General features: G+C 41.2%; 1 protein-coding gene and 1 non-coding gene across 3 annotated transcripts; both read left to right on the top strand.

Annotated features, from left to right (window-relative positions):
• The first annotated feature begins 6,255 nt into the window (after positions 1–6,255).
• ZFP64 (ZFP64 zinc finger protein) lies at positions 6,256–16,961 on the top strand. The gene is made up of 6 exons (XM_064521534.1): positions 6,256–6,429; positions 6,914–7,153; positions 8,501–8,662; positions 9,302–9,364; positions 9,902–10,153; positions 14,009–16,961. Exons 1-6 carry the CDS (start codon positions 6,378–6,380, stop codon positions 15,307–15,309), a joined length of 2,070 nt encoding a protein of 689 aa, XP_064377604.1. The 5' UTR covers positions 6,256–6,377; the 3' UTR covers positions 15,310–16,961.
• Positions 16,962–17,668: 707 nt separating this feature from the next.
• Positions 17,669–30,531, top strand: LOC112982881 (uncharacterized). Of its 2 annotated transcripts, XR_010391918.1 has the most exons (6): positions 17,669–18,638; positions 19,306–19,510; positions 20,139–20,248; positions 21,630–21,702; positions 21,910–21,989; positions 24,852–30,531. It is a non-coding gene; the product is annotated as an uncharacterized LOC112982881 (transcript). The 2 variants fall into 2 exon arrangements; XR_010391919.1 differs by lacking the exons at positions 17,669–18,638; positions 19,306–19,510 and adding an exon at positions 19,518–19,772.
• The last annotated feature ends 30,627 nt before the right edge of the window (positions 30,532–61,158 follow it).

Here is a 61,158-nt window from a genome sequence, read left to right as displayed (position 1 = left end):
TTATAGGTCTCAGGGGAATTCTGAAAAACACCAGAAAGTCTTTAGGTACTGAATCATAGGCAAGTATTTTGAATCTTTAATTTTTTTTATATATCCTTTTCTATGAGAATGTCAGAACTAAAATATGGAATATGCTTTTCCCACTTGGTTTCTATTACTTGTAAAGCATTCAAAAGCTTCTAGAATAAAATTACCTCTATGCCCTGCTAGGGAACAGGCAAAATTCCACTGAGTATCAAGGGAGTCCCTCTGCTGGTGTTGTTTCCATTTTTAACCCAAACATATAATAAAAATGACTAAATATTAGACTGGAGCTCTACAATTTTAGATCCAGCATTTATTTGTTATCATGCTCATCCCAGTGGAGTTTTATTGTACTTTTTTATTTATACAAAATGTGCTGAAATAAATCCCACAAATTAACTAGTTTGTTTTCAGATGTGACATATCCATCATCAAAATAACAAAAGCTTTTAAAAGTTTTTTCAGATTATGACAACAGCCAATTTGCATATAGAAGAAGAAAGAAGAATGAAACAGAAATGCAAAGAGATAAGAGAAACAAGGAGGAAGGGAAAGTATGGCAGAGAAAGGGCTTGCAAAGAGTGAAATGCAGGTAACAGGAAAAAAAATTAAAATCCTAACAATTTTAGAATACTTTAGTGATATCCCATGTCAGTAAAACTCTGAAGCTCACAGAACTCAGCAAAAAAAAGGAGCATACAACATTCGCTTCACGCACCAAGCCCCGAGCTGTCTGCAGTTACCACCAAAGGCTGGCCGTGCACGCAGCCAGGGCAGGAACAAAACTGGCAAGCTGAGGTGCACATCCACGGGGGCACTTGGTCCCTTGTTGTCACACACCACCACCCTCCACACGCACACACAGTAATGGAGCCACGAGGCTGCACAAACCAAGGCTGCTGGGCATCAGTAATAAACAATTTATGCTGAGAGGCAACTGCAGATGATCAGAAATTCCCTGAGAACCCGAATTCACTCCTGAAACAGTATAGCTAATTTTTCTAACCACAGTTGTATATTTCCCATTGCAAGAAAGACACTGAAGCATGGTTGCAGAGTTAACCCCATAAAAACATGAAAATTTCCCTTGTGTGGATAGGTCTGCTTTCTGGCAGTGAATAATTAGACATCTCAATATAAAAATACATTTCTATTGTGTTACAGTACTCATTTGAGGTTTAATCACAGTTGTCAATGTGTTGAGTGATTAATATTTTCATATTCAGTTATTTCACAGTTTGCACAGCAGTAAAAAATATCTTAAGGTACTAGCTGATTATTTAGACTTTATTTATTGTAGAGGAAAGCAATGACATTGAAAATATTGTATAAATAGCAAAATACATTAAATACCAAAACACCTCATTGCATTATGAATTGAAATGACATAATTTTAAAACATTTGAAAAACATCATCATAATTATATGTTATCAACACAGAGACAGATTACCTATTATTTTAACATAATTAATTTGAGTTCGGTGCATTTATGTTGGTGTGTGTCATTATCCATCAATATAATTATGAATTGCTAAAAACTGGTTTTTTAATCTTTAAGTTATTTTAATTGCCTGTTTGTTTTTTCTCTAAATCTACCCTTTGTTTGTCTCCATCTCCAACATTTGAAATTTTCAATTACAATTTATGGGGTTTTTTGTTTGTCCCTTAGGCCACATTCCAGTCTCACTTGTGATGTTTTTACACCAAGGCCTTCAAGGGAGATAAGTTTTCCCCCTTCAGTGACCACAAGCCTATAACTATGCCTGTCTCCTTTTCTTGCAATATTGTTGGCTTTTTATTTCTTATTAGTATTTTCTCTTTCATTTATATATACCACTGTTGTTCTCTGTTGTATGTATGTCTCTGTTTTCTATCTTTTTTTCTCTTTTAAACCTTTCCTCCTCCATCCAGTGTGAAAGGCAAACAAAACAATAAACGGTATTATATTTGGGGGGGCTTTATCTATTTTATGGTGTGTTCTGCTTAGCTCAGTTGACAGCCCTCTTTCCATTGCTGCAGTAGGTTTGGATCAGCTCCTTGTTGTCTCTGAGCTGCAAGGTGGGATAGGTTGCCCCCGGGTGATCCCAGATGACAGGAGGGTGGAAGGAACCTCTGTAGAAAGGTAAAAGTCTGCGCAGTTCCCATCATACATAAATGTCTGTCTCCAGGACAGCATCTAGGCTGCAGCTGTCCAACACGGTGCCTAGAAATGCCTGTCTAAGAGTCTCTGATGAGGCTTGACTTTTTCACGCCTCTCTCTGATTTTTTTTTCTTTTTCTCCCGTGATTGGCATTTGTCTTTTCTGGGCCTTGTTTGCTTGCACTGCACTTGTAGGGAGCCTGAAGCAGTGCAGTATTTTCATTTCAGTCAGGTTAAGGGTGATGAAGATTACACATACATACTGATTTATGCCTTAAAGGCTGGAAATAGTGTCAAGTGTGATCTCAGCAGAGCTCTGCTCGATGACTCAAGTTCTCAGGACAGTGTTATACTCTCAGACATCAATCCTCATCCAGTAAAATGAAAACTATGTATCTGTCCAGAACATCGTTCAATAAAGTCCTGATCTGTAAGTGTTATTTGTTGTTAATAAGATAATAAAGATGTGTTTAATGGTCATGCCAAAGCCAGAATCGAGCCATTTTGGGCTAAGTACTGTCAAAACACAAAGCAATGAACAGTGCCAGCCTCAAAGAGCTTTCAGTTTAAATGTGCAGTTGATAAGTGGTATCACTGTTAGGCATATACTTGTGTGCTTCTGGGAACATTTCAGTACAAAGGTCTTATGCAATGACATGCTATAACTGTAAGTCCAATATTTTTTAAAGATAGGCCCTTATAGAAATTACATTTAGACATGCTGTATGGCAGGAGTTCTTCGTAAATAGCGGTGGACCCAAAGGCGGCTATCATGCCAAAAACATGAGGGTTTTTTTATGTTTAAAGTTCTGCATCAGCATGAAGCCAGTGCCTATTGAATTTATTTTTTTTCTTCTTCTTTTAACCGTATCTGTAAAATGAGCAAAACAAAGCCCAAACAGAGAGTGACTTGACAGTTAATAATCCTCTAAGAAATAAAAGGCCAAGCACTTGAACTGCCAGCACACGCATTTGAAAGCTACTAGTTCTTCTTGAGAAGGTTCCTTTCTCTCTCTAGTTTTAACCAGACATTCCTGCCTAGACCTGAAAAACTTCTCCCAACACAAACATTATCAAAATGTGTACGTTCCTATGAAAAGTATTCATTTGGACCCTCCTGCTCTCCCTTAGTGGAAAAAGTCTGACAATTCCCAGTCGAGCTGTATTTGTAGCATTCTGGGAAATACCAGAGATGGGCAGAAAAATGCAAGACCAGTCCAAGACTGAGCACTTTTCTTCCAAGTGCTTTCAGCCTTTGCCAGCATTAGGAATGAAGTAGTTTAGTTTGCTCCTGACCAAGTGCTTTTTAGAAGACAGCTGGAAGGAATGATGGAAGGGGTGGAGGGAATTTCTCTTTCAGATGCCAGCTGCAGCAGTACGGTTAACTGTGAATCTTCTACTGTAAGTTAATTTAACACTTCTCTTTAATAGCGCCCAATTGAATCACGTATCAAATGTTTCTAAAAGAGATGGTAATGCACCAGACACCAAACTATTCATACTCTATTCCGGCATACAACTGCAGACCAGGCCTTGTATCAATTAAATGTTGTTACCTCGATACCCAGTCTGAAAGAACACATCAGTGAGGACGGTCGCAATGTTGTTATGCTGCTGTATTTGTCCTGGCAGTCAAAAGGGGCACGTAGCATGCCTAGCTGTCATTACAGGCCCTTGGATAAGTGAAAATTCACTTTAACATAACAGCACAATGCCCATTGTTTTCTAATCATGTCAAGTAGCCTTGTATTCTAATAAAAAAGCATTAAACTGAGTGAGAAATAGATTACAGTAAGTTATGCTACGCTCCAAAGTACACCTTTGACTGCAACTATAATAGGTGCATAGACAGGCAGGCAGACGCTCGCTATGTCAGCTTCGGAAATGGGTCACAGTGTTCTGGAAAAAGTAGCAAAATAAGTTAAAAGTCAGCTTTCAATTCTATAGCTCTGTCTGTACTGTGGAAAAATAGATTCAAGTTGATTACTCGTACTCTTAGCTGCAATTTCTTCTGGATATATTCCCAAAACAATCTCATCAGCACTGACCATATTCCTATTTCTGTGTATACTTTATAGGTACTGGCTACATATTCATGCTACCATAAAATCATCTGTATTTCCAGAAAGTCAGTGTTAATTCCATGGGTTTTTTTTCATTTGGGGATTCTGAGTAAACTTTGAAAATCATATTAATACTCATGATTCAATACACACGGCATGGAGTTTGTTTGGTTTCTTTCTTCTTTAGCATTTTCATTTATTAATCAACTTCTTTATCTGAAACTTGGATTAAAATCTACTAGCAGTCTCAAGGCAAGATAAGTTTGATCTTTGCAGCCAGGAGGATGATGTGCTATCAAATACAGTTTGAAGGTTTTAAAGGCCGGAACTAGGATTATCACTTTTTGTGCCTTATCTTGGCCCCCTAACAATCCCATGTTTGTGTTACATTGTTTTCGCAAAATGGGTCAACGGAAATGTCAAGTGGATGCCGCTTTCCCAGGAAAATAAAACTTCAACTGTAATATGAACTAGCATCTGAAATTCTGGGTATGTTTAGTGCGTATATAAACTTTTCTGTATTTATTAATGATTACACTGTCACACATCTTCAGTTACAAAAACATTCAGTAACAAAATCAAACTCACAAGGAAATATCAGAATGAATAGTTTGTTCTCCCACTCTTTTTTGTCTGCATTAAATGACCTTTAGTGACCCATTTTATGCCACTTTGCCCCTCTGCAGCTGCTTTATCACCAGGTGAGAGTTTATCTTGGCATGAAGCTGGGTTTTCCTCCACACTGTTAGATGGAGCACTGAGGGTGCAGAAGAAATACTGGTTCCTAATTCAGGTCTGGGGATATCAGGAGCCTGAGCTGGAAACAAAGGGTGAGTACAGGGTGCCTATCAGAGACGGACTTCAGCCGCCAAACACAAAGTCTTTGCAGATCACAAGCAAACAAAGCTTTTTCTTACAGTTTGGCTAAATTCAGGTAGCAGAAGGCATCTACCTGAAGTAGACCCACCTTCCAAATTTTCTTTTCTCATCAGTGTATAATGCTGCGAGTCTTTCCTGAATAGCTGATTTTTTTAAATACAGGGCAAAGCAATGTAACTTGCTGAAACTGGGCCCACTGAAATGGCTGAGCCAATCTCAAAGCACTAAAGAACATACTCAGCACTGACAATGTCAGCCCCCGCCCTGGCCCCCAAAAAAGGGGTGGCTTCTTCTGGAGTTTTCAGCAACCCTTAAAAATGAGGAATGCTGCCTGCCTGTAAGGAACATTTAGGCCTACATCCATTCAATCGAGGGGCTTTCCAGTAACTTCAGCGGGTATCAGTTTGTTGTTGGCACTATAAATGAAATGAATACTTAGGTTAGTCTTTGAGATTTGGGCTGAGCGTGACTGAAGGAAAGGTGAGAGCTTGTGGTGGATAAAGTCTGTTAGGGAAGAGGCCTAGAACCGGAAGAACGGTAAAAAGTGCTGGAGTATCAGAGTGCCATGCTGAAGATCACCCACGTGCAGCCAGCTCGTTCCTCGGCGCGTTGCCGTACAGCGTCGCACTAGCACCGCGCGGCCCCTCAGCACAGGGCTCCGCACCAGGACGGGGAACTCGATGCGGAAGGAAAGGCCAAGACTTGAAGCCTGTTTTTGCAGTGGCACTAGCGCAAGGCGCAATCCCATTGCCAGCCCTCGCTCTCAGATTCATGCCAGCAGTGCTAGATGAAGAAAAGCTTTAACTTAAGACGATGAAGGAAAGCTTTAACTTTGGACAACGGCCCATGAGGGAAGTGGGGGAACACTCGTGCTGGCAGACATGGGCACGGGCTCCAAGAGGGGGGTAGCCCTGCGAGCTAGCAGACGCTGACTGATGGCGTTTGAGCTTGTCAGGGACGTTTTGGCGCGGAGCCGAGGCGTCTCCGGCCCCGTGAAGTGCCTCGGACCCCGTGAGGCGCCTCCGGCCGCGCGCGCGTGGCGGGGGGAGGCGAGGCAGCGCCCCGGGGCGGGCGGCGGCGGCGGGAGCTCGCGACGCGGCGGCCCCGGCGGCAGGTGAGCCCGCCGTCGCCTCGCCGCCGCCGCCGCCGCCACTGAGCATGCTCGGCTCCTCCACATCCGTCCGCGCTCGGCCGCCGCCAAGGCCGGGGGGAGGTTCCCCGTCGCTAATAAGCCCCGTGCAGGTGGCGGAGGCGCGGGGCTCGCCGCCGCCATGAACGCGGGCGGCGGGGGGGCGGCGCCCGCCTTCCCCGGCCCCGTGCAGTGTAAGTGCGCGGCGCGGCGCGCCGGCGGGCTATGCGCGCTCCGGGGCCCGCGCGGCGGAAGCCGAGTGGAGCCGGGGCCTCAGCAGGCCCCGAAACCTGAGTAGCGCCAGAAGCAGGCGGGAGCGGAGCCCGGGAACCTGGCTTTGGGGGGAACCCGGGAATCTGGGTGAGAGGCGCGGGGCCGCGGCCGAGGCGCCGCGCGGGGGGCCGCGGGCGGGCGCAGCGGCGGGGGGGGCTCCCGCGCAGGGCCGCGGCGGAGCGGCCCCGCGCTTGGCGGCGGCGGTCCCCGTGGGCCGCGGCGGCTCCGTGGGCGCCGGCCCCGTGGCGCGGCCCCGGTGAGCCCGCCCGTCGCCGGCCCGAGGCCGGGCCCGGCCGCGCAGGGTGCCCGTTCCCCGCGGTGCCGCTTGCTGCGGCCCTGCCGCCGCCTGGCGCTTCCTCGGGGCGAATGCGTCCCAGTCACGCCTGTCGTTTATTAACTGCGCAGTTCCCGGAGGCACCACGGTGCTGGTGGAGCTCACCCCGGACATCCACATCTGCGGCATCTGCAAGCAGCAGTTCAATAACCTCGATGCCTTCGTGGCCCACAAGCAGAGCGGCTGCCAGCTCACCAGCGCCGCGGCCGGGGCCACCAGTACGGTCCAGTTTGTGTCGGAGGAGACGGTGCCTTCGACACAGGCCCAGACCACCACCAGAACCATCACTTCGGAAACACAAACCATCACAGGTATCGCGGCGTTAGGTGCGACGAGCTTGCAGGCGCTGGAGTGGCGGTGCTGCGTGGCCTGATACTCACCTTGTCCCCGCCACTTCAAGCGGAAAAAGCAGTTTTCACGTTAGTCGGCACATACGTGCATGCAAAGGGAGAAAAATAAGTGATGTGCTGGCCTTTTGGTCTGACAGCAGTTACTTAATTTGCTAATTGAGGTACGAGTTCACTTAGAATAGCTGAAGTTTAGCGTGTTGTATAACCGACTTGTGAAGACTAATTAAAATTGTCAATACTTATGAAAAATAATCAAATTACTATGCATTTTACTTTAAGAGTGCTCTTGATGAGAAACAGACTGGGAATTGCTGTCGGGCACCAATCCAGGCCTTTCTGTGTGAAAACACTGCATTCACTAACATTGCTTCCACAACTAATTGGCAGGAAGAATATTACTCACAATTTCTGCCTATGCAAAGGCTCAAGTGAGGTCCTGATCCTGCAAACATTTAAGTAGAACTAGAATTTTATTCCATGCATGAAGTTTTGCCCTTCTATATATAGTTGTATTTTGTTTTGGTCTGGGACCTTACTAAAAGCCCATTTTTTTAACTTTAAGTTGGATGGACAGAATAGGGAAGAGTATCTGAAAGAGCAGTGAAGCAAACTGAATTCAGGGCTTAGTTCCAGGGGTTTTTTTTGTATTATAGTCCCTCAGCTCAGTGTGGGTTTTGGATGAGTCACTTTTCTGCTTCTTATTTACTGTCCTTTAAAATGAGAGCAATTACACTATTCTGCCCTTTTTAGGGTATACTATGGTTTGATTGATTTAAAAGCCAGTATTTTGGCTGATAAAGTTTTACCTGTTATTTTTATGCATAACAGTTACAAAGGGTATAGTTGAAAGGAGCTGAACCTTTAAAACAGCTTTTTATTTGTTTTTTGGACAACATTTTCCATATAAATAGTTTGGGGGTTGTTTGTTTATTTTTTTTATTCCTCTTCTGGGCTCTAGCACAGCCAGTGTTGAAAAACAAGCATAATTTTATTAATGTAAGACCTGGGCAGGCATCAGAAGAAACTGAACCATTAATTGTGCAGTCAGATAGGTTTCAAAGAGGGAGCCCAGTTAGGGTCGTACTAAGTTCAGCATGGCTCATGGGGTCTTGACAGCATTCTCATCTGATAGCGAGACAGCAAGGGAGAGAACAGCTCTCTCCCTACCCCCCTTAGGAATAGGAAGCCAGGAATAGGAATGTTGCTGGAAAAATGGAGTAGAGAAGTAATTAATGAAATTGGAAAATAACTAAATTTTACTTACTGGAGAAGTTAATGCTGTCAAACTGAGCTATTTTGTGTTTTTAGTTTCTGCCCCAGAGTTTGTTTTTGAGCATGGCTATCAAACATACCTGCCTAGTGAGAGCAGCGAGCCTCCAACTGCTGCTGTTGTCTCAACACCACCAAAAGCACGCTCAAGGAAATCCACTTCTTCACTTTCACAGAAGAAACTGAACTGCTGCTATCCAGGTAAGACGATGACTGTGTCTTCCTTCTTTTCATTTTAAAATCAATAGGTTTGGTGTAGTTATATGCACAGTAAGACTGTCTGTTTAACGCAGTTAAGATGCACAGAATCTGGAAAGCAACCTACTTACCAAGGGTGAGATCTACTAATGTTGATGTCAGTAGCACTGACATCATTTTGTACTCTGAAAGTGTAGCACTCTCAGACAGGATTCCTGAATGGTGAGCCATTAGCCAAGTTCTCAATAGCACTAACCTGAGATTATATGTGAAATTAATCAGTTCCACCTGTGTCCCCCATGTGCTGTAAAGAGCATCTTGAGTCCTAGGCAAGATTCCAGAGAACTTGTTTCAAAGCTTACTCAAAGAATTACAGCAAAAGGTAATGTGGAGAGTGAATTGCCCCCTAGGGAAGCACGAGAAAGCTAAAGTTCATTGGTAATCCAGTTACTATTTTAAGTAGATGGGAGGAAACAAGATGGGGGCTTCATTTTCTAGAAATACTGAATTTTAAAGAAGATATACTTGAGAAGAAAGGCAAAGCCCAGAATAGCGTAGTACATTTTTATTATTATTATCTTGTTAGTTTTTCCTTGAATTTAATGATTTTTTTTTTCTTTTTGATAATCTTACCATTTTCAGGTTGCCAGTTCAAGACTTCCTATGGTATGAAGGATATGGAACGTCATCTGCGAACACACACAGGTTAATGTAGTTGCTATATTTTGGGTTTAGTTGTTTTCGTCCTTTTGTGCTTTTTTCCAAAAGGTATTTTCCTACAAAATTACATACCTATAGATAAATTAGATAAAATATACACGTATATCTGTACATTTTAATATTGTAGTTCTCAGCGTCTGAGAACTGCCCTTTTTGGTAAGCCAGATCCTGCTGTGGCCCATACTGTTCGCAGGTAGGAAACTTAAACAGTGTACATTGGTTAAAGGCACAGCTAAGTTTGTGAGATGCACGCCACATGTTTATCAGCGTGCTGCAGTGTGGTAGTGCATAATGTCTCCTTAATAATTTGCTAATTTGCCCTTAATTTCTAACAGTGATTCCAGAAGTTGTCCAAACAGCAGTTTCAGAGTTGTAAGGGGAGAAATTTCCAAAGGTCTTCTAAATTGTTTGTTGTACTTGCACATGCACCCTTTTAGAGCATGTTAAGAGAGCTTTAATTTCTGCAAACATTTTTATTATGCAAAAATTCTTGATGTGTTGGTGCTCTTCTGTTTGTTTCAGGAGACAAGCCCCATAAATGTGAGGTTTGTAACAAATGCTTCAGTCGTAAAGATAAGCTGAAGATGCATATGCGTTCTCATACTGGGGTGAAACCTTACAAATGTAAACACTGTGACTATGCAGCTGCAGACAGCAGCAGTCTCAACAAGCACCAGCGCATTCACTCCAATGAACGTCCTTTTAAATGCCAGATCTGTCCTTATGCAAGCCGCAACTCTAGCCAGCTCACTGTACATCTCAGATCACACACAGGTAAGTTTGTACCAAGATTCAAATCTGTAAAGATTTGAGAATCATTGGGAAGATTTTTAAAGCTCTGCAGGTGTCCATATGCCAGGAAGTGCCTATTTGATTTCTCAGAAGCTGGATGCCTAGATGCTTTTGTACATCTTGTGGGCACAGAATCCAGTAGGGCAACACAGCTCTCTAAAAATATGTAGAAGCAATCAGACGACTTATCTGACTCTTGGTAGTTATTCTTCTAAGTTGATTTTTGAAACTGTCTATGAGACATTCTTAAATTAGTAGAACTTAAGGTGTGTTTTTGTTGTTAGCGTTTGGGTTCCGTTCTGTAACTTTCAGACCTGGTTCACAGTATTAGAAACACTGAAATTATTTTATAATTGACTGGTTAAATCGGTGCAAACCTCAGCTACATAATTTAATTTCTCTTGCACCAGTAAATTAGAAACTAATTAGCAGTTTAAGTTGTATCTTTTGTGATCTTTCTCTGCAGTGCCTTCCACCTGCAGGCTGATGCACATTAATAGTGGAGTATGAGAAAACTTTAACTAAATTTTGCCCATATTGTATTTGCCTGGTGCACAGAAGACTTTGGTCTGCAGGCTTATAAACCTTGTACCATTTTTATATTTGTGTTATTTTCCTAGGTTTCCTGTTAATCAGATTCCTTTTTATAGGCCGTTCCTAGAAGTGATTTGCTGTGAAGATACTGCAGTACACTTATCTTTGATGTATAGTTATCTTCATATGTAGTTTTTCACCTAGTCCAGGGTACCGAATTAGTTTCCATGTTGTCCTTTATATATTTGATTAGTTCTGTGAATGTTAGCTGCAAGGTGGTTAAGGTTCAGTGTTTACTAGATTAGCTTTGAACCTATGCTAGATCTGATTCTGAAATGAAGTACTAAACAACATTAGTTCAGATGTATGCAAGATGGGATTTGAGTACATAAAAGAAACAAATCCCTTGTGGATTGTGAGGGAGGGGAGGGTTAAATCAATCTGTCTTTAGTAGAAAAGAATCTTTTATACTTCACAAATCTGCTGTGATGGAGCAGGCAGAACTGTTGGGCAGTTTTACAAGTTTGCCTATTCCCTTTGCTATATAAGATGTGACAGTGGGTCACCATGGTATAGAGATGTTGTGAGAAGTTACCTGGTAGTAAACCTACTGGTCAGAGGCCATGATGATGCTTTTTCCCCATGTGATAGAGGGAGGAGTGTGCATACTCGTGCATTTCTGTGCATGGACAGGTATGCTCCGAATTCAGCTGTGGGAGGACTTCTGCACGATGATAGTACTCTTGCATTTCCAGTAGTGTATGGTGATTTTCATTTTGTTTTGTTTCTTTTTTGGTAGCATTAAATATTGTAGTAGTCAGAAAGGGGTTTAGATAGGTTCTTTTTGCAGATCAGTCTGTTGCATCATTTAATTATGCTAAAATTCAAGTCAAGTCTTTAGTTTGGTTGTCTCTTCTATTTCTTCTAAATAAGTCAATTTTTGTAAAAAAGACCTTTTCTTAGTCATTGATTTGCTGAAAGGAAGTACAATAACTTAGAAGATAATCGTTTCACCCTTATTATATTGCAGAGCTGTTAAGCACACTTAACCAATTTTAAGAGAAAATCGAGATCAGTAACTACAATACATTCCTTATTGGAATAAAATTAGTCCTTCTCTAGAAGGTGAATGTAATTTACATAGCTCAGTATCAGATCATTTACATACCCTTACTTGTTGAACTATTCATATAAAGATCAGTTTTCTGTTAAGAAGAATTACTCTTATGGGTAAGAATTCCAGGATCAGACACTCCCCCCCCGCCCCTTTTTCTTTTTTCTTTAAGTTTGGTTCTCAGTAACAGACCACTCTTTAAATAACAAAACAAACATACTTTCCTTTATTCAGTAAAATTACTAATTTTATCTTCTATGTATTACACGATCCTGAATATGAAAATTAAGCCATTGAAATATGTACTGTGCCTTCATCAGCAAAGTAGATAAAAATTCAGTAGCTGAGTATGCAGCTGAGACTGTAAAATAAACCAGATGAGCAAACAGTGTATCTTCATTAATAAAGTCTGTTTCATATACATAATACACCATGTATCTCAATTATTAAACAGATACATAGATTAGCACAGTAGGCCACAACTTGATTTGAAAAATATGCAGCTAAATCTATGGCATCTGTAGCTGGATAAGCAAATTATGCAAAATTATACAGCTGTCACAAACTCTATAAAATATTAACTTGTAAAATAAATTAGCCATTTGCAGTTTGATTATTAAAGGGAAAAAAAAAACTGCTGAACTAAGTACAGTCTCTTTCTCTTCCCCATACCTGTAGCACCCACTAACAGTTCTATTTTTTCAAAGTAATACCTAAACATTTTACGCTCTGGCCATTTAGAGAACTACCTATTTAGACTAAATAAAAAAAGTGAATGGTGTTATTCAGTAGGTTTGCTTTGGATTTTCTAAAGACTTCAGAAAGGTGTCACTGGTCTTCACCCTGGAATTGATCCAAGGATTATAGACTAAACAAATCTGCAGCTTAATTTGATCATACACGTTGTGACACAAACCTGGAAATAAAGAAAATGAAAAACAGTGGTTTAGAACCAGATAGTTCAAATGGTTACTCATGTAGGTAGTTTGATGTAAGTAGACTACTAATGACCTTACAGAAGAATATGTTCATTTTTCACACTTCAGTAGTTAAGAATTTGACCTAAGTTTCAACTTTGTTGTTAGGCTTTGGATCAGGAGCGTTCTTAAAAAAATTATGCACCTGTGAATATTTTATATTCATGTTTGCATGAATGCAAACTGATTAGAGTTTCTTAAAGTGGTCTGTAGAAGATTATTAGGTATGATGCATGGTGCAAATATCTCTTTCTCAGGTGCTGCAATGCCAGAAGAAACAAAAGCTTAATGTTATTTCTCTGTGTAAGCATATTTCCCTTGAGTCACATACTTACATATGTGTTTCATTAGTATTCTGTTTCTCTTTTCTAGTTACTGTTGTGTATCTGTAATTCCTTTTTGTTGTATAACTGTAATAATACTGTGGTTCTACAATCACCTGTATAGACTCTTGTCCATACACCACGCGATGTTCTAGACAAGTTTTCACTCCCTCCCTTGTGCCAGCAATAGTATTTGTGCTGTACCACATGAGCCAGGTCAAGGAATTAACCAGGCCTAAAACTAATCAGTTTTTCTCTTCAGCTAATCTAACTTATCATGTGGACAAATCTTGGTACAAGAGAGGCAGTAAGGAATATATGAGCAAGCGGGGAAGCTGGTGCCAGTTAGACGCTTGTTTCTGCAGTAGCCTACCATTTAGCCTGGGCTTAAAATTTGTCTGCAAGCCACACTGTAAATCATGTACTGTAAACCAGAGACATGCATGTGTTTATGTTGATTTCTTAGACTTCAAAAAATCTAGCAGATGTTAAACTTCTATAATGTTTATTTTAATTAATTTTAAACACCAGTTAGACATACTGTTGCTGAAGAAATATAAATGGAGAAACTTTAGTCACTTCTTTTGGAGCACTTGGAATAGTTTTACGCACAAAATAGACTAAAAATGAAGGCTATCTAAGATGCAGATCTGAAGGCACAACAGGTGTGGGTAGGCATGCTCTTGGAAAGTCTGTGCACAAGTATTCAAACCAGGTGACATATACCATCCCTTTGCAGAGTTCTCTACGTCTTGAAAATATGTTGGGAGTTTACAGGTTTCTGAAACAAGTCTGCTGTGTATTATAGCATTTGATCTCTCCATGAGAGAGATGGATCTTGGTTACTCTTCTCTAATTTGAAATGTGGTTTTTTTGTTGTTGTCGACAGGAGATGCTCCTTTCCAATGTCAGATGTGTCCTGCTAAATTTAAAATCAATTCAGACTTGAAGAGGCACTTGCGTGTGCATTCTGGTGAGAAACCTTACAAATGTGAGTTCTGTGAGGTCCGCTGTGCCATGAAGGGAAACTTGAAATCGCACATTCGTATTAAGCACAGCATGGAAAATACTCTGAAGTGCCCAGAGTGTGAGTTTCAGTGTGGAAACAAAACAAGCCTTCGGCACCACATAAGAACTCATCAGCCTGAGCAGCCAGTGAAGTGCTCAGAGTGCAACTACTCTTGCTCCAATAAGGCAGCTCTAAAGGTACATGAGAGAATTCACTGCAAGGATCGTCCTTTCAAATGTGAATTCTGCAGCTTCGATACCAAGCAGCGAAGCAACCTGACAACTCATGTGAGGAAAGCTCATGGAGACAAAGTCAAGACCAAGAAGCAAACCGTGGAGAAGAAAGAAGGAGATAGGCCCAAACAGGGTGGCTCCAGGCAAGTTGCCAAATTGGATGCCAAGAAAGCATTTAAGTGTGACCTGTGTGAGGCTTCCTTTGTCCGAGAAGATTCTCTTAGAAGTCATAAGAAGCAGCATAGTATGTATAATGGGACTAAGAATAATGAACTAGCTGTTCTGCAGCTTCAGATGGATCCCAGTCGGCAGACCAGTGCCCCAATTACTGTCAGTCACCTCCAAGTCCCACTTCAGGCTGCTCAGGTTTCTCCATACAATGAGGGAAGGGTCAAGATCATTGTGGGTCACCAGGTCCCTCAGGCAAACAGTATAGTTCAGGCAGCGTCGGTGAATGTCGTGCCTCCCACATTAGTTGGCCAGAATCAGGAAGACCTCTCGGCCAATAGCCGGTTGCAGCTGCTGGGCCAAGTCAGTTTGCTGGCGCCGCCTCCGCCTCCCATATCTCAAAGTGAAGCAGGGTCTGTGGCACAACCAGCAGTTCTTCTCACAACTCATGACCAAAGCGATGGAAGTGCATTACACCAAACTCTGATTCCTGCTGCTCCTGTCGGCAGTCATGAGGCTTCAGCAAACCAAGCTTTCATCACCAGCTCTGGAATCAGCTGTTCTGACTTAGAAGGCCTTAATGCTTTAATACAAGAAGGAGCCACAGAGGTGACTGTGGTTAGTGATGGAGGTCAGAGTATCACTGTGTCCACTTCAGCTCCCCCTCCTCCTATCTTTTCCTCATCCTCTCACACAGAAGCCCCTAAGCAGACCTATTCGATCATTCAAAGTGGAGCCCATACAGCTTTGCTATGTCCAGCAGACTCCATACCAGATTAGTCACAGAGTACTATTCCCAAACAAATTTCTGCAGCAATGCTGAAGTCAGTAAAACCACATAGGACATAAGCAAATGCAGAATTTGTCCTATAAAGCCAAATATCTTCCACATACATGTTTTACCTGTCTATACATGGAAACATACAACTTGTATGTGGGAAAAGAGGATGTGTATATGTATGTGCCTCTATTAAAATCAGAGGCTGTGTTCTTTGTAAAATCTGAGTATCCAAACAACTGTTTATAATTTCACCTAGCAGTAAGCTTCCCAGAATATGATTCTTGTATTGTATTTGATCAGTTAAGAAAACATCACCTTCTGATAAATGATCATCACAGCAAACTCATTTTTTCATGCACACACAAAAAGATAATAGTCCAAGCCATTCTAAAGTGTATTTTTAAGCAATGCTAGTGGTGGTTTGATGCTATGCTGTGGATGCATCTGCTGGACCTGGCTGATAGTTAACCTTTTAGAAATACCCAGTAGCCAGGTCTAATGCAGGCATAGTAAAGGTTATGGGACTTATTCCTTAGCATTGGTAGAAGTTGATAGCACCTGACAATCTGGAGATGCTTAGGCAGAAGCAGACCAGGTGATTGTTTTTAGAAGACAAAAATATTTTGTCCCTCCATCACTAATAACTACCTTTTTCTGTTAGCAAGAACACTGTTGCAAATCATGTATATGGCACAGTGATCTGTCAGAGTCGCCTTTGTTTTAAAGAACAGAACAACTACAAATATATTTTTTACAAACATGGTACTTAAATTTTTGTTTTTATTTTGATGTTGCCTTCATACTTGTTTATGGTTGCATGGGTGGAAAAAGTGCATTGTATTTTTGGTTCTGTTCTTTTTCAAATTAAAAGGGGAAAAAGAAAAGATTGAACTCATGCCAGTAAAACTGAAAATCAGTAGATTCTATTCTGAGGATCCAAACTAGAATAAATTCAGGTTAGATCCCAGCAAGACAGTAGTTGCTGTTAAATGATGTACATTTGTATAATGAGTGAATATGTGAATTTTGGGATGTATTTTGAACTATACAATATCATAACGTGGTCTGATGAGCACTCTTGCAATGGTAGCTAATATCTTCATTAAGAAATTAACTAGTTAAAGAACAGACTCCTAACTTGGGAAAGTGGACAGCTCTATCTTGTAGCAGCCTGGATCTGCAAAAGTGAGAGATCATTTCACAGCCAGACAGCATCCTAAGGACAATTGTTAACATACGTGAAGACTGAAAAGAGTGTGTTATCGAAACCAACTCAGAGGTTCCCCTTGGGGAATCTAAGTCAAGTTAGATTTCACAGTTTTTGCTAGTGGGAGACATTGAATGATTGCTTTCTGTTCTAGAAATATGCTTGGAGAACTTGTAAAGATGATTATGTAATTAGGGCCAGTTTCTGAATAGGCCTCTTGTGTTTGAATCTTTTAGCCTGTACAGTCTTTATTTGGCATGTGTAGGGTTGCCCCCCCACATGTCTTTCCTCTATATGGTACAGTTTCTATTTACAGGGTAAGGCTTCCTGCTTTACAAAGACAGATAGGAAAATGCAAACTAAGTCACAAGTGCAGTCATACAGGTTGTTCCTGAAAATGTGGCCTTTGTTTTTTTGTCAAAAGAAAGGTGGTTTAAACTTGAATTCTCCAGTATCACTGTCTTCATTGGGAAATAGTATTTTTGGAAATCTGGGTCTCTTCTGCCTCCCTAATTCTTGATTCTAGATTAATGGTCTTTTAAAACAAACAAAAATACCCTTCCAAATAATCCTCTTATTTTTGAATTCTCATCTTTGATTTAAACTCCTTGACAGTGTATGCTTCTGGTCGTAGATAACAGAAAAGCCCATACTTCAGTTAGAAGGAGAAACCCCATGAATGCTTAATTAAAAAGGCATTATTGAAGTGTTTCCTAGCCTCACACTGTATTGAAATGTGAAGTGAAAATTCTGAGTTCACTGACAGCTATATTTCAGGGATTATTATCCCCTACGCTTGTTCTTGGACTACCTTGGTGATGCAGGTTATCACCTGCTAATTATCTCTTCCCTACAGATAGCTGATTTATGGAGCTGACAAGGCCCAGTTCCAACTCACTGAGCACACCTATTTTTCTATAAATTAAAAGTACAGAGCAGCAGGGTTTTACTACATTAGATCACTACGGAGACATCCATTGAGAGCAATGAACTGAAAGCCTAGAAACTGAATTTTAATGCTGGCATTGCTGTGTTGTGGTTCACCGGTGATGTGTCGTCGTCATGCTGTAGCACAGACCTGATCACTACCTCGCCGTGGTGTCAAAGCTGCTTGTAAAGCACCGGGAGGAAGAAAGGCATCACAGGTAAGTGCTTGATCTTATTATATGTGGTCACTGATAGCAATTTTGTAAGTGATCACTGGGGCAGCATAGATCAAACTTTTTATGTTATCTTTGAATCAAAATGGATGGCACAGTCACAATTCTCTGTTAGCCCGAATGCTTATGTGTACATGTGCATGCTCTAAACTGTCCAGCTGAGAACAGCACCACCCAAAGTCACTGTAAACACTAGCAAAGATGGGGACGCTTTCAGTCATGTGACAGTAATACTGTTTCTCACCCCTCTTAAGGAGCTTCCAGACCATGTGCAGCACTAGTGTTGTGGGGGAGTAGAAGCGGGTACGCTGCTTTCCAGGGGCAGGAGCGTGTGGCAGAGCTCGTGCTGGCGGTGGCAGAGCTGCCTGCGCTGCAGCCCGTGCTGGCCCGCAGCCGCAGAGTGACAGCGAGAGCAAGCGGGGAAATTCAGTGCAGCTCCCAATGAAGTTGTGCTGGAGAGGGAGCAGGGCTCGTTCAGGTCGCTCCAGCAGTCCAGCGTGCAGCACTGCTCCCCAGGCAGTTATGCTAGCATCACTGGTGGGCGCAAGATCAAACAAAATCAAAATGGGGCGGGTCTTCAAAGTGATTTTATTTTACTATTTTTATTTACTTTTACTGTATTTATAAGACTGAATTAACACAAATGACGATAGCTAGTATCTCTTTAGAACAATCACTGCTTTCAAATCCTGTTAGGTCTCTGAGCATGAAGTATTTCGTGTCCTCTATAGGTGGTGCTAGAGATCCAGTTAAACTTAAGCGTAGTCCTTTCTGCTTGGTAATGCATGCTTCCTGTTAAACAGATTTCACAGTTTCCTGCTTTTGACACTTTCCCAGGTACAAATGGTAAAAATATTTCAAAAGCCACTTTTATAAGAAGTTACAAAAGGCCTAGCTGTAAACACTCCGTTAAGATCCCATGAAACAGAGTTATAGCCAGAAATTAATCTCACAATTTAATGTAAGTATTGATAATTTTAAAATTCCTAGTATTTAATTTTAAGCTGTGCATAGTGTGCAACTGCAGGTTTTAGTGGACTACAAGAATGGTACAAAATGAGAGATTTTTTCATAAAGCTAATGGTTTGAATTGCATTTATCTGTGTTTGCCCTTGGCCAATAGACCTTCACCCAGGGGATGCACCAGTAAGTCCGGGAATCTCACGTTCAATCTAATGTCACACTTAACGTCACACAGCTCTGTTATCTGCATTTCAGTTTTACAAAAAAAGTTGTTTACCTTCTAAAATAGGAAACCAGTAGATTTGTCATATTGTAGAGACTAACCTTCGTTCTGGTCCCCTGTGTAGCTCTAAGATAAACAGGAAAGATAACAAAATGGTGTGAATGAATAGACAAAGCTTAGTGCTGCTTCTTCAACATTGTTTAGCTGATTGCATTATGTTTAAGTAAACAATGTGCAGAGACTTCTTTCCTCCACCCTAAAAAAAAAAAATAGCTGATAACCAAGCCTGAAGTGGGAGCGAATTTTTTTTTTGTTTTTCTATTCCAATATTCTTCCTTTATTTTTATGTTCAAAAGCAGTGGTCTTAGTGTTTTGGAGCTGGCAGAAGCAGATTGTTTTAATCTTTGATATTCATTTAATACATTCTTCATGTTATCAACAGAACTGTCCCTTGAGAGGGCATGGTAATTCGTAACAGCATCTCTTGTAAAGCTCGCTTGCTTCCAAGCCTGTGGTAAATAATTCGTGTAGCCTCCTCAAGTTCTACCATGGCCACGGAGATCTGCAGCAATTTGTCTCCTTCCTGAAAAATATAATATTTGGATGGATTTTGTTCTTCTTGCCCCAGGATCTCAAAGCCCTTTGTGGTGAGTGTTGAGATCTACTTCACACATGTGACACAGGGCAGCCAAACCCGCTGTCCCGGCTGCTAATCAGGAGCACTTCTCACTTCCCACTTCGTACAAAATGGATGATGTTTATATTGCATTGCATTAGATTGGCTCTAAGAGGAACATGCAGAATTAAATACTCCTAAGTTAGGTTCCTTCCACACTTAATTTTCATTGCAGATTTTTGTGCTCTACACAGTTTGGTGCCTTTCTAGAATTTGCTCGTGGTGTCCAAAATGTGAGTGTTACCATCCTCCCTTCTCTGTGAATATGAATCTCTATGACTACTTAAAGAAATCAGGTTAACAAGAGCAAGAATGTTAGCAGGAACATAAAAAAAGCAGTGATGCACAGTGTATGAATTTTCAAGTAAAGCAACATCCCCCCCTTTCACCCTTCCCACCCTTTTTTGATATTTTTGTTGTTACTACATGACACTGCTTTTTAAAAACAGACCCAAGTACTGCATGGGCAAAGGCTTATTCTCTACAAGGCCTACTGGAATGTGTTTTTTCCCTTTGCTTTTGTGAGGTAGAAGTATGCAGCAGCAGAAGTTCAAAGTCCACAGAAAAATTTGTCTTCAACACCTTTCATTCTGTTTCAGGGTGGCAATTACCCGGGTGAGCTCATGCACGATGTTCGCAGAAGGTGCCGTGCTGAGCTGGAGTAATAAACCGGCAGCCTTCTGAGCTAGGTCCTCTCTCAGCCTTACCGGTATCTTTAACATGATTTAACAGTTAACTTTAACTGTGATTTGCATCAAAATGGCCGATTCCTGCTCAAAACCAGCATCAATTTGTCTGGTACACAAGGGGGTTGCTGGATATGCAGATGTGCCAGAAAGCACTCCTGCATGATTGCATGGGATCAAGTCCCCATGTGAGATGAGGCCTAAAAACTAGCAGAATTTGGCTCAAAGCTAGCTCCTTTGGGATTTGGGGGAAATCCAAACTTGTATTGAACCCACATGATTTTTTCACGTTAAAAAATTATAATATTTTCCAATCATTTTGGCAGCGCTATTTATGCTATTATGATCTGACTGTACTGGAAAGGACCTTCAGTTGAGTTTAAAATTATTCTTTAAGCATATTAGAAGTGTGAGAAGTTGTTTTTCTCTAGGTTGCAAACAACTGAGGAAAGGCTTCTTTATTACTTGCATTTATTTTATTCTATATTTCTGATTTTTCATTTATTTATCTGTGTTTTCAGCCAAAATATAGTCTGTCATCCTTTTTGAAATGTGATGCTCTGGTGTCTGTAAAAATACTTGCTATGTGCTCAGTGGAAAGGCTTCTATCCTATAATTTCAGGCATATTGACTAGATACTCTAATGGCCTTTTGCATTTCTAGTTGGAGAATCTTTAAACCTTTTTATTTAAATTTTAAGAAGAGAAACCAATATTGTTAGGAGAAACTAATGTTCCCTGTCACTTATCCAGATGACCTTTCAAAAGGTGATAAAGGTTTCTATAGTGACCCGAGGAAATAATGTCTCAGATATCATTGTGAACTAAAAGTCTATAGTAGGAAAAGCTTTCTTTTCTCTCTCAGGTATCCAGTTCTGCCTTTGCCTTTATTCTAATTGCAAGACATGGAGAAGGACTCATAAAACATACAGTATTTGGTTACATGGCTATCTTTCATCTTTTAGAAACTTACCCAGGCACAATGTTGTAGGGAAGGGAAAAAAGTACATGAGAAAGGAAAGACTTTTTTTTTTCTTATGCTATGCAGTATTGGAGTAACAAATAGTATGTATGTTCAGGGCCACATTGTCTGCTGAGGCAATGCCGTTTAACTCTGTGACCTGTGATACCAGATAATTTATTCCGTGAGTTTCAGGGTTTTTTTCTGTGCCTGTAGGACACAGGGATTATGTACTATGCAGATTCTGCTTTGGCATAGGTGTTGTGGGAAATGCTCTCAGTTCCTGCTCTCAGACCTCATGTAGACTTGCTTTTAATGTCTGAATGTGGAAACTCTCTTGGTTAGCGATGAAAGTAGGTAAATTTTATAGGTTAAAAGTATGTTATTTGAGAAAAGTGTGGTTTTGTCCTTTTAAGGTTACAAGGATATATTTATGCCTTCTAGATGAAACAATGTGTGGTGTTATAAACATCTTCCAGCTTACCAAGACTTGATGTGGCAGACACCTAAAATGAAGGTCAGAAAAACCTCTAAGTTTTTCAGCTTACTTCCCATTGATGTCCTTCAAAATGACGGAGAGCTGTTAAAATCTTTGTGCTGTTTGTATAGGCAGCATTTGGGGGAGGGAAAAAAAAAAGCCTAGCCCTACCTAACAGACCTATTCTGCCCAACTCTGTTGCTCAGAGCTGCTCATGTAATTTTCTAACTCATTTTTCGATCACAGATGGAAGCTCATCAAAACTGAGACTCCCTGATGGACATGAGACAGAGCAAGGCCGATGATGCAGGTCTTCTGTGTCCCAGGTGAGTGTCCCAGCCACTAGCTGGTCAATGGTTGTATTTTAAATGTGTTTTTCTGAAGGCAGATAGTGTCCCCCCTCTTCTTAACACAACATCATACTGCTGAACTGTGTCTCCACTTACTGTTAATGGCCACATTTATAATTATAGCAATAATGTGTATTTTCACAAGATTAATGCTGCTGAATTACCTACTGGCAGAAGGTGACGTGCACCTCAGAAGTGCACTGTGCGGATGAGAATAACTTGGATACCTCAGTGATGAGCGAGACACAAATACCTAGATAGATACTGTAGATAGTCGCATCTCATGATGGCCTAAAGGAAACTTTGAAAGAGCAGGAATGTGTAACGCTAAGCTGCATAATGCATAACAGGCATAATTAATAGATTAAAGTTCTCTGTGAAACATGCCTTTTAATGTTAATAAAGGAAAGAGACTATAAATGGTGACATAGATTGTTGTCTTCCTAAAACTAAGATGCCTTGTTAAAGTTGTAAAGCAAAATAGGTATTAAAAATGTACCTTGTTTTAAAATTTATTACATGCCTGATTTAAGGCTTATCATCATATGTAGGAACACTTTCCCTCACCTCTAGGGGCCTTGGATCATTGTATTTATATAAGTATATATAGTTGCTAGGGTATTATGAAAAAGTTGCCAATCCTTGCTTCTTACTCCCTCTTTAAAACTTCAGAATTTATCACGTGAATCAATTTGCCTAAACAATATTAACTTTTGCTTTTGTTGTAAAATCATGTGGATCAGCCATTGATATTACTCTAATTGGATAGGGATGCTCATGATCTATTTTTTTTTTTTTTTTTAAAAAGGCCTGCCAGCAAAATTGCTTTTTGGTGATGACTCTGCTTGAAAAGTGCTCTGCAGGGGCCCATTCCCAATTGATTATCTTTCACAGCTAATAGCTTCAAAGGCTATTTGGTGGACAGTCCAGTTTTACATTTAAATGTAAATCTTGATAGCCTTGACAGACTGATGATCAGAAAAAAGGGAGGAAAAACCAGTAAAATAAATGTACAGCTGGTATAACTTTCACCAGCTCCTCCAGGGGCAATTGTAGTAAAATTAAAATGGTTACAGTTTGACAAAGCTCTTTATAGTCGATGCTGAGTGAAAACTTGCCTCAAAAGATTTAGAATTAATAAGCTGCTAAATAGCGTGTCAGCCTTAAAAGTTCAGTACAGTGTCAATGGCTCCCATTTGTGCTTCATTTGGATTCAGGAGAAAAGTTCAAAGCACTGAGCCACTAGGATAAGGCCAGTCTTTTGATGAAGCTGCAGCAGAGAAGTTCTCTGGCAAACCAAGTTCACATTTGCAGCTAAAACATCATAGCAGACCAGGTCGCATCACTGTGAATAGCTCTGTGTCTGCACACGTTTTCCTGTAAACTGGAAGAGGCACCGCTGCTCCCACTGGAACCAGGAGTTTTTCTGCGTTTCAGTCACAGTAACAGTTGAGTTGTCGCATCCATGTTGCACATGATTTTTTTCCTTGCCCTATTTACCAGCATGGCCACTGCTGTGGCAAGGTCACAGTGACCTGCCTGTTTGCCTGTACAGGTGCAGCTACATTCGGCTCACTTGCGTTTGTGCATAAGAGCTGCCAGCCCACGGGACAGCTTGCTCGTGCCCTGTGCTTCTTGCTGGGGCTGGGCTGCTTCTGCAGCTCTTTGCTAGAACAGGTAAAGTTGAAGTCCAGATTTTGACAGATAACTCTTTTTCCTTAAGAGACTCACCAAAGCGTCATGTAAGTGGCATGGCCACAAAGCTAATAAAGATAGCAGAAGATGGATTTGCTGGCAGCACGTTAACTACCCGTCCATGTTACAAGCTGGCTGGGATTTTGGCATGGACTGTGTAAGCTTCAGCTTCATCTTAGAAACAGATGAGGCAACAAAAGAACCTTGAGAATTGCATAGTTGATGGCTCCTTCCACAATGATATGCTTGTCAAAAGACTGGCAGCCTGGATGACCTTGCAGAGGTTGTCTGCATGCTTTGTAGTTGCCATTTTGCCAAACGACATTTTGCCTCTTTTCGTCTTCTCCTGAGGTTATCTAACCCTACGTGTTCCCCATCGGATCACAGTTGGCTTCTTTGCTGGTGTTGTCACCCGAGCTGCTTGGGACTCTTCCCAATCACTGGCCATAACGTATTCCCATGCCAAATGTACAACATTGAGGAGAGAACGAGAGATGCACCCATAAAGGACAGAGCAAGCCATTAATGCAGTTCATCACTGCAAGTGTCCCATTGGTAGAAACCTGGGGGAAGGGCTTTTTGCAGCATAAAACTACTGAAATAAATTGCAGTCCAGAAGTAACTCAAGGTTGTTACCTTATTACCTACTTTTTAAATTTCTGATGTGCTCCAAGACTCCTTACGTGATAATATTTAAGGGAGTTTCTTAGTTGTTTGATCGTGTGAGTCAGAGATGGATCCTTCACCACTGGAACCGCTTGCAAGCTTACAAATGCCATAGCTGCTGTGGCCTCATTAGACATCCCCACCATCTGCTCCTAATGCTTGCACAAAATGCTCTGAAACTGTGGTCAGTGAGTAGTGCTACCTCTTTGTCTCACTCTGACTCTGAAATAGAAGAGTAGAGGAGCTGTAGTCTAAAGCTGTAATCCCCGACTGAGCCTCTGACCACTGCTGTCTCCATGAGCGCTGCCAGTCCCTACGTTAAGATCCCAAAGCACATGGGCAAAAATGTGGAAAAGGGGTTTCTCATTTCCAAAACATCTCAAGAATTGTTAGTATTGCCTTTTTTTTTAATCTTTATTACCATGGAAACTGAACTGCAGACACTATGTGCTTGTTTTCTCTTACATTGTCTTCCAGTGTCAAAAGACTAAAGAATACCAATTGACCGTGGTCCATCATTTGCCAGACTTTCAAGGGAAGAAAAAAGGGAAATGCTTGACACAGCACTGAGGAACAAGACATCACAGAAGGAAAAACTGTCTTTCTCTCAGATAATAAGGATAACTGGTGATAAAAAGCTAGTAGAAAAGATGTCTGCCCTGAGCAGGGGCCACAGCAAGCCACTGGCATGCTTTGCAAAGGCTGTCCCTTGTCCTCCATTTCCTCTTTTTTCATACCAATTTCTGATATCATCCACTTGAGGTCTATGGACTCTAGAGAGTTTGTCCTACTGCAACCAAAGTAACCCCAAGCACAGCTCATCCATACGTAGCAGTGAAACCAACATCCTGGCAGGAACAGAATTCTATTGATGTCTCCAGCCCTTTTACAAAGATGGTTAGCCATGCTTGGTGCCAGCAATGAAGGAATGAGAAGCACTTTTCAGTCTTCTGGCATTTTTAATAATACTAATAAAAAGTAATATGCCTTATCCTCAGAATAGGCCTTCCTGTTTTGCCTAAAATGGTACATTAGGTGGTTGAAAAGGCCCAAAAGGAAATGGCTTATGTCGTGAGGGAAAATAAGCTGTGGGGTTTTTTTCTGAGTCTGACCCCTCCAGATATTGTAGAAATACATGTGTCTTAGCATGTCCCGTGCCATGGGAACAGTCACCTGGCAGCAGCGCTCAAGAGCAGAGTGCCCTGCCCACAGGGCTGGGTGCACTTGGTGGAAATGCCTCCGTGAAGGAGCCAGGGCTCGGGGGAGAGAAGCCAGCTGGCTGTTTGCACAGTTACCGAGTACTGGCTAGTGCAGAGCAGTCACAGGGGAGTATTTAAATCTGAATTAATCTTCTTTTCTTCCCCATGTAGATAAGTCTTTAATAATAAATCTAACTATCAATCCAATTTATATGAAAAGACATGATCTATAAAATCCATGTGCAGAAAGACAAAGCTCGCTCTATATTCAGTTCTAAATATAAAACTTCATAGGAATCTCTCCATTGACTTCAGAGGCCTTTACGTTAGACCCCCCCAGTTAAAATATGATTGATGATATGATTGGTACAAAAACTAGCAGTAACTTTATACAAAAGAAACAAAAAGGAAGTTTGTTTTACTTGTCCTTTTACACGTTTGACATGCCAGTCTCCTATGCTGGGATAGGTTCTCAAGTATTTGTTTCACAGTTCATTGACACATGCATGCATAATTGGTCTATTTGCATGTGTAAATTTCTATTATTTGCTGTGCAGGTAGTTCCATTCCTACACATTTCATTGTATGGATTCAATTTTTGCATTTGTTAAGCAGAAATATTTTGCATTTGGGAAGAAAACTGTACCCCACACGCAATTCTTCTGTTTACTGTGATAACTAACAGCAAGCATTAAAAACCTAACAAAGACAAGCAAACGTGCTCGCCATTAAAGTAGTACAAATTCATACAGCCAATAGAAAATCAAGTTCATCCAAAGGTTCTCCATTCTGGACCTATTCATGTCATAAAGATGTTAATTTCTTTAAATAATAGAAGACTATCTTATTTAAGTTTAAATAGAAACACAAATACTCTACCATAAACTTAAGATTTTTCTTCTCTTTCATTCTACACTGTCTTTTATTAGGGGAAAACAATTCCAAAGCATCTTTGGAGGGGGCTTCGTGAAAACTTAATCCCTATTCCTTTTAATTTTAAAGGTGTTCTGTTTAAACAGTGCACTTATCTTTCTTTAGTCATGTTTGGTAAAAATCTGGGTGTTTAGTAATGGAAAATTTTGTGTGACCCCTGTCCTGCTTGTTCATTGAGCTAGCTTGTCTAAAGAAAGAAGGTATCACTATGGTAATTGAGAATAGTTTGGCAATAAGGGGATAGTTAGCATGGCTGATGAGTTATGCCATCAATACCAAACTGATTTCTAAGATAAATGCAACCCTGAGGCATAACAAAGCACAAGTTATGGCCAACTGTCTGTGTATGTGATCATCTTTGAGTGATAATACAGCTTAGAGTTGCTTTTATCACTAGCCTTGTAAAGCATTCATTCTGTTTTTTCTGGAAAGAAAAAGATTAAATTAAAAAGACAGTGCAGTGTTATCAGCTAAATTCTTTAGTTAGCTCCTGCATTAACCTAATCATTGAACAAGTTACTCAGCTGACATTAAATGAGTCTAAGAAAAATTGAAGTATAAATGATTCATTAGGAAAGCAAATAATTTGGGTTACAGTTACAGAAATAGAATTTGAAGCTCCTCAGTGAACACATCATCCTCTATGTACAAACAGTTGATAATGTTATCAATGCAAAGCTGCCTCTGTGCTGCATTTAAAAGCAAGTTGCCTTTATTCCAGCTGCCACTCCATTGAAATCTGCTATAAATACCTACTTTATAACACTGACCCAATATATAAATTGCTTAGTTCAAAAGAAAAGCTTTTTTGGGGGAAGGAGGGGAATGGAGTAAGCGCAGTGTGTTGTAAAAGCTAAGTGGTTTTATTGGCACTTAAAAATACCCTTTTATGCTGAACTCTATCAGCTCTGATTATATATAACAACAGTAGTTATGTATTAAAAATGTGTGTCAATAGTTATACTAACACTGTGATTTGTCGTTTGTGTGCCGGAGGTCCTAACAGGCTTGACTGACAAAATCTAGCCACAAACTTCATGTTAAAGGGATCAAATGCTGAGATATGTTGTTTATTTGGTAAATTGATAAGAGGTGCCATCTCAGTTATTTAAATAAAAAAACTTCATGTATACCAACCACAAAAGTGCTAATGCATTCTGCATTTACACATCTCTTACAGATGCCCATCTCTATGAAAGTGCAGAAATCTCAACTGTCATATCAAGTCACCAGCCCATCTAGTGCAGATGGTTTATCAATGAAATAATGAATAAAACCTCCATTAAAGATTAAGTAACAAATTTACTCATATGTACACAGGATGTCTGCCATCCTCCTGTGCTCTGTGATTTAGTGTGTGCTGCAGTGGCTGTGTGGCTAGATGTTGGTGATGGTAGGACCTATGAACTTTTGCTCCTAAAACAACATCCATACGGCATGAGGTAAAGGCATGTCTCGCTAAAGGGTATTAAGCCGTATAAAGCCACAGATCAGCTACTCAAAACTAGCATACTTAATGTGACAGATGAGAAGGTACAGTCTTATCTGCACTCTAGCCAGTATGTAGCCATTCAGGCAGCTTGTCTCTCCTAAACTTCTTAAATAAGCAGCATATAAAGCAAACAGTAACACAATTACTTGCAAAGGTCAGTAAAGCTTTTAAATGTATGGTTTTAAAACAGTGCTGTATATAAAATAGTGAATAAAGTGTCATTACACTTGACACAAGTGAAGCTGCCCTCAGCAGGTGTTAAGTCTGTTTTGGTCAGCGAGAGGAACCACTTTTTCTAAACTGGCTTGCTCTGTTTCCATGTGCATTCACTGGCTATGAAATGAACTATCCCTCAGGACATTTCACTCCTGGAATTCTCCACCTCGGCTATACTGTATAGAAATTTGGGTAAAATGGAGGAAGCAATTTAATACTAAAATTCCCAAGAGTTTGGTTGTTTTGGTGAGGTGTAGCTATGTTACACATTGTACATAAAAATGAGTTCTGAAAACCCTCTCTTGGCAATCATAGCTCTTCTAGTAGGAGTTAGATCAATGACTTTATATAGAGAATTGTTAAGACCTCACTGAGTAGTGAGGTCTTTGTTTTGGTTTCAAGCTGTTTTCTTCTCAGCTGAAGACCAAGCAGTTAAATCCCTGCATGATCAGCCAGCTGTTTTTTCACCATTAGTGAGGGTGCTTTGAACAATGTGCCACAGCTGGAGAACATGCACCTTCTTGCCCACATATAGACCAACTGCCATCACCTTTGAAACCGTTTCTTTTGAGCTGCATCTTCACGTCCCAGCTCCTCTTAATGGCACAAAGGCTCTGACCTGCATTCACTGAGCGAACGGCCGTGGGCGCTGGAGAAGTCACCCTCTTTACAGCTCTCCTTGTCTTCTGCGGCAGAGCTGCCATGCCGGAAGCTAGCCTTAGTTGAACGGAGCATTTGGCAGCGCTGCTGTTGCTCTGTTCACTTTTAAGAATAAAAATCCATTGTCGTAGATGCCTTAAACTACTGTGCAGTACTGCAAACAAGGATGGCTGGGGCAGGGGGTGAGTTTTCTGCTCTGGAAACAGTGACCTCCAACAGAGAGCAGGAGGGCAGCTGGGAGCAGCAAGGTTGTAACGTGCTTTGGTAAGCCGCTCCGGGCTTGTTGTCAGAGCCCTGTGCCAGAATGACTCCAGGAAGGAATGTCCTGTCAAATATTAGTGGTGGCTGATATCAATGAGACCCCATAAGGATGGGAAATTTGCAGAATTATAGCTTTAGGGTGACAAACATGGCCTTGTTGCTCTATTTGTAAGGCACCTACCATAGTTTTAGTGGCTTATGAATAAAAGGTAAAAGAAATAATCATTTCAAAACATCTTTGTTTTAAAACTCCGTTTATAACTTTGCAGTCTAACCTGAGGAGGATAGTGACAAAGGCTGACCATCACCTAATGAGGCTAATCACACCCTGCTCTCTCCATATCAGCGGAGGGAAACAGTTTTCTCCTGGGGTGACTCAGAACAGCGTTAACTTTGATGTACCCTTTGGAAGAGCTTTGCTTTTTGTTTTGCTACATGGTGGAACTAAGCTCATGAGGCTGAAATTAGCCTTTGAGAGTATTTCCTGTAAAGGCAAGTGATGCCTGAGACTCCCTTCTTTCCTCCATGCTCGTTCAGTTTAGAAGCACTTGTTTTCAGTTTTATAAGGAGAAAGTTCACTAAATGAAACTTAGATTTTTTCTTTTATTTTGAAAGAAGCTGAAGCTTCTTTGTAAAATGTATGTTTCAGTGATAATCTCTGGGTAACCAGCATGTTATCCAAGTGATGCCTAAATGCTTCTGGTTGCAGATGCTCTGTTCAGGAGCAGCAGTATCCTGGTTCTTCAGTTGTGTACAAAATGCATCAAATCAATTACAGAGCCAGTTCTGTTAGTAGCCTTAAGATGTCACTAACTGACTTGGCCTTGGCTTTTTCTGCTGTTTTGCAGCAGAGCTTAGGCTGGAGAAACGGAAATGGACTGTTATTTTTAACACATCTGCCACCTCCTACAGTGACTGACAGACAAGGTGCTGATGTCAATTGACTAGTGTTACAGGTATTAATTAAGTCAACTAAAAGTCCTTTTAGTTTCTATTTCCTTCTGCAGGGACGACTAGCCTACGTAAACGGGAGATGCAAGGAGAGGAGGCGAGCTCTGGAGTGATCAGCAGCTCAATACGCTCCAGGAGGAAGTCGGGCTTTGGGAGCCAGCAGAAACATCTGTGGATTTGCTCATGCCTTAATGAGCTGCTTGAAGAAATACTCGTGTGAGGGCCTCAGCTGACCGTTTGCTTTATCACAAGGGCTATGTTAAGCATCTCAGTGTTTGTCACTCACATTTTTGTTCTGTTTCTGTCTTTCGCCACTCCCTGGTCTCCCCACATGTTACGCTGAGTTGCTGAAGCTACCTCTGTGGTGCCATCCTGATCCTTGCTCGCTCCAAGCAACTCTGGTTATTTTTCCCCTCTGACTGAATTAAAGTCTGTTCAGAAAATGGCTCTTTTCACTGCCTGGTTGTGATGGTTTTTATTTTCTGTGGTGAGCTATTTGCATTGGAACGGTGCACAGATGAATGCAATTGGACACTGGCAGAAAAATATTTTATAGCAGGACCAGTTTATACCTGTTCCAAACTGGGCACTAGCAGCTGCTGGTATTGCAGGGTGCTCCAGGGGGGGTCGGAGGTGCAAGCAGAGACTCTGGGGAGTCGCACCCCGACCTCATACCTTCTCTCCACTGAGCTCCTAGAACTGACCACAAGACAAGCCAGGGGCAAGCGGGTGGTGAAATGGAGGAATGTAAGCGCCTGTCAGAAATGTTAAACTAATATGTTTCATTTTACATTTGCAAGGGGCTAAGACTGTACTAAGCCAGCTGACATGTGGTAACTAGGGCCAGGCCTTTGACCGCTGATCCCGTAACTCTCACTCGCTTCGCGTTTGGTCAGGGCCACCCTAAACTTTAATGAAGTCAGAGAAGCCACTGATGACTTTCAGTGATCTTTAAATTAGATCTCTAGCTCCATCGTACTGGCATCTGTATAGCTGGGATCAGCGCCAGATTTTTGTCTTTTCTGTTAAGCCAGTATATTTGGGCACTACAAAGGAATGGAAATAACGAGGAACTTCTGCTCTACTGAAAGAAGATGTGCAGCATGTCTGTGGAGCATCCTAGCAATAGATAAAGGTTAAACTGGGAAAAATATTCTGACTATGTTTCAACTCCTTTGTCTATATTTACAGTTGTTAAATAAATATAGTCATTGGTTTTATGGAAATGCAACTATTTTGTTCTTAATATTTTGTCAGATACTGCAATTTAAACTGCCTTTATGTAGCGATTATTATTGCCTGTTCAGCCAAGATAATATAGTACCAATAACTCCATATCTATATTTTATTCTTATAATTAAAATACGTATAGCTTCCTCAGATTAAGGCATAGTTTACTGAAGTACAAATCTGTGACAAAATCTGTCAAATCTGCAAATCTGGTACTTTTTTCCTACTCCTACTAATTGCTCTGTTCTGTCTCACAGAAACACTATCCCAATACTATTTTCATGTAATTTTGTAGACATCTAATTAACTGGGATCTGGTCTGCATGTCATTTCTTTACCAAAAGAATTATTTTAAATGGTTATACAAGTCACCTACTGCCTTCTATCAGAAACATCTGTTGTTCCTACATAGTATATCCGCAGTAGCAAGTAATATAACCGTGAGCTGTAAACTAGCAGTTAGGGCGATATGACAAGTCATATGTCGACAAGACCGTCGTCTTACATCTCCTTTTGCCTCTTCTCACTCAGTTAGGATTCATAGCACACTTATCTTTGCACAGATATGCCAGTGCATTAAAAAGCTGGTATCCCATTCCTTACAATTATATTTAATAGGGGAAAAGAAAAATTATGGCCAATGGGGGAGGGCTGGATACCTTTTTAATAGTACTCGTTAATTAGGAGAATCAGTGAGTATAATGAGAATTGTTGTTGTGACATGCAATGAAGTTTTAAAACACTAACATTAAATGTTTAGATCTTCAAGAGGACAATGTATTTGCATTTTATAAGGTTTATTGCTTAAAGAAAAAGTAGTAAGAAATGGTAAACATCAGGCAATGTGGAAAGGCACAGTAAGAGAGGGCGTACTGGCTGTGGTTGTAGTCCAGGTCTCTGATTCAAGGTTTACTACTCTACTATGCTTGCATGAACCTTTTTGTGACCTCAAGCAAGTTACTCCCATCTCACTGTTCTTCCATTTCCTCTTTCTGTAAAATGATATTAATAGCACTTCAGCTGCAGAGCAGGTTTATTGTACAAGGCTTAATGAATGTTTGTCTCCCTCTGATTGAGATTCTTTCCTGCTGGAGGCAAGAATTTTAAGCAGGTTGATTAAATATAACAGGTTTCTAACTCGGAAGCTATTATTAAAAGCAGAAGGAATTATTTCTTAGGGAATTTTTAATTTGATGTCCATTAGAATTGTCTAAAACTTGGCAGCTTTAGTTCTTCTGTTATTTAGCAGCTTTATTTTTTCTTTCCCAGGGAAACTGTACTGGGGAATGCTCTAACTTTTGAAATAATCCAAGACAAGGCATAGACTAACGCCCTTAAACTTTCACTGCCCTGAGGAGTAGCAAATCACAGCCGTTCTGAAGTCAGAAAAATTGTCACTATGCTAGCAATATAGCTGCAGTTTTTGGATTGCAGGAAAACCTGATTTCAAATATTTGGCCAGACCCAGCTGGGCCTAAAGCTGTGCTGTTGGCATAAAGCTGTGACCTGAAAGCTCAAACCCTCTGCGTGAGGTGCGAGGCCTCTTGCAGTGTGCAAGGAGGGAACTCAGCAGCCCCCGAGGGCTGTGTGTTGAGCATGCAGCACTAAATCAAGCCAATAGGAAACACTGGAGACAACTTTAGGACCTCCCGAATGCCTGGTGGAGGCCAGCGGTGTCATACCTGTGTTCACCTGTAAACACAAGCCCAGAAACCTCACACATTTTTTTTGCTCTTTGAAAGAGGGTTTGCGTTCTTCCTTTAAAAACTTGCTGCCAAAGGATGTGGTTGTGCTCTTCTTTTCCAGAATAGTTTATTGGTAAGAGTCATTAATGAGAAAATAGTTCATGTCTTCTGCTACCTTCTGTCCCAAAGGATTCAGAGGAAATTTCATCCTCCGTGAGCATTAGCTGGTAGACAGTGCCTCAGGAGCATGAGGGTAGCCTCTTTCCTTGTGACAAAAAGACAGATACTGACCTCTGGCCCTTGCTCTTAGGACACTTTCTGTGATTTATGTTAAACCATCTTTGGATAAAACACAGAAACAGTCCTAGAAGCAGGGCAGAGCGTAAGAGCGCGCGCTCCTCAGGTGGCGATCCTTGCTACTCGCTGCAGAGCCTTTTGCCTTCCCCGGGTCCAGCGAGTCTTGGGCTGCATCCCACCAAGTGGCAAGGCTTCAACAGGATACGGCCCTCTGTGTTTTGCAGTATTGTCGGGGTCTTTTGGCATGGCCTGCGTTGCAGCTCAACAGCTGATTTCTTTATCAGATCTGGAAATTTTCTCCTAAAAGAGAAGCTCAATTTCCCATGAAACTTTCATCCCCTGAAGACCCCTGCTGCAGAATGTCCCACTGAAGCTAACCGGTGAATTCCCAGGTATTATAAGTATTAATCATGCCAACTTTTTTTCTAATGCTATTCCATTTTCTTTCGCCAGCTCTTGCTGTCACTTAGTTAAGATAGCTTCTACCACCAAGAACATTGAGTGAGTGACTGGTCCTGCTGTTGAACCATTATTCTTGGAGAAATAAAATTATCAATCATTAAATAAAGTGAGAGCATTTTTAATCCTTGCAGAAATAAGTGGGTAATGTGGCTGACAAAAATATGAAGCAGACATAACATGAACTTAATTTGATGTACGTTAGTCTTGGGTGTACATTCTGTTGCTGCAGGTGAGTAGTGGTCCGAAAGCAAGAGTCATTCACTGGCCGATTCAGACACCCTCTGCTTACCCTGGCGCGCTCAGAAATCAGTTGTGTTAATATAAATAAAGGTACATGCATACCCCAGGAATTTGCTACTGGAGCTGAACACCCCAGCTCTAATGCTTCTCACAAAAGTTTGCCATAGTTCACACTTCATAGCTATTTTATACTTCAAAAGTATGCCTCCATAAAAATAAAGCAATCTTTATCACAGTAATAAAAGAATAACTGCAGGATCCTGTTGTGCTTCTGTGTCACGAAAGTAGAAAATTGTAAACACTCCTTAAACTTTTAGAAAAACTTCAAGTTTCCTGAAAGCTATGTATGGGCCTTTCTGGAATCAGTTCCCTTTGACCATGAGATGAAACAGTCCGAGTTTTCAAACATATCTATGTAACTGTTCTCACATTTGTATATAATGTTCTTAATGAATGACTGGCAGAAAATCTGAGAGTTTTTGTAGGGAAGTCGTACAGCCAGATCTCCTTCACTGCAGTTTGTATAAGCATTGAATAATAGCTGGCTGCATCTCTGGCTATAACAAATACACAGGCAAGGCGTTGGATTTAGTGGTCTTCACTGATTTCAGATATTTATTGCAACATTGAACTAAGTGTTTGACTAAGCAGTTCTTACAAGCAAGTCTATGAACTGAAGTTAGCAGTTATATGAATTTAATCTCTGTTCTTTGGATATGATGAAAAGCTTGGCAAGAATGTAGACAGTAGCCGAGGCAAGTGTTACAGAACACCATTGTGGTTAAGGGATTATATAGCTACTGCTGGTGGCCAGAGACAAAAGAGGTGATGTTTTAAGAGTTAGCCGAATAGAAACCACAGTGTTTCCATTATTATACAAACACAGCTTAAAGTCCTTGTCTTTCTTCCTGATGTGTTAAAAGCAATTAGACTGCTTAATAAAATCCAGGGACAAGGGGTTTTTTTGCTCAGAAAATGGAATGGATGGAGCCTCTTCAGAAAGCTGTGTGATGCAATTTTGCCACTATCTGCACCTTTACAGCTAAGAAAACTAATTCACATATGTTTCCCATGCTGCAAACTGAAATGAATGGATAACAGAGGCTTTATGAGCTGGGCAAAAGGAAGAAAACAGAGGCAAATGTATAGAGGAAGCTTTTGCTATGGGAGCAACAGCTATAATATGCAATACACACATGTCCAGCAAATCTTCCATTTTTTCCCACTTTGCTTTGATTCAGTGACCTCACATTTACTCCTAAACCTAATCTGGTTCTCTTGCTCATGATAGCAACTGCAGAATAAATAGATCAATGTTGGGAGTCAGTGTGATGACATGGGAGCGGTGCTTAACGTGGTGGGATTTATAGATGGTCAACACGCCAGCGAGGATGTCAGCAGCTCTTATCCCAGTGGGCCACGAACACAAGGAACTGTGATGCAGCTATGAACCTACAATAAAGTAAAAAAGATCATTTTCTGCTCTCTCTTCTCAGATATCCTGAGACACAAGGTAGAAATTGCTGAAATCATAATTTATTGTCAAACTTAAAAAGTGAGGAGGCTTGTGTAACAATGCTTGCACACATCTGGCAGGAGGTTGTTTCAGAGCTGTGTGAAATGATTGCCATAAAAGCTAACCAGTGCCAGTTTTGTCTTGGCTTGGAGTCGAAGTAACAAATTAGATTCAGTTCAGGGAGAAGATTTTAAAGGTTTTAAATAAATTTATCATTTGCTTATGTTTCTGTATTAGGAGTAATTTTTTTTTTCTCTTTGGCAAAACAGCATATAGTTAAACACTTGAGCATCAGCTTAATTCTTCTGACTTTTGAGAGTCATTAATTGGTGAAATTCTCAAGTTATTCCGATCCTGCACATGTGGAAGTAACTACAACATGAGCATGAAATCTCCCAATTGAAATTGGAAGTTTCATGGAGCTTTTGCTGTAAAAGAAAAATAACAACTATCATTTCTTGAACCTTGTTCAGAATCTCATATTAAATTTTGGATGTAATAAAAAATCATACAGGCCTCACCAGTCATTCAATTCCCTTAAAATAAATTGAGAAACTTGCTCTGGTAGCTGAATTCAGAGTTTATGTCTTTTTTTATCTCTATTACATCTTGGCATGCTTAGGCAATGAAACAAAAAATCTTCTTCATGTAAAAGTGTGCTAATAAGCCACACTCTCTCCTTTTGCCAGTTGTTGTGTCTTTTAGCACCAATGCACAATTGCACATACAGAAATGTATGCAAACTGAGACTGCAGTGAAAAATCAAGTTTCTGATCTTCTTTCATGTTCACAAAAAAAAAATCATATTTTTTCAGGCTGTCTGCAGAGTTGTTAGAGTTGTCCATTTAAAACAGAGCTCATATTTTATCATCCTTTACTTAGTCCTAATTTTTCAAATGCAGGTACAGTGCTTGCACCTTCATAATAACGGTTGTAATACTTGTTCAGTGGGAAATTGTGTGTCTAAATATATACTTTCATACAAGTTCTTATTCCAAGTTTATTAAAGTCATTTTTTGCAGGCACACCTCTTAAGAAAGTCCCTAATTTCTAGTTTTCCATGTTAACCATATATATATATGGTTCAGCTGCTGATCTCTCTGTAACTATTGCATTCCCAGCCACTTTTCTTCCATCAGAGGAAGCAATCAGAAAAAGCTGTCATTGCCCCTCAAGGTTTCTTCTTGGCTAATTGGAGTTTTTGGCTCTTTATCCTGATGATTAAAAGAACAGCTGAGTGGAAGTCAGAACGCATTTACAGAGCTGACACACCCAGCGCTGTTGTTTGGTTTGTGCTGATTAATTTAGCAAATGAAACTCCCGTAAACTCACATAACATTTTGCCTATACAAAACTACTGTTGCTATATAGTTTAAAGTAAGCCTTAGGTAAATTATCTTGTAGATAATTAAACCAGTATGATGAAAGCTTTAAGATCCTCCTTTTTGCTGAAAAATATTTTTTCTGTAGAGTAATATTTTGCGTTGGAGCATATAGATTGTATGAAGTGAAACAGCCCTTTTAAAGAAGCTGCCTTTTTTAGTGTATGAGAAAAACAACTGTTACTGTTTACACTCTTCAATCAAGGTAAGCATGTTTGTCTAAAGTATTACTACAGCTTGGCTTGCAAACACTTCAAGATTGCTTACTGTTTTTCTATATATAGGCTTCTCTGTTGAATTGCCTTTATCAAAACTTTTGGGAAAATCTTTAACAGAATCTGAGAAACTTGCCTAATTTATGCAGTTATCTGTTCTCCTTGTATTGATTCCCTCTGTGATATATGTTTATCCTCCATGCCTGTGATAACCTAGAATTAAAATTGAAGCATTTCTGTTTTATGCCTGTAATTGCTGGTAGAAAAGAGACGGGCTTTTTGTGTGTAAAAGATATAATATAAAACCTAGTATAAAATTGTCCCAAATTTACAAGACAGAAACTTCCAAACAGCCAAAGACTTATCTTACTACAATTTTTAGAAACCACTTTTAAAGAGTTAACTATTCCCACACCTTTTGTAATGAAATAATTCTGAGTGAACCAGTGAGCTCCTCGGTTTTGAGAAGGGAGAGAGTGTTGGGGACATGGTCCCCACATCAAAACTGTCCTGGAGAGATCAACCATTGATGATTTAAATCTTCACTACTTTATCTCTTTGTTTGCTGCTTGGAATGCTATTGATACCTTCTTTGTCTTTGTAATTGTTTTAATTAGCCACCCAGCATGGGCCCCTGACAGTGCTTGTGATAGAGTATTATGGACAACCCAGCAGGACAGTGAGCCTGTTAACATGAAACACAGACATTATGGCAAGCTTAATTTCTTTTATTTGTGTCATTTTTTTTCTTGTCCTCTTTGTCTGTGTGTGTGCTTGCATTATTACTTGATAGAATGAAAATAACTTTGCAAGTACCTTGGCCTTTTAAAGAGGGAAAGAAGCGTGAAAGCACTATCACAAACATTTCTCGGAGATTCTACAATTAAAAGTGATTATCACAAACCATTTCTGTCAGACAAAGAACGAAATGTTGGCCATATTGATTAGCCTTTTCATCCATGTCTTCAGTAATTAGACTGATATTTATGTCAGTTACTGTACTCTCGCATCTGCAAATTTCTTCTTAGTTATTATTTTTTTGGCTCGGTAACATTACTTGTTCTTGTTGACCACATCCTTATTTTGTAAATGGAAATCTGAGTGTTCAGTTATGATGCAGATCTGCAACTCATTAGCAGTAAGCTTCGTACTGTTGCCATTGTGTGGGAACTTGTGACTCTGTATATTCTGGAGAAATTGTTTTAAAGAGATAAACAGTTCAACAACATCAAAATCACAAAGCCTTTCATAGTATAGTTTTTGAAAATAATTTCATGCTTGGGATAGAAGAATGTGAATGCAGAGGGAGAGAGGTGCTACATAAAAATGCAAGTTTCCTTTGAATCTGGATTGTTCAAATTAGCCCAGAGTCTGTCCCTGCCAATTACTACCTCACTTCAGCTGTTCTCTGGACACTGATTAAAGCATCTGCTTTATTAACCAGGAATCTAGTTTTGCACTCTCAAAGCAAGGAGGTTTTTTGGGCTTCCCCCTACCCCATGCTGAATTTCTAGCTTCTTAGCCTATTTGTTTCATTTTATTGGCCTCCTTGAAAAATGTTTGTGATAAAGTTTTAGTCTGTGGCTTGATGGACCGGACTGAAATCACTCTCTTCTTTGACGGAGTCAAATGTAAATCCTAAATGCCTGGGTATGCCTGTGTTGCGTTAACCTGAAGGCACTGCTTATTTTCAGGGTTGCCAGCTCTTGTGCTTTTTCACGTTCCTCAGCCAAGAGGAAAAGGTGTGTAGTGAGGGATGGCTTCAAGAAGGAGGTTTGTTTCTTAAGGAATATTTTAATCATAACTGTTTTGAAGAAAACCTGAAACACAGCCTGTAGTGCCCACTGAAAACCGAAGGGAAACCTCTGCGGGGGGGAAGGCAGAGAGGGACGGGACACGGGTGACTGCAGGGCTGTGGCTGGCAGTGGGGTTGCCTCCAAGCACTGTGCAGTGAACTGAAATCCTAAAACGAAAGGGTACTGCCCCTGGAGTGGGGTGGCTGAACGGGAGCATATCTGCGCCTTCCACACAGCAATTTGCAGCTCAGCATTTGAAGGTGAATTATCATCCTTTTCTATTGATGTTAATGCACCAGCAGTGGCTCTCGGGGGCAGAGGGCTCGGAGTCCCTGGCCTGGTCGGACGAAGCAGGAGCCTCTTCGGCCTCTGTGGAGACTGGGAATGAAAGCTGTGTCAGCCAGGGACGATAGTGAAACCCTACAGCCGTAATTCAATACAGTGGAGAACTGTGCTTGGGAGGATAAGAAAACCCCACTGCCATTAAAACCATGAAAGAAGGTACGCTAGAACAAGGCAAATAGCACTGCCTTATGCATGGTGCAAGGGGTATGGATTCCTACAGACAGATGCTCTGGTCATGGAAGGAAGTAGTAAGATGTTCACCAGCCAGGCTTGATCCACCTCTGATGTAGCCTAAACTGCAGTAATTCTAAGTTTCTCTGCAGCTTGCTCCCATTTCCTTTGCTGGCAGATGTGAGAGAGACATCTACACTTGCTGAGACCCCTCAGAACAGTTCCCTTGCATTTGCGGGGTAGATGCATGGCAGAAATTTAGTTGTCTCAAGATTTGGTCATTTTCATTCAAAAGGTACAAGGTTTGCAGCACAGCAGCTTTGCCACAGATTTCTGACCTTGGGCAATTTATACGTAACCCATCACATGCTTCAATCCCCCCTCCCCTCCCAAAGTAGGTGCAGTTCGTTTGGCTTTTCTAGGCTGTTCTAAGGCTAAAAATCCACTGGTGATTGCAAAGAGCTCAGAGGCTACAGTAAAGGCTATATGGACTGAATAGAGGGGATTTGATAATATCTCTGATGCCATGCTTAGCTGTCCTTTACAGAAAAATAAATAATCTTCATTTATGTCTTCTGATCTTCAAATAGAATCGTAACTCTTTAGCAGCATGCGGATTGAATAGCTGTGGCACGCCAAACTGATTCTCATAGATATGTGATATTCTACTATTTGAATCAAAAATAACCAAGCCAAAGATTGTAAACGTCTTTGCTCCATAAAATCGTGTACTTGCAAACTTTTATTTTTAGATTTCTGAACTCTTCATTCTAATTGCTTTGAATTTGGATGTGCATTCACTTCTTGAAAACAGCACTGGTGGCACTGCTGATTAGCTAATTACAGTTAGGTTTTCATTTACTTATTTCAACATGGATTCATGGAAAATGTGTGTACAAATTAAAGGTCTAATTCAGTGTTTGTATTATATACTCAACTTTATGCCTAGTATTTTCGATGAACCTGACTGATGGTAATGTAGATACTGTAATTTATGTGATACCATAAATGCAGCTGGCTGTGGGCAGCACGACTTTAGTGACATGACGAATAAGAGGCAGATCGTTACTTTAATTAGCTTGGGCTCAAAATTACTTATCCAGAACCCATTGAAGTCAGTGGAGCGCCTTACACTGATCCCACTGGCTTTCATGTCAGGCACCTGGAGGACACCGAGGCTGCTGTGGACACCTCCGCCCATGGATTGACATTGCAAACGGTTCTGGGGAAGTGCCAGCTCGGTCAGCTGCTGCTGACCCTCTCCTCCGCCTCCCCTTCCCACCTCGCTCCGCTTGTTCCTGCGCGGTCACATGCGGTCCTCACCTGCAGGCCAAGGCAGCTGCTGGGCCGTGGTGTGAGCTGTCTTGAGAAAAATAGCTTAGTCTAAAAATTGTGAGGTTTTTTTTCTCTTCTTTTTTTCTTTTGGAGGTTTGGACCAGTTTATTGATAGAGCTCCCAGCACTGCTGAACGGGAGGGTGGAAAGCTCCAGGGCTGGGCCCAAGCCAAGGGGACAGCGGGGGCGGCAATACCAGAAGTGGTTTCCCATTGCTCAATGCTTTGTGATATCAGATCACAGTTTAAACCGGGCATCGCTCACAGAATGAAGGCTGGATATCAGACAAAGCCAATGGGAAGAGAAGGGTACCCTCGGGGCGAGTGGCTGAGCACCTCAATTAAATGCTTACACAGAATCTATGAGTACCTTGTACAGGAGTAAGCAAAACCTGAACAAACTAAACCCCCAAAGAATCCCTTTCAGAGGGTGGAAAGAGGTGGAATTTCTCCAGTTTAAAGCAAGTTTGACATATTATTAAGAGACTCTTAAACTCTCTGTGATTAAGATTGGAGCCATTGGTCTCAGATTAACATTCTTCTCAGATTAACAAACCTTGTTCACTGATTATTTACTAGATGATGGAGACTCCTCTAAAGCAACAGTAGATTTTTTTGTGTTCCTCAGTCTGACTCATAATTTACAAATACTAGCTGTGTTTACAAATGAACCAAGAGCAAAACTGTCCTGGGTGAGGAGGTCTGGACACAGACAGTTCAATTAGTTCTTACTTAATATTTGGTAGGCAACAAAGGCTCAGCGCAATCCCAGCTGAAATCAGTGGCTGTCTTCATGGGATGCTGCATGGATTTTGCCAATTTGGACAGGGAATTTTATTTTTATGTTGGAAAACTTGAGTGGGAAAGCTTTGCAAGTTACCCGTAAACGCTAGATGCTGGGGTGCAGTAACCTAGCTGGGATCATCTGGGCCTCTCCTCTCCCCAGGCAAACTGACGCCTGGGAGAACCTGAAAATAAAAATAATATGTTGTGCATCACAGCTTAAGTTTCTTATTGGCACACCTGATAGGAAGAGGCTATCAGAAAGTATGGAGTGTTAAGCCCGCAGGTTCGTAGCGCTTGGTGTCGAGGCGCGTTCCTGATGACGGGGCGGCAGAGGCCGGGGCGGGAGCGGGGCGGCCCCGGCGCGGAGGGCTGCGCGGGCAGGAGCACGCGAGGATGTGGGCTGAGAGCGGCGTGTGCCTCTTCCTCCCCCGCAGCGGCAGCTAGCGCTGATCCCCGGGCAGATACCGCACCAGCGGCAGATGCCGTGCGGAGGGGGGGATCTCTGGTAACCCGATCGGTGGGCGAGCTCGATGTAAACCTGCCGGCGTGAAAGGGCTCATCTCTGAAACGAGAGAAACGCGTGACGTGGCTAAGCTATCAATTTCTCACACAACAGTTCTTGTAGTAATGCCTTTACCGAAAGCCAGCGTGAGTGTAAACACCTAATTGTAAAGGTCGAGTGATTATTTTCTAGTTTTCATTTTGAACTAGATGGTGAAATGTTTACTTCTCCTATAGATATGATTGATGTGGAGAGCAAACAAGAAAAAATCTTTTACTGGGTCAACAGGTTACTTACAAATGTGTGGAAAGGTTAATCCCAAAGCTTCTGTCCTTCTTAAGTGACCATTGTTATTTATGTATTCATAACCCTGGAAAAATCATAAAGACCTTTCCCCCCACCCCAGGAAGTTATACTCATGCATTTACCTGTTACAAATGGCTAACTAAAGTAATCCGCAATGTTTATGACCCCTCACTGCATTTTCAAATGAGTTTTTCTGTGAGAGCTTGCTGAGGCATTGCTTTCTGCTCAGGTGTAACTGAAGGCCTGGGTCATCCATTTGAGAACGTTGTTGCCTGTGAGATATTAATTGCTTCTCAACCCTTACAACTATTCCAACTTCCAAAGGTTAATGGAGCAGATAGATTTAGGACATGTTCCTAACCACACAGGTTATCCTCCCTTCCAGAAATATGACACTCGCTGGAGATGGGTCATTCATTTTTATTGTTTAAAATGTAATGAAGCATGGCATTTATAATCCACTAGCTGGGAACATCTTACTTGTGAAAAAAGGGGCCATGATATGCACTGCTTTTATGGATGTTTGCACAGCCAGCTTTGTTCTCATTCTCTGGAAAATGGCCACAGAGGCACATGTTTTAGTTAAGGCATCTGGTTACCCGCACAGGGCAAGCCCAGCATCCCCAGCTCTGCTGGCACCTATAGCCCATCTAGGATTAGGGGGGTTGCAAAGCTTATGTGAATGGCAGAAGCCAGACCGATGCCAGGAATGCGAGAAGCTGCAGAGAGAGAATATGCAACCTGGGTAGCACCTATAATGAGCAGCTAGTTCGGCTTTGCACATACTGACTATAGTGGCTGTGTGTTTTGTTTGTAAGCCAAGTCCTCCAGCCTCAGCGTTTCAGAAGCTCCCGACCCTCCTTGGAGCAGGCTCATGCTGGACAGCAGAGTGCTCTGGGTTGCATTACACTTGGTTGACGCAGGCTTGCCTTCCCGTGGCGTAAAATACACGCAGCTGAAATTTGGAGTGAAGTGTTAGCTTCTTTAAATATCAGTAGGCCAGGACCCTTGAACTCTCTGCCAGACCACGCTCTCGAACAGCAACAACAAATTCCTCATGTGAACTTCATTAGCCACTCCTAATTTTCAGAAGTTATCTAAATTCTATCTATCATAAACCCTAGGCAAAACAACTGCTAAGTTTTGATAAATATTCGATAAGCCTCAGGACTTACTGGGAAGATTCATGAGGGTCCCCTTGTCCCTCCCCCACACACTATAGGCTCTGGAATTTTAAAAATATTTGCACAGGTTGTGTATGAGCAGTGTGTGTGTGGACACGTGGCTGCCCATAGCGTGGATAACCTCCAGCTTCTCGTCTTTGTCTTGTACAAATGTAGGCAGTAGTTCAGCTTGCCAAGTTACCCGACCCACCAGGTACTGAAAATTGGATCAAGAGAGGCTAAATCTGTTTCGTGTCAGTTAAAAACTGTATTGCTTTACTCCAGTTAAGGTTTTGGCTCATTTATATAATAAATGTTCTGTGCAAAGGAACAGAAATATTTTTTCTGGATTTACCGTCTGTTTATGCCAATAGAGTCAAATATTTTAATAGGTTGAAATTGCTGTATAAAAATGTCACACCTGTTGTTGTAACAGGCCCCATTAAAAACAGTAATGAAAGGTATTTTCAGAAGGATATGGAAAACAAATGAGAGCTTTGCTCTTGGTCTGGGAAAGAGCTATGCGAGTATCCAGCATATCACTTGCCACCCCAGAGAAGTCGGTCAAATTCTGTGCAGAGGCATCCATCCAGCCTTTTTTCTTCCCTTTAATGCTGAAGGCCCGGGTAAATACTGCCCTCCAATCCATCTGTGATTTTCCTTGGGAGTTGGTGGCAAACTTCATGCTTTAAGGTCTGATCTTGCTGAAGAATCTGTCCTGGCATTTCTGACTACAGTGCCCCAGTGACATGCAGGCTGCTTTGTATTCTTACCCAGTTCCGCCTATCTTGAGATAGTAGCAAGAGCTGAGATTTTCATTTATTACTCTGTAAATCTCAAAAATATTCAATGGAGTTTTACACTGTAAATTAACTTTACAATTTTCACTTTGATTTTTTTAATGTCTTTAATTCTCTGAATTCTGAGTGTATTCACTTCTTCCTAGCAAAACATGTGAGCTTCCTACTTCCTTCTTCCTGTTTCTAAGCTGTTACAGCGTAGAGTAGTAGCCCAACATGTTGTCAGCCAAATATATGTGCATATTGCCCACCACTTTAATGATAAACTATGACTATCTAGGTTTAATTCTCTAATAGTTTGCCTTCTACATAGTTTCCAAGCATATTAAAATACTCAGGAGCACATTAAGGCTCCATTGCTATCGTAATAAATATAACATTCCTCCTGAGGAACTGGATCTGGCAATGCAGCTTCCAGGTAGATCTAGCACGAGAGCCTGCAGACTTTCTGCTGGAAGGTGTCCGCCCCGCTGGCCAAGGAGACGGTCAGTGGGAACACGACAGGGAGCTCAGCTGTCCACAGAGAGGGGTGGGAAGTGACGTGAATGTTATTTATGGTGCCTTGCTGTGGGAAGTAACTTTAGATATAAAGTGCATATCACACTGCAAAATACGAAGGGGGTAATTTTCTATCTTTATCGCACAGTGATATTGAGGGTGAAATGATTTTAATACCTCGGACAAATAGTGACTGGCAGGCCAGTAGATAAAGAGATCAAGAGCAATCAAAAGGTCAGCGCATCTTACTGTGGAGCCAGGAAGAAGGTAGATGAGAGAGATAGGAGTGCCAGAGAAGAGTGAGATGTTTGCTGACTCTTGAGACAGTCTGGACTGCTTCTGCAGCTGCTTATAACATCGCTCTAGTGCAGGGCTTTATAGCTCACAAAAAGCCAGTCAAGGGTGCTGGACCAATTGTTATTGAGAACAGTTGTTTAACAGAATTTCTTCACTACTGCATTTGGATTAATTGAATCCTGTGCAAGGCCTTATCAGGAAGAGCTGTCAGCGAAGAATTCCAATAATCCAATCAGGAGGTCATGAGTGCAAGAATAAGTATCTACAAATCGGATTGAGAGAGCCAAACCTGAAGCCAAGCAATATTCCAGAGATGGCAGAATAGACGATCTCACCACATTGCTGATATAATTAACGGAGATTGATAAGTTCATTGCAGCACCCTCATTTTGTTTGTTGTGCTAGAAAGGTGGTAATCTAAAATCCTGACAAAAAGGCAACCGAAGAAAACAAGAAGTGTAAATTAGAGCAATAATAGTAGCTGAACAATCAAATCTGTCATGGTAGAGTCTAATAGTGCAATATTATAAATATCAAATATTTTTAAGCATGAAAGGCTCCACGTTAGCGTCACATTAAATATAAAGCCAGTTGATGTCTGGGTAGCAGGCGAGTTTGAGGTTGTAAAAAGTCATCGATCCCAGGACTGGCTGTGTAGTATAGTTTCCTGAAAACAACAGCTATTCAACAGTTCAGATACTCAGGAATACCATCTGAATCAAACCGTTCTTGGGAAGGAATATTTCAGGTAGATGTCTCAAACCTTAGTCATTTCTTGCGGCTGTTGTGCGTTTCTTGTTACATTTATCAGAGAAGTCACTTAGCCTGAGCTGTTTTATGTAAAAATGAAGCTGTCTATAACTGAATGAAAGACAGTAAGTCCAACTTTAAATTTGATTTCACGTGTCTGTCTCCTGATGTGATTTGTTTTCTAGTAGCAAAGGATAATCTCAAGAAGAGCAATGCAATATGTGCTCAGGATTGTGTCTTGATGTGGAAAAGCACTGTGAATGTGTGTATAATTTTTTAACACGCTTTTAGCTCTCCAGATCGAAGGAGACTACAAGCTCTCTCATTCGGAGCAGCTTGTGTTCTGGGAATTGGTAGTGTGGAAGAAAATGCCATGGTACGTGCTGTGAACAGCTCTTCCCCCACTCTGGCTAAAGCAGTGTAAGGTGAAGTTCTTCACCCTTCAGACCACAGATGCAGAGAGTCTCTCTCTCTCTCTCTCTCAATCGATCTATTGCTTGTTTTATTTCCATTTCAATGTCACAAGATAGTAAAATCTGACTGTGCCAATAAAACAAAACTAATGTGAGCACAAGTGAAACATGCTAAGTTCAATTTCCCTTACACAGGAATAACCAGGAGTAACTTTGTGATTTAACCCAGTGTGACTGAGAGTTGATTTGGTCCTATTGCTGACCGCATAAAGGCTTTTCTGATCCAAGAGGTGCCTCTGTATTGTAAAACCTTGTATTTCTAACCTTTAACATCTTACTAAGAGTACTGTCCATTGGTTTCACATCATTATCTGAGTTTAAATACCTCTCATCTGAGCTTGTTCTTCCTTAATCTTTAAACCTTGCTTAGTGCTACCTTCATACTTAATCATTCTCCCGCATTGCAAAGCACTTGGGGATCATTCCAATGATAAATTTCAGCTTCATCAGCTACTGACCCACATACGCTCTGCAGTCGGATTGCAACTGCTTGTCCCTCTGGGTCTGGGGGTAACTTTAGAGTTAAAGAGCAGCTGCTGGTGTATATAAGCTCCACGGGCTCTGTCATTAAAGGACAACTGATGTCCCACATTAACTGAATGGATCTCTAAGGAATTTCAGTGATAGAAATCAACCTTCTTCCTTGGGAGAAACTATAGTGCTTCTGACTTGTCACAGCTAGGCACTGCGTCTGTCCTGACAAATGTCTCATCCAATGCTAGTGTCATGCCTACAAGGATGGCGACTGAGGTTTCAACAGTATATTGAGGGCTCCATCTAGCTTGCTGAGGTCCCCCATGGATAGCAGAGATGCTTCTGCACATGTCAAACAACAAAGTTGCGTGATTAATTATACTTATTTACCCAGCTGATGATTAAAGATAAATGGCAGTCAAATTTTAAATGTCCTCTTATATGTCAACAAAAATGGATAAAAGAAAATAATCTTGTGCTTGGTATATGATTAACCTGTGGAATTTACTGCAGTAGGATATTACTGAGGCAAATAGTTTAGTAGGATTTAGGGATTAGACACATGAATAAGAAAAGCATTTACTAGCTACCTTCTTTAGATTTAAGAAAGGTAATTTCTTCCCTGTGCAATTTGATGCATAAGGTCAGCAAATGATCACTAGCATAAGGAAAGGGAACATCTTCCTCACTTCTCCAGCCGATGGTTCACTGTGGGTCCCCAGGATGTGGTCCATCCTTCCTGGAGGAGAATAAGATATCACTGGGCTTGTCGATCAAAGCAAAATACTGTACCGGACGGACCGCTGCTCTCTATTTTGCCCCTGTGGGTCAGGGCAATACTGTTAGCCACGAACATTCACTGCAGTTTGGGGTTTTGCCCTCCCAAATTTTTATTCCTCTTCCATAATTTCAGAAAACCTAACAGTGTGGCCAATACCTTTCCTCAGCAATCGTTATAACTAACGGACAAGCTTATTTATCAAAAGTCTGTTAAGGAGTAGTTAACAAGCCCCGATTTCTATTTAACTGTCACTCTGTAACTCGCTTGAGAGCAGCACTGCGCCCTAAACGCAATCACCTCTTAATACTTCTTATTTATTTATTTAGAGTCAGTATAAACACCATGGGCCAGAACCTCTGCTGATACCTTAGCACAGTTCCAGTGGCAAGGATCTGTTGAAATCAATGGGGCTTTACTGATTTACATCCCCTGGGAATCTCCGGGCAAAATAAATTCCAGACAGGAGGTACTAGATATATATATGTAGAAGTCAGATAAATTGGTGTGTTTGTATGACACACGGACATTTCAGGGTCAGTAGTATGTACAGAAATCAGAGTTCCTTTAAAAGAAAACTTAAAAGCTAATCTGGCTTATTAAACCTGATTTATATTTGTTAAAAAACAGTCAGGTGACAACTAACTGATGCATATCTTTATTTGCTTTGGTGTAATCCTGCATTTTTGTTTTGCGCTAGTAGATATGATGTTTCACTGTTTTAAGGTCAGAGTCTAATTTCAGATGTCACAAGAAAGGTAGTGTACTAAAAAGCACACTGCCGCTTTGTGTGCATGCAAAGAAAAAAGCAGATATTTTGCAACACTGAACTCCTCTGCAGTCATGGTAGCTATAAATTGTCCTGTCAACCTTAAAAAACAACAAAAAACCCTTTAAATCAAGATGTTGCAAAATGTTTTTCAAACCGTCATCTTAGCCTGCCAAGTTTTTAGTAAGTTTGCAATAGTCCTAATTTATTTGTTTTTTTCTTATTGATATTAGTCCTCAGAAAACCACGTAAGATTTTGCTTCGAGTGAAATGAATATGCATCCAATTTCCTGAGGCTGCACTTCATGGCCTGTGCACAACTGGAAGCTGGATTAAGTCTAAATAAGTGGATTTCTATTGAGGAGTGCTAGTGTTGTATATTTTAAGTGCATAATCTTAGCTGGCTCATTTCTGTGCCTCTTTCCCCCTCCCCCAGGATGAAAGAACAACCCCAAACTCTTGACAATTATTTCTGTGCGTTTTAGTGATGTAGCCCTGTCCCTTAAGACACGACTACTGTACTATGACTTATTATAATGCTGTGCCATGAAACACCTCATAAAAATAATGTTATTTCCTCTGCTTTCTTCTGGACCTTTACAAGAAAATTGCTTTCAGTCTTCTTAAATCCTGTTGCTTTTCAGCACAGCCTCTCACAAATAAAAGAAGTGTAGCTGGCTAGGCTGATGTGAACAAGCCAGAAAATAAGGTAGATGTTTGACATTTTTTTTTCCCCCTGTTTTGTTTATTGCTTTGTCACTAACCAACAGTTGGAAGGGAAAAGTAATTGGATGTTTTATAATTTGCAACCATTTAAAAGAATAAATGACCTGAATCAAAGGTCAAAGCCCTTTGTGCTTTCTGCAGAAGAGAGGGGTTTGTTTTGTTTTCCCTTGAATCTTTTTATACTGGAAAAAAAAAATTAAAAGCGGAATAAAATAAAGCCTGCTCCACGCACAGTCGCACAGCGGACGGCTCCGAACGGAGCGTTAAAGCTTCTGATTTAAACGCCTTTTTCCTGAAAGGTTGCAAATATCAACAACATTCCTGCACACTGTAATCAAATACTTTCCCAAAAAGCCAAGGAATGTGCCATAATTTGTCAAAGATCCTCACTGACAAGTTTTTAGTAAAGTCCACTACAGCAAGCCCCCACCTCCCCCCTGACCCACGAAGCAGCAGACCTCTGACCTTTTTTGGGCCTCTTTTATGAGCTTCTTTCACTCTGACCAGATGGCTAAACTATCAAAGGTTTTTATGAGTAAAAACTGCTTTTCAGACTCGCGCGCTGTATATTTCTCCCCACGTGAATGTGAACTATCAACCCAGAGGCTTTAAACTGGAAACACAAAAGGTGCTGCGCAGCTGCGGCCAGCTCCGCGCGCCCCTGTTTGCCCAGTAAACAGCTGATGGCCAGATGAAGACCGTTTAAGGCCAAACAGTTTTAAAATGCCCCTCAAAATCCTAATAAATTATTGCTTTCCTCCACCACCCCCAGGATATTGTTTTGCACCTCTAACAACATCTTTGCATCTTGCTTGGCGATTCCTGCCAGCCCACCCTCTCTCCTCTGCATGGAGACCCCTACCCTGAGCAGCAAATTAGGACTAATTAGGCCAAATTGTGTCAGAAACAAAAATAGAAGGAGTACCAGCTTCTCAATCAGTTTGAATTTCAATGCAAACATCTCCGAACACCTGGACATCACTTTCTCCGAGCCCACAGAAACGCCTTGGCTCTGCCTGGCAGTGCTTTCAGGATACCCCGGCCCTCATTTCTGATTTAAGACCATTAATAGAGACTTGTCATTACTGTAGAGTTCCTCTGTTCTGCACCTTTCTTTAGGGAAAAATTCAAGAGTTTTTTTTTTTTTTTAATGTCATATACTCTTCTATATGTATTTTATATAAATATTAACATGCATTATATTGTAAACTACATGTATTTTGTAGTGGCTGAACTTCCTATTTTTAAGTGTGACAGAGATTTAATAATTTTCAAATTGAGATACTATAAATCACAGAAGGATTAGCGAAAAAAAAATCATACCTTTCCCAAGAGAACTAGGGAATATAATCGGCTCTTCCTCTTTCTCATAGGCTTCCAACAGCTCTTTTTAACCCTTTACATTCTGGAGTGCCAGGACTGTTCTCGTCTTGTAATGTTTCTATTGTTAAGGGAAAATCATGTGTTGTCAAAATTGCAGAGCTGCCCATAACACACATTTGGGAATATCTTCAGTCAAACATGCTTAATCAAATGTATCTCATGCAGGGGATTTTTTTTTTTTTTTAATTCATGCAGCCCCTAAATGGTTATGCATTTTTGAAATCAGATATCCTTTCTCTCACTTTGAATCACAAAAGGTTTCTGCTTGGAGGAAAACAATGGTGTCCAGGTAGGATAAGAAATAAATATTGGCAAGAAGTCTCTACTTTAGTGAAACCAGAGTGTCAGTTAATATTTCAGCTCATCGATCATATGGTCATCTGTGCATTCCAGAATTAGGTGGACAAGTGCTGTCTCTTCTCTGCAGTAGTTATTCAGACCTGCTCTCCCTAGAGCTGTCAGTCATGCCAGCACATGTTAATAGTGAAGATAATGTACAGAAGGATAGATGTAAAAATATATCGATTCTCCTCTTAACTCAGGAAAAAATTTTCAGCTTATCCTTACCTTCTGTCTAAAGCTTTTCACTTTCTCAAATTTCTTTACATGTGACTTGTTAATCCATCAGTCTTGTTTATTCAACCAGGTTTATTAATGACAAATGTTGCTGGCCTTGCTGAGTTATGACTGTAAACTGAAAGAATATGAGGGCCAAGGTGAAAAGGTGATTTCTTTATAACAGCTGTAATTTATCCTGGGCTTTGGCCAGGCCTTTGATTTTGCACTGGCCCTGGATATAGTATTCCTACTGATTGCATTAGAATAGCCCTCCGGGGTCATGCTGAATTCCAGGGCCCTGGAACCAGTTAGAAGAATGGAAGATGACCATATGTGCGGGGTTAGAGAATGATAATAAGGTGCAGCACAATACAAGCCCGGGTGTTGTGGAAATCCTCTGCTATGCCTTCTGCATGCTGTCATTCATACAAGCATTGCATAAGAAATGTGCCCCAGCTCAGCCGGGAGGAGGAGAAAAGAAAGCAGGAAAAAAGAAATTAAGTCTCTTAGTTAGCTCCTGGGTTCATTAAATGTCTCCTGCAATGAGAAGTTTAAGTGTGTCATGTTACTTCTGCTTAGGTTTCGAAAGGGTAAGAGAGGCCAGTGCCATCTAAAGCAGCTTCACAAATAGTGACTTCTGAGTATCACTTTTTGTGCAAACGCCAACCTGTCCGTGTCCACCTCTGCCTGGAGCCTCTGCAGCTGGAGCTCCCACCCGGGCGGCAAGGTGCACAGCCTGGGTGCACAAACCCACGCCTCCGCAAGAGCATGCCTCAACCAGGAGTCAGTTCTGGGGCTTTCCTGTTGAAACGGTTTTACTTCTTATAGAATAACTATAACTGAAAATTGTTTGAAAGGAGAGAACAAGAATACGTATAATTTTTCTAACTAGACATTAGGGCACTGTCTTGGGGAAGGGAAACTTGAGCACCGGGGTTCTGCTCCAGCAAATATTTACACAGTTTTTATTAAGCAGGCACAGATAAATTACCACAGGAGCTTGCTTTGTCTTTTAATGTTCCATTCTAAACCACACAGTCATAAGAGACTGTAGAAAACAGAAGATCTGGGTTCCCCTGCCCTGAAAGTTAGCTGGATTGCAGCTTTGAAGGTGCAAACAGATGATTACACTGTAATAACAACTGTACAATTCAGTGATACATACTGCTATAGACAAGTTTTCACAGGTGCAAGATTGCCTTTGAAAAGAGATCAATCCAACCTCTTAAAGTACAGTTTTATTAACTGTTGACAATTGCCATTATTTTTCAGGCATGGCTGATTACACTGTCACTTTTGGCAAATGCTAAAATAGCTCCTGATCTTTGCTGACTTCAAAGGCTTTGGAGCAGAGCAGCGCTGTACCTGAATCACACAAAATGCATCTGGTATCTAAGTAAAGGCAAAACTTTTACTTGCAGGAGTATGTGTTTGCCTATCTGGCTACATATGAAATTGGACTCAGTGCTGCTAATCCTTCTACCTGTAGACCTATCATTAAGTGTTGAAACCTTCCAGCCATTGGACATGCTTATCCTGACTCAAGCGACTACTGTCACATAAGATCAGTATTGTAGGCTCTCCGTATTAAGTCACGGCATTAGCTTTTCCTTGTATGTTCTGCCTTTTGCTCTCTGAAAAGTTTTATTACTATTATCATACATTATAGTGATCCAGATTTTCCCAGTGTCACCGTTCTATCATCTCTGCAAGTTCTTCTGCTGTTCTCCTTGTTGGGAAGGATCTGAGCATCTTCCAGTCATGCATTAAATAAGGTGTCTAGGCTAGGTAATACATGTTCATCCTCTTCCCTCAAAGGAAGAGCATATGTAGTGGAATAGTTTGCTTTCAGAAGGGATTTTGGAGAAATCAGACTAGGATTTTTTTGAGAAGTGGGAAGGAGAGGGTGAACTTTCATAACATGCGTACTCTGATAATGTAACATGCAAAGGACCAAGACTTTCAGGCCTCTGGACAGTTCCTAAAAGAAACTAAAAAGCAATCTGCTATCCACATAACCCTGCAGCAGCTTGTCTGGTCCTGTGGTAGATGTCAGTAAATGGCAAAGCAGAGATATGGACAGGAGAAGGAGAGTTATACGCTGAGGGAGGCAAGCACGTGACTGCATGGGCAATTGCATACTTCATTTGCACAGGATGGCTCCTCCAGCTCTCCGCTAAACATTTGCTCTTGCGATGTGCCAGAGAAGCAGTAAACAGCTGTGATGGTTGTTTGCGGCGAGTGCTAAAGGACTGTATCCTTCATGGCCAGTATCTCGGAAAATCTGGCCTTAAATTCCTTCATATTCAGGTGGCAAAATTAACCATAAGGCATCAGTCTGCATTGGCAGAAGCACTACAAGTCATTTGAAATTTTGTTAATAATTATACAGATGCTGTGAGTTTTCATCACAAAAAAAATTTTCAAATTTTAATGAAGGACACTACAAGAAACAGTAACCTTTACTGCATGTTTTTAGTTTTGCTTTCTCTTCCATATCATTATTTATAGTGCTCACAGCCTAAAGACAAAGGTATAAGGCACACCTTAGTATTTGGAGAGTGGGCACAGAATGGGCATACTAGAAATGCTAGAACAGAATTGTGCGTAACTTATCCACACATTAACATCTCATTTCAGACATCGTTTTAAATTATGAGATTTAGAAATGACTCAATACTCATTTTGTACTTTTTTTACTAATTCTTGAGCCTTTAGATGATATATATCTCAGCTTTATTTCCATCAGGCTTGCACAGAAATTTTCATCCTTTTTCTTCCCTTAATGAAAACTAAATTTGCCAAGTAAGTCATTTCACTTTCACACTGATGATTTTTCCAGAAACACAAGAGTTAGGCGTGCTTTAGGATAATGCAGCTATATTTCCAAATTATTGTACCATTATGACATGAAAAAGTCCCTGAACTGTTGTTCAAAGAGCCAGAATTAGGATGTCAGATCTTCTTGTTCAAGCCAGAATTAGGATGTCAGAGCTGCAATATGTCAGGACAAAGAGTGTTGACTGACATATTCTTGCAATTCTGGCTAGTGCAGTTCAAGAAGTCCCCGCCTGCAGCTGTTTATTACTAACCCTCAGCTGGGAATAACTAGCTGAGAGGCGGGAGCAAACAGAGATGAGTGGTAGCTTCCTACATTGTGCCAGTTATATCCATGTAAAAAGTGCCAGCCTGCATCCTGATGTGTGCTCAGCCGATCAAGGCTGCTTCTTGTTTGGCCAAAGTTTAGGAGCAACCGATTTAAATACATGCATTAAAAATTAATATTAAGTTACGTTCCTCAGTTTGGTTCTTCGGAGGGCAGGGCAGGGCAGAACAGTGAATGAATGATGTGAAAGGCTCTTTGCAGGTAACTGCACCTTAGGTTCACACAATGCAAAGCTCTTGGTTTATCTTCACATCTGACATGCCACTAGTCTTATTTGCAGAAAGCTGACCTTGTGTCAAACAAGACGATCTGACTGACATTTTCTATTTCTGGAAATGATTAATCTGTTTATAAAAAGTTCAGCTAAGAAAAGCCTTGAAGTTTCCTTCTCCATTTTCATTGATTTCTTAAAGATTGAGTTACATTTTCCATTTGTTAGAAGATATAGAAGTTATTATTCAAAGAAATGCTGATGCCGGTGCTCTAGCATATACGATGTCCTGGGGGTTGCACTCTTTTGTTAGGATATAGGTTACCTACCCGGAGTAGCCAGTTTGTAACAGCACCGTGACACACCTTTCTGTAGCCAACAGAAGCTTTTGAGTTCTAAACATATTTGGAAATTTGGCAGTGAAATACTTTAAAAAAAAAAAAAAAAATCTGATCCCCATAGTTTGTACAAGCCCCGCTTATGATTTTCGTTTGTGTAGGCGTACTGGCTATGCTGGGCCATTCACAAGCACAGCTAAACTTCCTGGACCAAGTCCTCTGCAGAGAAACTCGTCCAAGATTTAGAGTTTCCTGTAAGGAGAAGAGCTGTTGCAGCCTTTGTGAGCAATCATAGCTGTGTTTTAACTTCATGGCAAATCTAGATAATAGTCACATATCCTTAAAAGCCCTGCAGTGCTGCCTTTGCCCTACAGAATGGCAGTATGGATTCTCTTCAAATTATTTTATATTTCATTTTTAGTCTGATCTGAGCTATAGATACTCTCTGAATCCATCAGGCTTATTTCAGATATATTCATATTTCCCCTTCTTTTGGCATTCTGGCTCCCAGCTGAATCTGATAAGCAGGTCAGTCACTACTATGTCAATAAAGTAGAGCAATGTTGTATCCTAATATTTGTCATCATTACCCAATACACTCATGCAAAGCAAGCTGTGAGGAATGCAGGTTTTCATGCTATATCAGCTGTAACTAAACATCTGGTTACAAAAAAATGAATCTCTCAAAGTTAATGAAGGTTATGATTTCATATAATCCTTTTCAAGCAAAACAAATTCCACTGAAAGAATGTAATAGATTAACTGTGGAACTGAATCAATTGAGGTTTTAACATCAAGGTTATTTACAACCTGTTCATTTTCCATTCTAAGCTCAAACTTTATTCTGTCATTATCAGCAGGGTTCTTGCATTTCTTTTCAAAAGTACCCTGAAATGTATTCATTTTAGTTTCTTAGAAACATAACAACCATTGTAGCTGTGAGTTTGAACGCATTATTTCAATTTGTATTACAGAAATGCTGATTTAACAAGAGGGAAAAAATATACAATCTTTAAATTCAGGTATCATATGCATTCATGATGTAGGGTCCAGCTGTAGATTTGGAGTAACGTGGCCTTCTTTAGAGTTTATCATCAGCAGATCTTAAATGTTTCATGAACAGCGAGAAGATCTTAGCAATGCCCCGCTGAATTAAGGAAGGAAAATGTGATTTCCCTTCCATGAAGTGGCAGACCTGGGCCACATGCTGCAAGTGGTGGGAAGTGGTGGGGCAGGACCTGCTGCTGCAAGCTGGGAGAGGGGAAGGGACAGAGCCATCCGGGCAGCAGGGGGTCCTCCCGTGGCAGCCGCTGGCCCTGCACACGTGTCGCTTTGCTCCTCTGCCGTCTGCCACAGCTGGGCCTGTTTAACTCTAAATGGTTGCCTGTCTTCACTGTCTTAGCCTGATTTCCTAAGGAAATGAGGCTTATGTGAGCGTACTCCCCGTGCCTCTGTGCATCTGTGCCAGTCTCCCTCCTTCCCCTCTCCACAGCAAGAATTTGGCCAATTTCAACCAAATTTGGGAGGCAAATAGAAGTCTCCAAGATCAATTTCCTAAGTTTTCTGTATGTGAAGTGTCAGGAGAGAGATACCTTGGTAGGGTCCTGATGGTGAGAGAACCAGCTGCCTGGGTTTTTCTTAGGAAAAACAGAAGAATCCCTGCAGGAGAAAAACAATGGCCTTTTCTCCTTTGTTTTTGTTCTTTCTTTGGTTTGTGGCATTACAGCATTGTAGGTGCTAGTGAAGGGAAGAGAAAGAGAAAGCATAAGTGACTACTGACCAAACCCAAGTCCCCCAACAACTTCAGCAAGGCGCTGAGAGAGGTTTCCTCCATCCTGGAATTCCATTTCCACTAATTGCTTCTCATTCCAGGGTGAGTTTGGAAAAGTCAAATTTGTCTGGACACCCATCCTGGCTTTTTTGGGGTCCAGGCAGATTGCTGTGAGATGGAGGTGGTTGTGGAGAAATGTGGTAGGACACCAAGCAAAAAACGAATGCCTACACACTACTGGGAGGTCAAGGGCTCCTCAGTATTTCACGTTTGGTTCTTCAAGCTGTCATCAAAAGCGGTGAGGCATAGACTAGGGGGGCATTAGGTAAATAATAGCGCTCCTCTTCTTTGCTACCCCATTAGTGCGACTGGGGAAAGGAGAGGGTTATTTCAGACTGCTGCTCACTAGGGGATGGCTGGAAGTGGCGAGAGAACAGAACTGAGGACAGGCAGTCGGAGAGCACTGCCCTGAGCAACAAAAAGAGTGAACTGTAGCGTTATGGTTTCTTTTGTGACACAGATGAAAATAATAGAACAGTAGTCTGTCGAATGGAAAAGAGACACCAAAATGCTTTAAAATCACTGAACGATTTGCAGTCTGTTGAACATATATTTGGCAGTATTAAAATCTGCAGCTAGTCAAAACTATGAATGCAAATGTGAGTCAAGGCAGGGGGGAACTTATCCTTTTTTTTTTTTTTTTTTCTTCCCTCAATCTGCTACTTCTATAATAGCTAATCTGTCATTTAGTTCATCTTGTTGTCCTGTGTGGTGCTGCCATCTTCAAAAGGAAGTTGCAGTTGGAAAGGAGAGGGGAAAGATAAGTAATTTGTCCATCGAGGGCCAGCTTAGGCAGAGATGGGGAGATTCAGAAAACTGTGTAGGACTTGTAAAGTTCAGACTCCTGGGTAGGGATTAAAAAGCACACTGGTGAGTGGAAGGTTAGTCCGATATGGCCAGTAACCAGAAAAAGATACAAGGTTTTATTCCTCCAGTACTGAGGCATTACAATATGGAATATTAACAGGTATTGGAAGAGATTTTGCTCTCCTAGCTGATTGCTTATGAAATCAGTGGATAAAACTGAATGACACTTTTCTTAAGTTTCTTTCCTGAAAAATGCAGCTCTGGGTTAATATCAGCTTCAGCCAAACATTTTTCCTGGCAAATAAGTGACAAAGAATTTTGGAAGGCGTGGTAGGGGCAAAAAGTCCTTTAATGCTTTATTGAAACCTCTGATCTTTTTTCATTATCACATGATTTGTCTAAATGTATCTTAGGCTATTAATTTCGTGTTTTTAAGCAAAATTGAAATAAAATGGCCTGTTTCTTAAGAATGCTGCTCCCTGCACCCCTGAGTCTGGGATTTAGCAGACTAATGGGATCAGTCATCCGCTACTTAAATACATCCTGGGCAGCATTTGCAGGAATGTCCGTGTTTGCGTCCATAATGCACTGTGGTCCTCTTTTGCGTCCCTGGAAATAAGTGAAGACCACAGTGACCGCAGACCATGCTGGCTCCCTGCAGGCCAGGCACGCCCTCTACAACATTGCTCCCCATCGCCCAGTGTCCCAGGAGGTTCTTCTCACCTTTGTTTCTCCTTCCCAATAGCTCCTTCTAGGGTTGTGAGTTAGTTCAACGGGCCAAGTCTCTTCCCGGTACATAGCAAGCAGCAAAGTCTCAGCCGTCAGCACGGTGCTCCGCTGGTGCTGGCATGCTTGTCCCTAGTGAGGCCAGCCCTGCAGGGGACAAGGGCTCAGCACACGGGTGTTGGACAGGCAGGAGCAGAGCCGCCCCACGCAGCTGTGGGAGAAACGCGTCGGCATCCGGTCAGCTAAGGAAAATGCCCTGATGAACTCAATTCAGCTGAGATGCCAAATCATTTGTGATCAAAAAATGTCAGTGTCTGAGTACACAGCAATTCAGTTGCTGAGCCATAGTAGTAAATGGGAGCTTCTAAGTAGAGAAATGCCACAGGGCCCAGCTCTGTCTTCTCATGCTTCGATTTAAATCTAGAATATTTTGCTTTAATGAATCTGAGGACAGAATGAGGCCATTAAGTACTTACTGAAATTAAAAGTTTAGTGGGGAAGTACAAAAGCAAATAGATTCAGGATGTTTCTGGAAGTAGAATATGAGCCACAAAAATAGATGCAGCTCGAGAGTCACCTTTTTCCTAAACAAAGTTTCACGTCTTTCAAATGATACCTAGTTGTCTTCACAGTGGAGCAAAGATCTCCGACTGCTTTTACAAAGCTCCCACAACTTATCTATTTTTGTTTTATCCCCTGCTGTTGTTGTAAAATCTGTTATCTTTAATGTATTACCCTGAAAAACAACACACCTTTGAGAAGGCCAGTGGACTGTGACATAATTAGATGCAAAATGCACATCTAAAAGCTGTTTACTTCCTGTAACACTAGGATAACTACTAATGAATCACTGACTCTGGGGATTCTCAGTTTGTAACTGGATACTCCACAAACTTCTTATCAGATCAACAATGATTTCTGTCAAAAAAGAAAAAAAAAAAAAAGAAAAAGTGGGGGTGGGCAGGATTTTTTTCTTCAAACCAGAGTTTAGCCTATATGCACCAATTCTAAAGCATTTTTAGCATGTCAGGCAGAGTAGTCATGGTGAGTTTGAAGGGATAAGGGAAGATAAAGTGTATCAAAGCAGGATCTGACATTCGTGATGCTATGCAGACCTTTCTTTCTGAGAGCATCTCGCAGACTGGACTGACAGCAGGGATTAATCCATGCAATGGCAATAAACAATAGTTGAAGTGGGGTTGAGGCCTAACACCTGGATGTTATGTTATCGTCAGTAAAGAAGCCTGTTTCATGCTGTGGATGAATATATATGATTCTGACACTGTTGCTTTCGCAGCAACAGGTAAGACTGCTCAGACTTCTTTTGTGAAAGGATTTTTTTTTTCCATTTTTGCATGTGAGAAAGCTGCAGGCAGCCTGATTCAAATGAAATGCTTTAGTCTGTTTTGCATATGACTCCAGTTATCAGGTACGAGTGGCTTAAATGCATGGACTGACTTTTTATTTTGATCTCTGTATGCATATTTATTCTTTTAAAATCAGTCTTGCTAAATTGGACGACCAAGCTGTCCCTTGCTAGACTTTAACTTCTCTCTAAATTATTAAGGTCGTTGCATGGGGGGTAGCTCAGCTTGCCATGTGGGAGCTTCCTCCCAAAATGAGGCAGTCCAAGGGAGCTGCTGAGGCCTGTGCCAGGACCCGCGAGGGTGATCACGTTGCATTCCCCTCAGTGGAACCGGGTTTGTCACCTCCACTCAACCGTGATGATGCTTTAGAGGGGCAAACGCAGGAGAATATGAGGAAATATTCCCTTATCATTCTCTAGAGTTACTCTTTCTGGCAATAAACCTTGTCAAAAATTCATGTCAGAGAATCTGAAAGGCCTTTGAAGGACATGGAGAGGTTGAAAACTATCCGTGCTCTTGATAGTTCCCAAGAAGTAACAGCCTAGCTAAACTTCTCTCAGTTAACCATGTGGGGGCTTTTCCTCCATTTTTGACCTCATTTATTCTTGTGTATTATCTCTGACTCCTCAGGGTCAGCCTATGTAGGTCAGGGATTCATTGACATCTCTCTTCTTTACAAGGGGGGGGGAAAAAAAGGAGGAGGGCAAGAAAGAAAAGAGAAAGTGGGTTGGAAAGAATGACAGAAGACCCCAGCAACCATGTCCAGAAAATGATCTCTGTGAAGGGCCATGAGTACAGGCATGGGGCAGGGGGGCAAGAAGGGAACGGCAGAGTGCTTCAAGGGAGCCTTCGGCCAAGTAGTGGAGAAACATGTGTGGGATCTGATTCTGGAAGTACTTCACCTTGGCCTCCCCAGGATAGACCTGGTCTTATCAGACTGAGAGCCCAGAACCAGAGACAGGACAAGCAAGGAGCAGAACTGTGACTGTTTTCTAAGCAATAAAGATTATTGAGGTGACATTAAAATGTTCTGGAAAATCATCATCTGTATTTTAGGTTATCACTGCTGTTCCCAAGGCCCAGAATACAGTTGCTTCAACTTTCCTCCTCTTATTTGTCAAACTCTCAATTGCTTTACTATTAAGACCTATTAGCCAGGAAACTTCCCTGCAGAAGTTTTTGTGGAGAAGCAAAATGTTACTGAAAGTTTCTCAGTGAAATACTGCCTCCTCTTGGATCCAGTTCTGTGTGCTGAAGTAGGGAAAACAAAATATGAACCCTCTTTGTTTTGAGTGTTTTGACTCTCAAATGACGACAATTGTATCTCAGGGCGCTATAGGGTTGTCATCTTGAAAGCAAGTGCAGAAATGGCATTAAAAGGATTTATTATTTTAAAATGTGTTTTCCATGGCAGCAGAAAGGAAGCTCACCTCCTACGACATGTTTGATGAGGTTACTCAAATGATGGACTCCAGTGCAGATCTAGTCTGCAGTGAAGTCTCAAACGTAATATCTCACGCAGTTCATTTCCCAGTCTCCTGGCAGTGAGCTTCCAATGGAAGTGGCCATCAATGCCTGACTGGCCAAGCAGACCTGGAGCTGGAGCCCTTCCACTTGGTGAAATTACATGGAGAAATTAGTTAAGTAGACATGTACTACAATGTCCCCTAGGAAAATAAATAAATAAAGGG

The sequence above is a fragment of the Dromaius novaehollandiae genome, chromosome 16 (genome assembly GCF_036370855.1).
Source record: "Dromaius novaehollandiae isolate bDroNov1 chromosome 16, bDroNov1.hap1, whole genome shotgun sequence".
Taxonomy (NCBI): Eukaryota; Metazoa; Chordata; class Aves; order Casuariiformes; family Dromaiidae; genus Dromaius; species Dromaius novaehollandiae.
Note: the sequence above shows the minus strand (reverse complement) of the source record. Positions and strands in the feature narration are given on the sequence as shown.

Excerpts from the sequence above, each read along its gene's own strand:
- ZFP64 (XM_064521534.1), top strand. The coding sequence starts at position 6,378 with ATGAACGCGGGCGGCGGGGGGGCGGCGCCCGCCTTCCCCGGCCCCGTG. Across the intron at positions 6,430-6,913 it reads CTTCCCCGGCCCCGTGCAGT|TTCCCGGAGGCACCACGGTG; the intron begins GTAAGTGCGCGG and ends TTAACTGCGCAG. Across the intron at positions 7,154-8,500 it reads GGAAACACAAACCATCACAG|TTTCTGCCCCAGAGTTTGTT; the intron begins GTATCGCGGCGT and ends TTGTGTTTTTAG.